This window comes from Peromyscus maniculatus, chromosome 4 (assembly GCF_049852395.1).
Source record: "Peromyscus maniculatus bairdii isolate BWxNUB_F1_BW_parent chromosome 4, HU_Pman_BW_mat_3.1, whole genome shotgun sequence".
In the NCBI taxonomy this organism is placed as follows: Eukaryota; Metazoa; Chordata; class Mammalia; order Rodentia; family Cricetidae; genus Peromyscus; species Peromyscus maniculatus.
Genome location: NC_134855.1, coordinates 14,106,700 through 14,176,405, shown reverse-complemented (window position 1 = coordinate 14,176,405; position 69,706 = coordinate 14,106,700). Strand labels below are relative to the sequence as shown.

General features: G+C 49.1%; 2 protein-coding genes and 2 non-coding genes across 4 annotated transcripts; 1 reads left to right on the top strand and 3 right to left on the bottom strand.

Annotated features, from left to right (window-relative positions):
• Positions 1-621: 621 nt before the first annotated feature.
• On the bottom strand, positions 622-753 carry LOC121829233 (small nucleolar RNA SNORA17). The gene has a single exon (XR_006072016.1). It is a non-coding gene; the product is annotated as a small nucleolar RNA SNORA17 (small nucleolar RNA).
• A 40,555-nt stretch (positions 754-41,308) lies between these two features.
• Positions 41,309-46,245, bottom strand: LOC102909189 (von Ebner gland protein 1-like). Its single transcript, XM_015999409.3, has 7 exons — positions 46,159-46,245; positions 45,406-45,542; positions 44,245-44,315; positions 43,025-43,135; positions 42,357-42,458; positions 42,141-42,167; positions 41,309-41,449 (listed from the first exon to the last, which is right to left on the bottom strand). The coding sequence occupies exons 1-6, from the start codon at positions 46,243-46,245 to the stop codon at positions 42,142-42,144; spliced, it is 534 nt and encodes a 177-aa protein (XP_015854895.3). The 3' UTR covers positions 41,309-41,449; position 42,141.
• Positions 46,246-48,797: 2,552 nt separating this feature from the next.
• On the bottom strand, positions 48,798-48,954 carry LOC121829251 (U1 spliceosomal RNA). The gene has a single exon (XR_006072031.1). It is a non-coding gene; the product is annotated as a U1 spliceosomal RNA (small nuclear RNA).
• A 12,019-nt stretch (positions 48,955-60,973) lies between these two features.
• Positions 60,974-67,009, top strand: LOC102908879 (von Ebner gland protein 1-like). The gene is made up of 5 exons (XM_042277127.2): positions 60,974-61,089; positions 61,535-61,671; positions 62,761-62,831; positions 66,093-66,203; positions 66,768-67,009. Exons 1-5 carry the CDS (start codon positions 61,003-61,005, stop codon positions 67,007-67,009), a joined length of 648 nt encoding a protein of 215 aa, XP_042133061.2. The 5' UTR covers positions 60,974-61,002.
• Positions 67,010-69,706: the final 2,697 nt, after the last annotated feature.

The following is a 69,706-nucleotide window of genomic DNA, read 5'->3' as shown; positions in this document are numbered from 1 at the left end:
TTTGTCACCAGCTTTCCTGCAAAGAAAAAGAGTCAGCACAGCTCCCCCCATCCAGGCGCCGCACTCTAGAGCCCCAGGAGGCCTTTTTTTTGTGCTTTGATGCATCTCCACAGTGCCAGCTTCACTCTAGTAAACTAGGGCTAGAGCAACGTGTGCCTTTAAGTTTTTCCGACTAATGTGACGATCAGGGAAGGGCACCATGGGGAGACTGGGCAAAGGGGGGGGGGTTTATGCCTAGGGTGGGACAACCTAAGACCTTACCTCAGTTGACCTCATGGATATTTTTGCCAACCACAGGTAACCTCACATGAGGGGGTGGCCATCACTGCCACCATTAGCTTCTCCCCCCGACCTGTGCAGCACGGGCCCATTAACAGGGACTACTCTTCCCATTGTCGGTTCCACTTGGTGGTGGTGTCAGGGACGGAGACCCAGGCCTGCCCCTCAAGTGAGTACTTTACCACGGAGCTGCAATCCAGCCCTGCTAGTTTAACCCCACTCATCTCAGAGGATAGCTCTGACGCCACCGCTGTTTCCACCCACTGGAGTTTACCGGCCCCATACTGGGTTTCCTAAACCAGTTAACACCCGGGAAGGGCGGCCCCACCTCCAGCTTCAGGGAGTGTCAGGCTACTAATCATTCAGATGTTCACAGGTCAGAACACTGAGCGTAGACATAGCCTCTCTCCTCTCCGCCACCTACTGACGCACATGCAACACGGCAGCCACACGTGCAACGCCTCTAGGGGCAGGACGAGCCCAGTGCCGGGGCCATGGCCGTTAACGGGAACCTTAGTAACTCTGGGTCAACTTACCGAAGACCCCAACATGTCCTCACAGCTTCTTAATTCCCAGTCGACAAACTCCCTAGAGAAGAAAAACGACCATTCTGCACACGTTCTTGGCAAGATCACAGTGGGGGATTTCATCAGGCCTGTATTTTATTCCTATTCCAATGGGTCCACAATGGTTTGGTCTCCTTGCTAAGGCTTTCTGTAAGTGAAGTAACAAAACAACGTAACTCTCCCGGCTTCCTAATTCAGTGGCATTGCACTAAACAGACAGGGTCTGCGTTATCTCAAGCTGGCTCTTCAGAAGGGTTTTGAATAGCTGTCCTTCCAAGACAAACCTCACCAGCAAGCAGCAAATGTGGACAGGCACTTCCCCTGGTGTTCCTTAGTCCTAGGAAGGAGAGCCGGTCGAGCCCCAATCAGGGATGACCAGAGGGATGCCTAGGAAGCTCCCTGCATTCCACTGACCCAGCCGCCGAGCCTCGGTTTTCCTCCACCCGGCCCTCGGGCACACCGTGAACGGCCCTTCCTCTTACCACAAGGTTGGTCTGCTGCACACATCAGGGCGACGGAGCCCTCGGAGGGAAAAGAACGCGACACTTTTTTTTTTTACGATCGGCAGTACGAGACGCAGTCTTCCCGCCAGCAGGCCGAGAGCTATGGAGGGTCGTCTGCGGTGTCCCAGGTCAACCACGGGAGGGACGACGCTAGCAACCCGTACGCCGCCATGGCCGCCGAGAGGCTGAACAGGGCCGCACCACGTCTTTTATAGTAACGCCTACGGCAGCCCGCGAGGGACTTCCCCTGTCCTCCGGCTGCAGTGCCCTCTAGTGGATCTTCCGCTCCTCGCCCGCGCTCCTCGTAGCCCCAGTCGCTCAGAGGCTCTTGGTCTTGCCTCCCCAAGTGGATCTCAGCGACTTCTTTGCGTATTGCCAAGCTCGCAGGACTTTTTCAAACCACCCATGGAGTCGAGTCCTGCGCCTTCTCGGGAAGCTCCCTGTTTTTTTTTGTGGGGGAAACCCTGCTTCCCAGGTTTTTGATTATGCCAAGGCTTCCACGCAAAGAGGAAAGGCCAGTTCTGACTGACCAGTATTCAGGGGCCAAGGAGGTGACACTGATTCCTCTTTTACAAGGAAGCTTTGGGGATGGATCAGGAAGGAGCTGCAAGGAGGTCACAAGTCCCAGATGCTTCTAACTAGCCCCACCTAGGGGGCTGTGTGTGGATCTGAGGCAGCTTCTTGAAGGTTGAATGTCCTCTACTTCAGGATGGTGCTCAAAGACACATAATACACTCAGAAGACTAGCTAACTGCTGGGATGTGTGTTGTGTCCTGCACAAGTACACACCACACATCTAACGAGTCCTGAAACTGATGAGGACTTCCGGGTGATGGGGGTGAACTGTAGGCCTGGAGACACATCAGTGAACACTGTTCTGCTACCCATGGGCCAGGCCAGCCACACTTGCTGATGGTCCCAAATAGTTGAATCCTTCCTTCCTTTTCCTGCCTTCCTCCATTACTTCTTGCCTGCCTGTCTGTCTGCCTCCCTCCCTCCTTCTTTTCCTTCCTATCTCCCCCCTCCCCCCAGACAGGGTTTCTCAGTGTAGCCCTGGTTGTCCTGGAACTTGCACTGTAGACCAGGCTGGCCTCGATCTCACAAAGATCCACTTGCCTCTGCCCACTGGGTGCCGGGATTAAAGGCATGCACCACCACCATCTGGCTTCCTTCCTGTTTTGTTTGTTTTTTTGAGGCAGAGTTACTCTGTGTAGCCCTGGCTGTCCTGGAACTGGCCACCTGCTTCTGCCTCCCAAATGCTGGGATCAAAGGCACGCACCACCACTGCCTGCCTCCTTTCTGGTTTTTGATGCAGTATCTCATATAGCCCAGACGACCTTTAAACTTGCTATATGGTTGAAGATACTTGCATTTCTGATTTTTGATCCTTTTGCCTCTACCTTCCAAGTGCTAGGATTAGAGGCGTGTACTATCATTCATGGTCCAAATCCTTGAATCTTTACAGTAGGTGTGAGTATGGGGCTCATCTCCACTTTCCAGAGGGGAATTGAGACATCAGGAATAATAAAAAAAAAAATCCCTAGTTACATGATTGCAATGGTGGGCCTAGGAAGGGGCTTTGGAGGTCTGTCTGGGCAGCAGAGGAAGAAGGATCCTCACCTGACCTGTTGAGCATTGACCAGGTCCATCAGTGCGAACTGTTTTTGCCAACAGGTCTGGAAGGAACAACAGAGGTGACGTTCTTTTTTGATCCGCTCCTGCCCTGAGGCCAAGAAGATCTAGTGCCCACCACCTCATTTGTTCCAGTATTTGTGATTGAGCTAGACCCCATGCCAGAAGAGGCTCCTGCGGTGGTCCTGAGCTGCCAACAGGTCTGGAGCCATCTCCAGATGACAGAAACAGAAGAAGCAGCTGCTAGAGCCTCACCAGCAGAGGTCCAGCCAGTCCAGAGCCAGCTCCAAGCACCGTGACTCCAGGTACAGGCGGTAGCATTCCCCGGGCCAGCCACAGCTCAAGGCTGGCTGTTGACGCCCGAAGCCAGCTCCATAGCCAACGACAGCAATGGAGCTGTGCTGGCTCAGGCTGCAACTGCAACAAGGTCTCTAAAGACAGAATCAGAAGTGGCCAGATCCAGTTAGTTCATCACAGACTTCTTTCAGAGCCCCGGCATCCTCCAGCACCAACTTTAGATTTAGAACCCACTCACAGCCCTAGAGAGAGAGCCAGCTACCAGAGCTGCAGAAGCATTTCCAGTCCCAGTTCCTGAGTTAGCTAGAGCCCTGCAGGCCTCTCAGGAGCCAGTGCTGTCTGCACAGAGCCAGTTCCAGTCAAGGGCAGGGGCAGGCGAAAGCCAGAGCAGCCTCCACATTAGAGCAGAGTCCCGCCCTACACCCTACACTGCAGTCTGAAGAACTGGTTCCTTCTCTGTTTCGTGACGTGTTTGACAAGCCACTGATGCTTCTGCTTCAAGTGCTTGGGAAGAATTCACTGTGGCCAGCTGGCCTAGGCTTTTGTTTACTGAAGAGTTTTGAGTTACAGCATTCTTTCCTTGTTATAAGATGTATTGTTCAGGGTTCTTCCTGACACAGAACTGCAAGATACAGCCACAAGATACTTGGTGGGTAAATATCATCTATCTATTATACAAATAGATTTACATAGATGGGGCATTGAAAGGAACTTATTTCAAAGAATAAGAATTGGCTCTTAAAGTATGTAATGGCTAACCTTTTCAAAGATTTATTTATTTTTATCTTATATGTATGGGTGGTTAGCCTGCATGTATGTATGTGCATCATGTGTGTGCAGTGTACATCAGAAGAGGGCATCAGATCCCCTGGAACTGGAGTCATAGATGGTTGTGAACTGCTCTGTGAATGTTGGGACCAGAATCCATGTCCTCTGCAAGAGCAGCCAGTGCTCTTAACCATGGAGCCATCTCCTCAGCCCCAGTGATGGTTAATCTTGACTGTCAGCTTGGCTGGGGGAAGTCATTTAGGAGATCAATACAGTACTTCTCTGAGTATGTTTGCAAGGGGGTTTCCTAAGAGGATCAAATCATGAGGACCCTCACTTGATCGATGTTTTAATGCATTAGTGGATTTGAATTTGGAGAGACTATTAGGAGATATCCAGCTGTGGGGTTAGGGCTTTGTTGGAGGAACTGGGTCACTAAGAGGGCATGCCTTTGAAAGATAAATCTTGGGATTCATACAATCCATCAGGCTGGCTTGGCTCTTTGTTATTTAACAGATGATCACACTATGGCTCAGAGCTGAGCAGGATCAGGGCCCTATGTCTGCAGTTGGCTTCAGAGCTCCTTGCTAACCTCTGTCCCCACCGAGTTCTCTCTGTGGCTGGGGTCCTGGATCCTGCACCCTAGGGACTGCACTCTCAGACCTGAAGCCCTCTCTGCCTAGACTGGGATAGAACGGGCTGGAGAGATGGCTCAGAGGTTAAGAGCACTGGCTGCTCTTCCAGAGGTCCTGAGTTCAATTCCCAGCAACCACATGGTGGCTCACAACCATCAATAGTGAGATCTGGTGCCCTCTTTCGACACACAGGCACACCGTATACTAAATAAATAAATAAATAAATAAATTAATTAAAAACAAAAAAGGTGAGAAGGGGTGGTCCTGGGCCTTGGCCTTTCCCTGTTCTGGGTTCTGTCTCTCTGGGCACTAGGAATAAAGGCTCACAGAACTACAGAGCTCAGAGTCCCTCTTGAAGCATCTGGATGCAGCCTCCTTCAGTGGGCCCCATGGGTCTCACAGAATCTAGGTTGAAACCCTGGCTTTGCCATTCTGCAGGACAGAAACCCTGTTCTTTATAGAGTCCTTGCTTCTCTCTGAAACCTCATGAGTTGGGGCCTCTACAGCATTCTTACTAAGTGCCCATCAGAATGACCCATTGAACTTAATGCTTCCGGTATTTAAGGCTTTTCAGGCTCAAGTTTCCGAACTTTGACACATTCTTGCTGCAAACAAGTTTTAAAGGCCTGAGAAACACAAGGTCATGTTTAGCACAGCTATGACCTCACTTCCTTTTAAAATTTTATTTTATTTTTATGCATATGAATATTTTGCCTGCATGTATGTTTGTGCACCACATGTGTGCCTGGTGTCCACAGAGGCCAGAAGAGTGATCGTTAAACGGCACTGGTTGGTGGCGCTGGTTACTGGTGGAAAAGTCACAGGCCACGGTGGAACCCAATGTTAATTTTTAGAGCTTTATTAGGAGGGAAAGGAGGGAGAGAGAGCCAGGCCTGGGGGGAGGGAGCAGAGCAGGAACAGAGAGAGAGCAGAGAGAAAACACACAGAGAAAGAGGGGTGGGGGTCCGCCTGTGGCTTTTTAAGTCAGGTACATAGTCGCCAGCCCGCTGATGATGTAAGATGTAAGACGCAAGACTCCAAGCTGCGCATGTACAGGATCCTAACAAAGAGGACATCAGATCCCCTGGAACTGGAGTTACAGATGGTTTTGAGCTGTCATACTGATGCTGGAAATCGAACCTGGCTCACTGAAGAGCAGCTAGTGTTCTTATCTTGGCCTCACTTCTTGTTACCAAACATTTTTTGTCTAAGTTTATTTATCTCGGTTTCCTTTTCTGTTGCGGTGATAAAATATGCCGACAAAAGCAAATTAAAGGAGAAAGCATTTGATTCGCAGTCGCTGTGGCAGGGAAGCCACCGCAGCAGGAACGCGAAGATGCAATGTGACATTGCATCTACAGTCAAGGTGCAGAGAGTGACGGATGCTGGTGCTCGGCTGAGTCTCTCCCTTCTACACAGTTAGGGTCCCAGGCCGGGAATGGTGCCACCTACAGTGAGTTGGTCTTCCCACCTGAATTAACCTAATCAAGATAAGCCCTCAGGCACCCCCAGAGGTTCATGTTCTGGGTGAATTTAGATCTCATCGAGTTGCAAATTGAGATTAACTATCCCAATATCTGACTAAAGAGATTTAAAGAAGGAAGAATTTCCTTTGGCTTACAATTCAAGGGAATGCAGTCCAGTCATGGTACAGAAGGCATGACAGCTGGACTAGGAAGCAGTTGGTCACATTGACTCTATAGTTAGGAAGCAGAGGAAGATGGATGCTGGTACTCAGCGTTCTTCTCTCTCTCTCTCTCTCTCTCTCTCTCTCTCTCTCTCTCTCTCTCTCTCTCTCTCTCATGGTTTCTTTGTGTAGCTTTGGAGCCTGTCCTGGAACACGCACTGTAGACCAGGTTGGCCTCAAACTCACAGAGATTTGCCTGCCTCTGCCTCCCAAGTGCTAGGATTAAAGATGTGCACCACCACTTCCAGGCCTTGCCTGTTTTATTTAGTCCTGGACCTCAGGCTGTGGGACCTCATGCTACCCTCACTCAGGTAGGTCTTCCCACCTCACTTAGCACAATCTAGGAACTGTCTCAACGTTTGCTTTCGTGGTGATTCTAAACCCCATCAACACTGACAACCAAGATTAACCATCATGGCTCTGGAGAGATGGCTCAGCAGTTAAGAGCACTTGCTACTCTTCAAGGACTTGGGTTCAGTTCCCATCAACCACATGGTTATTGATGCCCTCTTCTGGCCTCCATGGATACCCCGCACACATGTGGCACACACACATAAATAAAAATTAATCTAAAAAAAAAAAAAGGAAGCAAAAAGTGTCTTGGCACACTTGTTTTTATACAAAGAACTCCTCTTTAGTGACTGAGTGTATAGGTCACATTAAGTGTACCCTATAGGTTTACATGCTGATGAGACAAAAAATTCAATCAAAAAGGCCAAAGGAGTTCTTGCCGTAGCCACAGGAGGTGAGGGTGTATTGTGTCTGGAAGCATGGCTCACAGCCTCGTCTGCGAGGTTCCAGCCCTCTGCAGACTCAGACCAGGTCCCTGCACAGCGGCTCCTCTCTCTTCCTGCAGTCTCTTCATTCTCCTTCTGCTTCTGTGCTGCCTCAGGAGGAAGCAGGAGGCATGGAGACTTCACTAGGGTGGGGACTGAGGCCTGGCCATAGACAACAGCTCTGGGGTGTCCTTCAGCACCAGGGCTGATTTTACTCCTGGAGGGTGAAGCACAAGAGGCCCTTGTGTCATGGTGTTGGCTCAGATTCCTAGGTGGAGCACTTCCCACTCTGAGAACATTCTCACTGGACAAGGGTCCTCAGAAGTGCCAAAGGCAGTCATGAGGTTAATTCCACAAACTAGTTTCTCCATTCACATCCATCCAAACAAAACTGCAATCTCCTGGACTGAGTGGGGTGGACAATGACTTTGGTGAGGGAGGTGGAGGGCAGGATTCTGCTTCCATAGCAAGCCACTGTGCATGATAAGCAGCAGGAGCAGCAGCAGCGGCGGTGATGGCGGCATCATCATCATCATCATCATGAACAGCAAGGCTAGGAGCACAGAGCTGAGCTGGGACCATGCAGCTGCTGCCATTTATTGTGGGGCTGGGTCTGCTGTCTGTGGTTCTAGCCATGATGCCTCCTCTGACTCCTGCTGGTGCTGAGCAGGTGATAGCCCTGGGGAGGGAGGGCTGAGGGGAGGAACTGGCTTCCAAAGTCAGACCCTTGGCCTGGGTGAGTCTCAGGCTTACTGATGGGAGCCACAAGGGGCTGCCAAAGTAAAACCCTGTGTTCTGTTCTTGGTGGGATTTGTCGGTTGTATGGGGCGTGGGGGCTTGGGAAGGCATACTAGCCGGCATCGTACTCTCTCCCACTTGAGGAGTACACAGAGGCTGAGGGAAGGCTTATAGAGGTTTTGCCAGACAATCCTGGCCAGTGTGGCTAACACAGACATCCACAGATGCACTTCTTCCCTCTCAGCTTGTGGACTGGAGAAAAGCTTCTTCCTTTTTGCCAGAAAGGTTTAATTCAGAATTTCTACTTTTTTTTTTTTTAAAACCGAAATTTATTATAAGCCACAGTTGTCCGAGATTTATTTATTATGTATACAGTATTCTGTTTACACACCAGAAGAGGGCGCCAGATCTCATTACAGATTGTTGTGAGCCACCATGTGGTTGCTGGGAATTGAACTCAGGACCTCGGGAAGAGCAGTCAGTGCTCTTAACCTCTGAGCCATCTCTCCAGCCCCCCAGAATTTCTACTTTTAAAGGACAGGCTCATACCAACACATAAAGCCAGGGATTTTTCAAGATTTTTGTTTTTGTTTTTGTTTTTTGAGACAGGATTTCACTGTATAACTGTCCTGGCTGTCTTGGAACTCACTTTGTAAACCAGGTTAGCCTCAGACTCACAAAAATCAGTCTGCTTCTGTCTCCCGAGTGTTGGGATTAAAGGCATGTGCCACCACGCCTGGCTAGTTTTCAAAGAATTTTGACTATAAAATATTGGAGTATATTTTTTGAGAAGACTAAGCCTTGGAGACTATCAGCCACCCTTCCAGGCCCTGTTACTGATGGAAAGTGAGCCTGGATGCAGCTTCCCTGTCTTTCATATCTACACTCTGGAGGTGAAGGTGTGTGGTGGTATTGTGTCCCCCCAAATATTGTGTATCCTAACAAACTTATCTGGAGTCAGAGAACAGAAAAGCCACTAGATACTTAGGATAGGCAGTGGTAGCCCACACCTTTAATCCTAGCACTCCAGAGGCAGAAATCCATGTGTTCAAGGATACAGTCAAGCATGGTGATTTACGCCTTTAATCCCAGAAAGCAAGCCTTTAATCCCAGGGAGTGGTGGTAGAAAGCAGAAAGGTATATAAGGCATGAGGACCAGAAACTAGAAGCTTTTAGCTGGTTAAGCTTCAGGCTTTCGAGTAGCAGTTCAGCTGAGAGCCATTCGGATATGAGGACACAGAGGCTTCCAGTCTGAGGAAACAAGATCAGCTGAGAAGTTGGCCAGGTGAGGTTAGCTGTGGCTCGTTCTGTCTCTCTGATCTTCCAGTTCACCCCAATACCTGGCTCAGGTTTGATTTTATTAATAAGAACTTTTAAGATTCATGCTACAAAGGTGACTTGGCTCTGAAGAGGTCTCAGAGTTAGGCTAATATCCAGTCTACCTGGATTCCCTCTAGTAATTAGTGCAGCCATTGGGCCCTCCATCCTGACCCCATGGCTGTCTCCCAATGACTTGAAGTTCTTTCAGCTTTCAGGAGCTGGTCAACTGTTAGTCCCACTTTTTGTCTCTTGGTTCTCAGGACCCCAGTTTTCTTCTCTGTCATTTCTACTCCAAATTCCTGGTTGGATCCTTTCTGTTCCCTCACAAAGGGACAGGAGACAGTCACCCCAGGTGACTGAAACCCTGTACACAGGCCACAAATGATAAAAAACATGTGTGGGTGGGTCCCATGAGCTAGAAACAGTGGTAGCTGGTGCTGAGGCTGGTGTGACATCTGTGCCAATGTGGGTAGGGCCAGCACTACTATTGGTTGGTTTTAGGAGAAGCTTGATGAGGTCAGTCCTTGGAAAACTGGCAATCACAGGAGAACGCAGGCACTGCACTTTGGGGCTGGCCACACCCTGGCAGGGTGACTGTGGAAACTGCAGCGGCCCACACACAGTAAGAACATTGTTGTGCTGTCACCTACGAGTAGACGACTCTGGAGCTCAGTCCACTCTGGCCCTTTCCTGCCCTCCTGTCTCGTCCTCTTGAACATAAAGGTTGACTTCCTCCTTCGGATGCTTCTCCTCAGCATCCCCTGGGCAGCTGTGTGGAGTCTGCTCAGGACCCCCCACCCCCAGGAGGTCCTGCACCAGGCCTGCCTGCCTCTGTTGATGTTGGAGAGAGGTTGGTTATGACCAGGACTCCTCCTGACCATCTAATGTCTCAGGCCCTTCCAGCCTGCACTGAGACCCTAGCCAAGCCCCTCTGTCTCTGTTCCCACTTTGGCTTCAGCCTAAGACTCCTTTCCCTGGCTTCTGTCACTGCCACCCTCTGAGAGAGAGTTTTTCTCTTCAGATTTTAGAAAGTGGTACATAAGGAGCTGGGCAGGGAACATGCCTATTCCTGAACAGAAATGGAGTGATCCACTGGCTCCTTTCTCACCTGAAAGAAACAGTTTTGGTGATTTGGAGTTCAGGATGAACCTCACGTAAGTAGCTTGGCTGCAGACTCTCCTCTCTGCTGCTGTATTGTGTTGTCTGAATCTAACCCTCCTGTCCCACATGATCCCTGACTAAAGCTGGTCCCAACACACTGATATGTAATTTTCTTGTATTATCTTAGCAACCTGACAGGCGGCCCCTGTAACCAAGAGAACGATTCTCACATTGACACAAGGCTGAACCCAGGAGGCTCAGGGAGCCAACCTATAGTGTTCCTTGCTCGTTGGAATGAGATAGCCACTGTTGGGCAGCTCCAGAGAACCCAGCATGGGCTGCACGGGGTCTTGCTGGCACCTGTGCTCCTGTTAGGTACTTCCCTGACCAGCTACAGCCATCTGTGCCTGTCATAGGGACCCCTGTTACCATCCTCAGCATCCTTTGGTAACTCAGGGCTTTGAGCACCTGAGCGTGCATCTCCTGGGTTCTCTGCCACAGAGCTGAAGAGCCCTGGCTTGTTGGAGGTGTCATGCATCAGGAGGTAGGAGGAGGTGATCTCATGACCCTGGTCCCATGACTGGAAGTAAGGAAGAACTATGGGTGTCCTGGCGAGTGTCATACTTGGACCCTGCATTCTAGGAAACCCATTGGCTACATTCAGTTCAAGCTGACTCTATAGGAGGGAGAGGACCCTGGCACATTCCTCACCTGTAAGTAGCTGGGTTCCAATTCTCATTGCAATAAAGGCTCAGAGGGAGACCTGCTGATCACATGGCTGTGTTGCCCACAGGGTGGAGGCATGTCATCCACATCCACTTCCTGCCTGGGAAGAACTTTGCCATTGCCTACTTCAGGGGCAAAATGAACTATCAGTGACTACCAGATCATGATGCTCATGGATGCGTTCCAGATCCTTCTGTGTTTGAGCATGGACTCCTGGGCACAGGCATGGACCAGGTCCATGTCTTCCTGCCTAGCTTGCTTCATTCTCTTGGAGTCATCAGGAGGGGGATTTGTGAGACCTTGGTGGTCTCTTCTTCTTCTTCTTCTTCTTCTTCTTCTTCTTCTTCTTCTTCTTCTTCTTCTTCTTCTTCTCCTCCTCCTCCTCCTCCTCCTCCTCCTCCTCCTCCTCCTCCTCCTCCTCCTCCTCCTCCTCCTCTTCAGTTCTCATATGACCAACCCTAGTATCAGAAGTTCACCTCTACTGCTGACCCAGCCAGTTCCTGGCTACTCCCTTCCCCATTGGTCAGCTTTTGTATGGTTCTGCTGTGATCAGGGGTCTGACTGTGGCCCATTCCTCACTGGGGACATGGGGCAGCATGTGCAATTGTCATGGTGGGAGGGATTGCAGTATTCAGAGAATGGATACAAGAATCCGACCTAACACCCTACTGGGCATAGGATGCACCCCCACCGAAAGTCCTCTTTTTCAAGGTCAGCAGTGCCAGGTGGAGATATGACCTTCACCTGCCAACACTATTAGCACAGAGAGCAAGCAATGTTTCCATCCTGCAGCCCTTACCACACTTCTCACCTCTGCCAGCAATCAGCAAGTCTGCACTCATGATCCTTCTTAACATGGGGTGGCACTGGGCTGCCTCCTTCTCTTCCACCCTGCATTCTCTGCCTACCTTCTCTTCTCCTCCCATGCTGGCCCCACTGAACCTACCCGTTGGAGGCTCTGGGCATAAAAGGCCCCCATGTGGCCTGTACAGGGTCTTAGGCTGAAGCACCCTGCCCTTTTACTCATAGACAAGAATTTCAGGGGCTTACTATTTTTTTAATTTATTTTTTAATTACACTCATAATATTCATTAATTATACTCATGTTATTAATTACATTTGTGGTATTCATTGATTACATTCGCAGTATTCATTCAATAATTATATTTATGATATTCATTAATTACATTAATGTATTGATTTATTACATTCATGATATTATGTCCTGATACTACTGTCCATTTGTGGGGTTTTTCCATCATGGGACTTACTATTCTAACAGAGAGACTTTCTCATGTCCTTTCCTCTTTCTGGCCATCATGATATCATTGAAGGCACAAACCTCCACAGAAAGCAGGGTTTTTGTGAAACTGTGATGGGGGAAACCCAAGTGCCTTGGGTTGGATTTTTGATGTGCATATATCCTGTCAGGAGGGACTCTGGATACAACATCTAAGATACAGTACCCCAGAGGAGAGGCCTGGGCCAAGGACTCTCTAGGGGCCCTAGAAGAGCTGAGGACATACAGGGACCCACCCACAGCAGGATGAGCCTTTATTGGGTGGGGATGGATTTTTATGGCCCAGATTGGAAGATGGGGTCCACTAGGAGGGGCTGGGACCTGCTTTTGAGGAAGGACAAACTGAGCACTACACCCTTTTCTATGTCTTTCTCCCCTGATTCTGCTTGAGTTGTGGAGCTCAGGGCTTCTGTCCTGGAGGGGCTGGGGTAGAGTGGGGCAGGGCATCCCTGAACCCAGAAAGAGTGGCTATGCAGAGAATTCTACATCTGTCTCCTGCTCACTGGGACTCGGAGGGTGGTGGGTCTGTCCTTTGGAGCCTTAGAAGGGAGCCATCTTGGGGGTTTCAGTCCCACAGCATGTTCCTTCAGTCTAGTGACTGGTGTTCCTAGTAAAAGGTAGAGTGATTCAGTCTGAAGGCTCCCCCTCAGGTCTGGGTTGAGGAGCCCCCCCACCCCTGGGTACACTTGGGAGAGTAGCTCTTGGGAGGGGCTGCCTGCTTCCAGCCTGGAGTGAGGTTCCTCCCCTCTTCTCTGTGTGGGTTTTGAAGGCCCTGCCTTCCTACCACTCCCTGGAAGCAGACCCAGATGCCGTGAGGATCTTCAAGGAATTTGTGGAGAGTAAAATCCCAAAGACAGGAAGGATCATTACCTGTCCCCACATCGGTAAGAAAAGAGTTCCTCACTCTCCCTTTCTCCGTTCTGATATTTCTTCTTTAAAATGGTGACAGCTTGTTTTTTCTCATAGCTCACCTAAGTTTGCTCTGCCCTTTGTCCCTCTTGAGTCTATCGAAGCCAAAATTCCTAGGGCACAGAAGGGGTGCTGCAGAGTCCATGCAGGAAGCGGGAGCTGGGACCCTGGCTGACCTCTGCTCCTGCAGGCAGAACTCAGTGTCGAACTCACCCCCTCCGAGAATCTTCATTCAATAGTTGGTGGATGTCCCCTGATCACATGTGTCTTTCAGGGCCCGGTAGGCCCTGACTTTGTGCTCATCAGATGTGGGCAGATGCTCAAACATGACTGTGACCGTTAGGAAGGGAAGGACTTTTATTTACACTCACAGGTCCCCAAACGGGTGCCACGCCACAGCACATAGGGCCACAGCAGGGGACAAACCGGGCAGGGGGAGAGAGGGATGGGGGCAGGGCTTACGTGGTGGTTAGTGGCTGAGGAAAGGGTTGGCAGGGTACAGGGAGGCAGGGGTAGGCTGGCTAATGTAGGTCTCTGCAGAGCTGGGGAACTCAGGATGTCCCTAGTGGTCTGGACATCTGGTGAAGGATGGTGGCTTAGGTGTTATGTGACAGAGCAAGGTGGATGTGGGTTCTGTGCACATGGAAGGCAGGATTTTACTAGCTCTAGAAATTAACTCTATGAGGATGAGGCCCTCTACAGCCAGAGAGATCCAGAGACATGAACTCCACAAATTCAGAAAACATAAAACATGAACACATATATGGCTCAGCCCTGGCTATACAAGATGAGAAATTGACTAACATCTCCACAGAAGTTCCCACAAATATGCCCAATGTTTTCATGTTTCTTCTGGGCATAGCTAGGCTACACACAGAGGACACCCAGCGACTCCTGAGACTATCCGCCTAATGCCAGTGAAAGCAGGAGGCTTGGACAGGGGCTCTGGACTAGTTTTGTGTGACCTGGGAATGAGGTTCCTTGGGGGGCAGGCCCTTGTGCAGTTGGAGCCACTTAAGAAGCAGTTGCCATGGACATGCTGAGCAGAGGAAGGAAGACCTCAGAGGGCCAGGACAGACTGTGGGTGAGCATGTCCACGGACCAAGCTAGGAAATAGTCCTGCTCTAGAGGGCTTAGAATCACAGAGAGGAACCTCCTCTTTCCTCTGTGTGGTCCTCTCCAGCTGTCACTCACAAAGGGCCAGTTACACTGTGAGGCAGGATGTCCCAGAGTCCAGGATGGGTCTGTGTAGGGAATTCTGTTCCCTTGGCTTGAAATAGGGATGGGAACCCTGGAAATAAATCTTCCAGGTTTGAACCCTGTCATTTCCCCTTAGCTGCTGGGGCAAGATGTTGACAGTAGATGGTGCTGGAGGGCTGCAGGGACTCTGCTTTCTAGCCTTTTTTTTTTTTGGTCCTGCAGCGTCTACATTCCCTTCACCTTGTGTAGAATTTCCCCTGGTTCACTTATTTCTACCTTCTCCTCTGTGTTAGAAATAAGACCTGAGTATACTCAAAGATGCCTTGAGGCAGCTTAGATCCACCTACAAATGAACAGAAAACATCAGATTCCTGCCAATGCAGGCTAGTCAAGCTACCCCCTCCCCGCCCCCAAATCTGGCAAGCTACCCCAATACACACAAACTATACGTTTAGAGTAGAAAATTATTAACATCTAAACTTGCCTGCAAAGTCATGCATCTGTACTCTGGTGTAATCATTCTTTGGTCTGTTGTTGGTTCCTGATTTGGGATGACTAGAGAAAAGTCATACAGCAGCCTGTCTCCCAGGTGATTCTAGACCTCCTCAGGCTGATGATGGAGATTAACCATCACATCACATCTAGAAACTTCAGCTAGTCCTTCATCATTCACGTAATAAGCATGGCTCACAGCCTCGTCTGCGAAGTTCCAGCCCTGTGCAGACTCAGACCAGGTCCCTGCACAGCGGCTCCTCTCTCTTCCTGCAGTCTCTTCATTCTCCTTCTGCTTCTGTGCTGCCTCAGGAGGAAGCAGGAGGCTTCACTAGGGTGGGGACTGAGGCCTGGCCATAGACAATAGGTCTGGGGTGTCCTTCAGCACCAGGGCTGATTTTGCTCCTGGAGGGTGAAGCACAAGAGGCCCTTGTGTCATGGTGTTGGCTCAGATTCCTAGGTGGAGCACTTCCCACTCTGAGAACGTTCTCACTGGACAAGGGTCCTCAGAAGTGCCAAAGGCAGTCATGAGGTTAATTCCACAAACTAGTTCCTCCATTCACATCCATCCAAACAAAACTGCAATCTCCTGGACTGAGTAGGGTGGACAATGACTTTGGTGAGGGAGGTGGAGGACAGGATTCTGCTTCCATAGCAAGCCACTGTGCATGATAAACAGCTGGAGCAGCAGCAGCAGCAGCAGCAGTGGTGGCATCATCATCATCATCATCATCATTATCATCATCATCATCATCATCATCATGAACAGCAAGGCTAGGAGCACAGAGCTGAGCTGGGACCATGCAGCTGCTGCCATTCACGTTGGGGCTGGGTCTGCTGTCTGTGGTTTGAGCCATGATGCCTCCTCTGACTCCTGCCCATGCTGAGCAGGTGATGGTCCTGGGGAGGGAGGGCTGAGATTAGGAATTGGCTTCCAATGTAAGCCTTAGGCTTACTGATGGGAGCCACAGGTGACGTTGGTGAGGTACCCTCTCTTATGGCCTTGGTGGGACCTTTTGTGGTGGGAGTGGGGCTTGAACATGCATCCAAGGCCATAGTCATGTCTTTCTTCTCACTGTGGGCACTTAGAAGCCAAGAGGCTGTTTAGGGGGTCTTGGTCTTGTCCTGGCTGTAGTCAACATTGATACCCAAGAATAGGCTTCTTTCCTTTCAGTTTGTGCACTTTAGAGAAACGTCTTCATATTCTTCCAATAAGTTGATTCCAGATTTTCATCCATTTCAAGGCCCCTGTGACTGTGGTGTATCTGTGGAGACTGCTGATTGAGTTCAGGGAACACTGATGAGTCCATTCCTTAGAGGAGGCAGCACAAGCTGGGGCAGAAGTCTTGGGCCTCGTCACACCTTAGCAGTTTGACTCTAGACAGCAAAGCAGTCCAGTGCTCTGTTGGTGTCGTCATGTTTATCTCTGGTCACCTCCTCAGCCACATCCATTCTTCCCTGTCCACCTGCTCAACACTCTGAAATTAAAGGTCAACCCTACCCTCCATGTCATATTTCTCAGCCCTCTCTGAGAGGCTGTACAGAGACCACAGCCAGAGCTCTTCCTGGATAGTGTTTCCTCCCAGGGGGCATCTGCTCTGCCTGCCTGCTTCTATGTACGGATGATGGAGAGGGACATAAATGATCATGGCTCCTGCCATTCCTGCATCTCAGACCCCTCCATCTTGCACCGAGACCCTATCACATTCTTTCCCTGCCTCTGATCCTTTTCCTGGCCCCTTCTCTCCCTGCAACCGTGTGTACTTGTGGCCTCCCACTCCAGCTTTTAGGAAAGTGGTACATAAAGTGCTGGGCAGGAGGCATGCCTACTCCTGAATGGAAATGGAGAGACCCAGTGCCGCCCTTCACCTTTGAAGGAAACAATCTTGAGGAGCTGGCGTTGAGGATGAACCTGAAGTGAGTAGTCTCTGTGGAGGCGACGCTTTCTGCTGCTGCTAAGCAACTCTAACCCTTGCTACACACATAGTGACCTTAGCTAGTCACTCAGGGAATATGGCATTCTTTTGTGCTGTCTTGGCAAAACACCAGGTGACCTCTGTAACCATGGGAATGATGCGCTCAAGACACTGAACTAAGCTCACAAGGTCGGGGGTTCCACCTGCTGTGTTCTGTGCCAGTGCTGAATAGGATAAGAGTTTTCTAGCACAGCATTGCTTGCTTCTGGAGAAGCCAGCATGGGCTCCAGGATTAGGAGTAAGGAAGGACTGTGGGTGTCCTAGGGAAAGCCGTACTTGGACCCTGCATTCTAGGAAACCCATTGGCTACATTCAGTTCAAGCTGACTCTATAGGAGGGAGAGGACCCTGGCACATTCCTCACCTGTAAGTAGCTGGGTTCCAATTCTCATTGCAATAAAGGCTCAGAGGGAGACCTGCTGATCACATGGCTGTGTTGCCCACAGGGTGGAGGCATGTCATCCACACCCACTTCCTGCCTGGGAAGAACTTTGCCTACTTCAGGGGCAAAATGAACTATCAGTGACTACCAGATCATGATGCTCATGGATGCGTTCCAGATCCTTCTGTGTTTGAGCATGGACTCCTGGGCACAGGCATGGACCAGGTCCATGCCTTCCTGCCCAGCTTGCTTCATCCCCTCCCCCACCAGGGGCCACTCCTGCACTTCCTGAACTTGGTACTGTGGGTTGTAAGCTCTTGGTCACCTCATTTTCTTTCTTTCTTTCTTTCTTTCTTTCTTTCTTTCTTTCTTTCTTTCTTTCTTTCTTTCTTTCTTTCTTTCTTTCTTTCTTCCTTCTTTCTTTTCCTCCCTCCCTCCCTCTTCCTTCCTTCCTTCCTTCCTTCCTTCCTTCCTTCCTTCCTTCCTTCCTTCCTTCCTTCCTTCCTTCCTTCCTTCCTTCCTTCCTTCCTTTCTTTCTTTCTTTCTTTCTTTCTTTCTTTCTTTCTTTCTTTCTTTCTTTCTTTCTGGTTTTTCGAGACAGGGGTTCTCTGTGTAGCTTTGCGCCTTTCCTGGAACTCTCTCTGTAGCCCAGGCTTGGCTTGAACTCACAGAGACCTGCCTGGCTCTGCCTCCTGAGTGCTGGGATTAAAGGCGTGAGCCACCACCACCCGGCCGGTCATCTCATTTTTGACTCTCACATGATCAATCATCGTGACTGAGTCTTAGGTCAGCTTTGATCCATCCAGCACCTCATTGCCTCCTGCACCCTTGACTGAGTCAGTCTTTAGTATGGTCCTACAGGGATCTGGTTGGGGCCCACTTGGCCCCAGGGACATTGAGACATTTGAACATCTAGACATCTGAAGACATGTGCAGTTGTCATGGTGGCAGGGGTGGAGATATGGCATCCAGAGGGCACATTATCCAAAACCCTAATCAACACAGGATGCTCCCTTCCAAAGGTCAACAAGGATAATACAGGAGAGCCACATGTGCATCCTGAGCCCCACGGCTCTCACCACTTTTAAACTCTGCCAGTGTGCTCCAGCTCTGTGCCCTGGGTCCTTCCTGATATATGACTTCACACTGCTGCCTCCCTGGCTCTTGTCCAGCATTCTTTGCTCATCTCTCCATGCTACTTCTTGTCTTACCACCCTTTGTATTAACCTCATGGAGGCTTTGGGCCCACAGGTCCCACTAATGACCTCTGCTGGGTCTTGTTCTGGATGGGGACTAAGGACAGAAGCACCTGCCCACTGGCCCTGCCTTCAGATCATGAAAATGACTGTGGGTTGGATTTGGGGGGTGATGCAGATAACTCTGGTCAGGAGGATGCAGATAACTCAGATACAACCTCTGAGACCCAGTATCCCAGGAGAGAAGCCTGGGCCAGGGATCTGCCAGGGGTCCTTGGAGGAGCTGAGGCTATCATTCTGCATGATGAGCCTCTACTGGGTGGGGGATGGATTTTTACGGCCCAGGCCAGGAGATGGGGGCCTGCTTTTGAGGAAGGACAAACTGAGCACTACACCCTTTTCTATGTCTTCTCCCCTGATGCTCCTTCAGTTGTGGAGCTCAGGGCTTCTGTCCTGGAGGGGCTGGGGTAGAGTGGGGCAGGGCATCCCTGAACCCAGGAAGAGTGGCTGTGCAGAGAATTCTACATCCGTCCCCTGCTCACTGGGACTCGGAGGGTGGTTGTACTGTCCTATGGAGCCTTAGAAGGGAGCCATCTGGGGATTTCAGTCCCACAGCGTGTTCCTTCAGTCTGGTGACTAGTGCTCCCTCCTAGTAAGAGGCAGGGTGATTCCTGCCTGAGAGCTTCCTCCTGGCTGTCCTTCCCAGGTCTGGGCTGGGGAGACGCTGTACCTGGGTACTCCTGGGGCAGCAGCTCCGGTCATCACAAAGCCTGGGGCTCTTGGGAGGAGCTGTCTGCTTCTAGCCTGGTGTGAGGCTCCTCCCCTCTTCTCCATGTGGATTTGGAGGCCCCGCCTTCCTACCACTCACCTGCCCTGCAGACTGCACCCTGAATCCAAACACAGAGTCTCTGAGGATCTTCAGAGATCTCTGAGGAGTTTATAAGGAGTAAAATGGGGCAAACAATCAAGACAAAGAAGCCTCCCCATGCTGGTAAAGAAAGGGTTGTCCCTCATTTCCATCCTGAACTTCACAAGTTCTCCGTAAGGTGGCGACTGCACAAAGGCTTCCCAACCCCTCCTCTCCTTCTGGGTCTACAGAAGCCTGTGAGCTGCCCAGAGATTCCTAGCGCAGGAGGAGTGCTGCAGAGACTGTGCAGAAGCAGGGGTGGGGATCCTCACCGTTCTCTCCATCTTGGCCAGAACACTTAGTGTCAAGAAAGGAAAAAGCAGGCCTAGAGCCTCCATCTCTTCCCAACAGGCCTCTGCTTTAAATAAAGCTGGTCAGTGTCCCCTGGCCACAGCATCTGATGGGCCCAGGCTTAATTGTTTTAACTTTACATTTTCTATTTATATGCATTTTCATGTAAGTGGATGCATATCTGTATGTGGGTGCATGTGTGATTTGTGTGTGTGTGTGTGCATGTGCAGAGGCCAGAGGTCAACTTTAGGTATTGTTTTTTAGGTGCTGTCCATTTTAAAAAGGACTCATTTTTTATTTTTACTTATCTGTATTTATGTGTCTGTATGAATGCATGCTACATGGATATGGATTCCCACAGAGGGCAGAAGAGAACATCAGATCCCCTGGAGCTGGGTTTTAGGCAGTCGTGAGCTGCCTGATGTAGGTGCTAGCAACCAAACTGGGGTTCTCTAGCAGAGCAGAGCTGAGTCTGACCATCTCCTCAGCCCCCACTTTGATTTTTGAGGCAGGGTCTCTCATTGGCCTGGAGCTCACCAATTGGACTAACTTTCTGGGTAGTGAGCCTTCTGAGGCTCACTGGATCTCTGGATCCTTCATTTCTGCCACTCCAGCATTTGAACTAGGAATGCCTTTTGTCATGCCTGGCTGTTTATGTGGATTCTGGGAGTGGAGTACAGGCCCCCATGCTTGTGAGCAAGCACTTTACTGACTGAGACATTTCTTCAGCCTCCCTGGCTTCATTTTTTAAAGTGTAGACAAACACTCGTGAACGTGATCTCTAGGAAGGAAGGACTTTCCTTCACACTCTCAGGTCCTCAGGCAGGTGGCATGCCACAGCACACAAGGCCACAGGGCTCAGCAGTGGGCAGCATGGGAAGATGGAGATTGGGATGGGGTTGGAGCCTGCATGGTGTGGTGAGGCAATCAAAGGGTGATCCGTGTTACAGGGAGGCAGGCGTAGGTGGTTGGTGTGGGTCATGGCAGAGCTTGGGCTCTTGGGATGTCCCAAGTGGACTGACACCTGGTGATGGATGGTGGCCCAGATATGAGGAGGAGGAGGGTGAGTGTAGGCTCTGTGCACATGGAAGGCAGGGCTTGAAGATGAAGTATTTCTCTAGGAATTAGTGAACTTTGGAGGATGTGGCCATCTGGGGATCAGATTTTACAAAAGACCAGAATTAACACAATGTAAAACAATAAGTAAACACAAACACATATAAACATACTCTAAAAGTAGAAGAAATAGGAAAACATGAGCCAAAACCAAACAAACATGTAAGGCAAACCATGCCTGAGTCAGATTCAAGAGGAAGAGGTATAGAGCCCATTTTCCTCCAGAGACGTTCCCATAAATGGTGTTCAATTGTTCCATATACTGAAAGAAGGAACTGTAGCCAGCCCAGGCCTGACAAACATGGCTATGGCAGGCCATGCCCTTCTTCCCCATCCCCTCTGCCTTGCTAAAAGACATTAGATTACATTCCTAAAGCTAGCCACCAAGGTCTGTTCCCTTATTTGGCCATTTCCTCCTCCTGAGGCTGACCACCAAGGTCCAGCTATCAAAGTACTGAAGTCCAGCAATCAAATCCCCCTTTGTCTCACTTAATTAACATGCCCAATTAAAATTAAACACCCCATCCTTACACGGGGTTTCCCATTTTACCTTGATAAACTGCTATCTGCCTATGTGCTGTGTCTCCGGCCCCCTCCCCTTTGTTCCTGTCCCCTTCTCCCTGGTCCTCTGTCTCCTGTCTTTGTCTCTTATTCCCTGACCTCTGTCCCTCTGGGGCAAATAAATCTCCTTTGTGCTGAGAACTTGGCCTTGGGGTCCTGAGCATCAGGATGCCTTTCCTTTCACGTGAATGAAGCCTTTTCTCGGAGCACAGCTGTTTGCTTCAGAGTATATACTCAGCTGCTCCTGACCACCTCAGAGGTTCCTTTGTTTTCCTCTTGTCTCCTCTCTTTTTCTTAATTTTGTCCCTCTATGGTGGTCCCTAGTCCTTAGCAACTATACTATTAAAAACAAAATCAGGCCATAGGCCACACTGTTTGCAGACTAGGAGTCCCTTCTAACTAGACCCGCTAAAACTAGCAGGGATTGGAATGGGCATACACATGCTCTCTATGTAGCCCAGGCCGACACTCAGTCCTGATCCTCTTGCCTCTACATTCTGAGTGCAGAGATGGCAGGCATGTGCCACTACAGCCACCACACCTGGCCTGTGGCTTCTACTGGGCCCCAAGTCTCTCAAGGTCAAAGACAAAGGTGGGAATCATTTTGCAAAAAAAAACTTTCATCCCATAATATGTCCTCACTAAGACCCCAGAATCAACGCATGTGTCACACAGTCTGTCAGCAGGACCATAGCATGCGCTTTTAGCAGACTTCAACATCACTAATCCTGGAGGTCACTCAGCAGGGCTGTGTCTCTCAGCCTCCCACCAGCCCTGCTGTAAGATAATGCTTCTGACTTGTGGGTTTCTGAGCATAGTTCCTAGGCTTAGTTTGCAGATAATTGAAGCCTGCTCTGGTAAAAACACAGACTCTTAGCTGGGGCCTGTAGATGTCTGATGGGAACTAATATAGGATGAAAAACAAAGACAGAAAAACTTCATACTGGGTCTTTCACATCTGCTCCCTTAACCTTTGGGTTATATTTTCATAGATATGTTGGCCATTAAAAGCAATGTTTTGGGGTTGGAGAGGTGATGGGTCCATGGACACACAAGCATGAGAACCTGAACTTGGATCCCCCAAACCCACTTAAAAACCTGGACATGGTGGTGTATAACTATTCCCCCAGCACCTGGTTGGAGGTGACTGATAAGAGCTCACAAACTAGCTAGTCTAATAAAAGGGTGTAACAGGTAAGCTCCAGGTTCAGTGAGAGATCTTGCCTCAAAAACTAAGGTGGTGAGTGATGAGGAAGATACCTGACATGGACATCTGGCTTTCACATACACACACCATTACAACCACTGCTGCTGCTGCTGCTGCTGCCGCCGCCGCCGCCGCCGCCGCCGCCGCCGCCGCCGCCGCCGCCACCACCACCACCACCACTACCACCACCACCATCCAACTTCTACCCTCCATCTCTTCCTCCAAACCCAAACCAGAACTTAGTGGCCCAGGCCTGTAATCATAGTACGGGGGAGGTAGAGATAGGTGGATCCCTGGGACATGCTGGACAGCCATTCTAGCCCAGTTGGTGAGTTCCAGGTTCATTGAGAAACCCTGTCTTAAAAAATAAGATGGGGAGTAACTGAGGAAAACACCCCATGTGTGTGCACCCCCTCATACCTATATGCATGAACACACACACACACACACACACACACACACACACACACACACACACACACAGAGTGATGTTTTATTCAAGACAAAACTCTGTGAGCCTGGCTGTTGTCTCTTAGACATGGTACCCATTTCTTCTACCTCATTCTTGGTTTTGTTTCAGCAGCTCACACACTCACAGCCCTTTAGCTCGACCCCAGATTCCAGACCTAAGTCTGAGATGCAAGGCAATGATCACAGCATCTGGAGGGGCTCAGCAGTTCCTAGACTGAGCTGACCAGCATCAGCCTGAAGACCCTGGGCAAGGATCCCCTACACACAAAAAAGAAGACCATCCTTTGAAACACAGGAGTAAGAACAACAGCTCAGAGCTGCAAGAAATAGTTTGGAGGTGGGATCCCCTCCACAAGACTGAGTTCAGATCTGGTGGAGAAGGTGTGACTTTGGCCCAGAGTTAAAGGGATATCTGTTAGGCCACCTGGGTCAGAGCTGATCAAGGTCAGGGCAGAGGGTACAAGTAGGGAAAGGCAGAATGGCCAATCAAGCAGAAGACTTCAAGGTGCAGGTGGGTTGGAGCCATGATCCCTCCAAGACTCATTGGGAATATACTCAAAGGTGGCATCCCCAGCATCAGAAAGAACCCAGCTAATAGTCTGTGATTGGTGGGGGCTGGGGGTTAATTTTGCCAGTGAAAAAGTGAGCCAGAAGCAAATCAAAGTAAGGGCAGGGGCCCTTTTTAGTCTTAGCTTTAAGGGGTCTGTTGGATATTGGAAGACTTTCCATTTGCTCTCAGGGTCATCTGCTCAGCCATCAGGAACAGGCTTGAGATGAGAGTGATGAATCCATGTCTTGATCCCATCAACTTTTACAGCAGTGGGAAAGATCACTGTGTGTGGGTCCTTCCAGCATGGTCCAAGGGCCTCCTTGTGATGACTCTGGACCCAGATGACCTCTCCTGGTTTATGGTTATGTGACTTGGCAGGTGGCAGCTCATAGACATGTGTCAGGAGTGGGAAAATGTCCTGGACTGTCTGGAGAGCCTGAAGGAAGTTAAAAAACTTATATTCAGATATTTCAGCCATAACCTCCGAGGGAAGTCTGAGAATCAAGGGAGGGGGTCTGCCAAAAATGATTTCATAGGGCATTAACCCACAATAGTAAGAAGTGTTCTATATCCAGAACACGGAAAAGGGTGGGAGGGCTGTCTTGTCATCACGTTTCCAGGGTTAATTAAGTCACAGTCTCTGTTGGGGTCTGATTTGTTCTTTCTATCTGTTCTGAACTCTGTGGGTGGTATGCACAATGTAACTTCCAATTAGTCCCTAATATTTTAATTAAGTCTTGTGTTACTTAGAGATGAAAGCTGGTCCATTTTCTGACCCTATTATCGAAGGAAGTTCATACATTGGGAGGAATTCGTTGATTTTCTGGGTTACCGTGGATACTGTCTTTTTTTTTTAATTGGAGAAAGCTTCTACCCATTCTGAAAAAGTGTCTACAAAAACTAGGAGGTATTTGTACCATATTTGCCAGTTCTTATCTCAGTGAATTCTACCTCTCAGTGGACTCCAGGGGGAGTTCCTCTTTCCCTTTTACTTTGAGAGGGGCCCTTCTTTTGTGGGTTAGTAGCCTGACAAGGGAGGCATTGAGTCACACAGTCCTCCACTTGATTTATGCTGAAATTTTTTAATCTTGAGTGTCTCAGGAATTCCTTTAATTTCCTTTGGCCTAAGTACATTCCCATGTGGATCTGGTAGATCAAGGACTTGGCCAACTCAGCTGGTAGGATGCGTCTTTCATCTGAAGTATACCTCCATCTGTTTTTAACCTGTATGTTAGGTAAAGAGACAGAGTCTTTATCATCTTAGGCAGAATATCCAGCATCTCAGGCAACATAGGATCTGGGAGTATTATCAATAAGCCTCCTTGGTGGCCTGATCTGCTTTTCTATTGCCCTGGGCTTCATAGGAATTTTCTATTTATTTATTTATTTATTTATTTATTTATTTATTTATTTATTTATTTGAGCTGAGGATCAAACCCAGGGCCTTGTGCTTGCTAGGCAAGTATTCTACCACTGAGCTAAATCCCCAACCCGAATTTTCTTTTTGACACCCTGGGCAATGGATGATGGCTAGTCTTTTTGAAGCTGCAGGGCAGACAGCAGATCTAAGATTTCTTGTTTATTTTTAATAGTTCTTCCTTCAGTAGTTAGTAAGCCCCTTTCCCTGTACATGGCCCCATGTACATGTGGCATTGCAAAAGTGTGATGGCTAGCTGTATAGACATTAATAGTCCTGTCTTCTCTTAATTTAAGGCTTTGGTCAGGGCAATTAGTTCTGCCTTTTGTGCTGAGGTGCCAGTGGGCAAGGCAGTGGCCCAGATAGTCTCAGATTGGGTAACTATTGCTGTCCCTGCATATGTGGTTCCTTATTGGGCAAAACTGCATCTGTCCATGAAGTATATGAGGTCTGGGTCCTGTCAAGGGATGTCAGTCGAGTCTGGTCAGATCCCATGTGCTTGCTGCAGGGTCTCTGTGTGGTCATGGATGGTATCTGAGTCTGTATTAGGCAGCAAGGTCACCAGGTTGAGTACTTGGTGGAACCTAATATGAAGGGGATTGAGGAGCAAGACCTGGTAGTGTGTCAATCTGGTGTTTGTCATCCACCGATGGGGGGTTTTGAGAACCCTGTCTATCAAGTGTGGGATGGGTATGATTAGAGGCTGTCCCAGAGTTAATTTGTCAGCATTCTTGACCAAGAGGGCAGTGGGTGTGATAATATGGAAGCATCCAAGTCACCCAGAGGCCACAGGGTCCAGCTATTTGGATAAATAGGACATCAGCTGCTTCCAGGGCCCAAGACTTTGAGTCAGGATCCCTTTAGCTTTTAATGTCTGGTAGAGCTAGGGTGGGGTCCTTTAGTAGAGATCTTCAGTCCCATAAGTGGCCTCACATAGGGGTTTGGCCATTTCAGCAATTCCTGGTATCCAGAGTCAGCAGAATCCAGCTGAGCCTAGACATTCTTGGACCTACCTCTGGGTTTCAGGGGTTGGGATACCAAGGATAGTCTGTTTTTCGGCATGTGTTAGTCATCTCTCACCTTCTTTTAGAATGTATCCCATGTATGCAACTTCTGAGATGCAGATCTGAGCCTTTTTGGCTGACACCTCATGTTCCAGCTGATCTAAGACCTATAGTAAGTCCCTGGTTGTCTGGTAACAAGAGTCCTGGTCCTTGGAAGCAATCAAGAGGTTATCTACATATTGAAGGAGGCTTACCTCAGGGTGTGAGGTCTGGTAATCCCTCAAGTCTCAATAAGGGGCTTCATCAAAGATAGTTGGGGTAGGCAGGTCCAAGTGAGCTGCCTGCTGAAGCTCCGGTCTAGATCATGCCATTTAAAGGCAAAGATGGGCTGGCCTTGGCCTCCAGGGTTAGGCTGAAGAAGGTCTAGAACTTTAAGGTCTTTAAGGTCTAGAACTGAGTGATCTTGGAACTCTGGGGAGAGGGAGCTTAGGAGGCTGTAGGGGTTGAGAACAGTTGAGTGAATATCTTCAACCCATTTGTTAACTTTCCTAAGGTCCTGCACTGGCCGATAATCATTGGTCCCAGGCTTTTTGACTGGCAGAAGTGGGGTGTTCCATGGTTACTGGAAAGGCACTAGAATTTTATGCTTTAGGAGCTGGTTGATATATTTAGTGATGCTCAATTTGGCTTCTGGAATCATGGGCTATTGCCTTACCTGGATAGGTAAGGCATTTGCCTTTAAGGTAATTATGATTGGGGGCTGCTGGATTGCTAGCCCTGGGGGGTTGGTCTCTGCCCATATTCCAGGAATGGAATATTGGAGTTTGAGCATTAGAGAAGACATTTCTGAAGTAAGTGTCTATGGAAAAAGCCCATATTCTTCCTCTAGGTCCAGACATAAGGCATAGACTTTGGGCCATGGGGAGATTGTCACCCCCTTCCCAGTAAAATGAATTTGGGCTTTCATTTTTGCCAGTAGGTCCTGCCCCAACATGGAGTAGGAGCACTCAGGAATAACCATAAAGGAATGAGATTCCTTCTTCTTCCCTAAATCTACAGTTCACTTGGTGGTCCATGGGTGTAGAGCTGTTCCTTGCATCCAATGTTTGTCAGATAAAGGGCTTAAAGGAATTTTCAGCACAGAATGATATGCCCCAAGTGCTGCCCCTCCACTTGTAGGGTTAGCCAAGGCTTGAGGAGGGGTTCCAAGCTCCATCCTCCTCAGTCATCTGGGCCTGCCAATTCTTTTTCCTCAGAGGACATTCTCCCTTCCAAAGGTTCGTCTCCTTGCAGTAGGCACATTGGTTCTTGAATTGAAGTCTCTCTGGGGGTTCATACCCTGGGATTCTGTCAGTTCATGGCTTTTGTTGGTATTTGGTCCCAGTGTGACCTCTGGCCTTATCTCTTGCTAGAAGGATCTAAGCCAGTCCCCTAATTTGTCTGTCTTTGGCATTTCCCTATTGTTGTAAACTTTAGTAGCTATGGCTACCAATTCAGACATGTTTTTTACCTTCAAAGCCATCGAGGCATTGGAGTTTCTTTTTAATATCTGGGGCTGCCTGGTTAACAAAGGCCATATTGACTGCCACTGGTATTCAGGTGCTTCTGGGTTCAGTGTAGTATATGTATGATATCAGTCATTCAAGAAAGGCACCTGGTAACTCTGTCTTCTCTTGTATTACCTGGCTTTGACAAATTTGACAAATTTGTGGGCTGCCTAGCGGCTGCCTGGAACCTCCCCCCATAAGAATCTGGCGATAGATCTTTAACCTCTCCCTTCCTTCAGTGGCATTGCAGTCCCATCCCTTGTGAGGTCATGTTAAGGGAAAGGCTGTGTTTATGATGGCCTCATCACCCGTGGGACAGCCATTCTTCCCAGGGACCAATTTACAGCATTCTCACGGAATCCTATCTCTTTCCTCTGTAGTAAAAAGACTCTGAAGAAGCTGTTGTCAGTCATCCCAAGTAGGCTGATGGTGACCAGAACAGTGTCAAGAAGGAATATTAGAGTCTGTGGCTTCTCAGGAAAGGAGGGAGTCTGAAGTCTCCAATTGTGGTGAATGGAAAATAAGTTAGATGGGAGTTCCTATCTTCATCAGGTGGCACTATGGTATGGAAGGGAAGAGTGAATACCTTTCCAGACCACGTGTGGAGTGGGCTAGGCCCTGGGGGTAGGGCTGGAGGAACAGAGGGGTGAGAGGGGGAGAGGGGAAATGAGGGACTCTGGTGTAGCAGGAATCTTAAAAGTTCTTATTAATAAAATCAAACCCGGGGCCAGTTATTGGGGTGAATACTGGAAGGTCAGAGAGACAGAACAAGCCACAGCTATCTCACCTCACCAGTTCCTCAGCTGGTCCTGTTTCCTCAGACTGGAAGTTTCTGAGTCCTCATCCCAATGGCTCTCAGCTGAACTGTGCTGCTTGAAAGCCTGAAAGCTTAACCAGCCAAATGCTTGACCAGCCAAATGCTTCTGGTTTCTGGTCCTCACGCCTTATATACCTTTCTGCTTTCTACCATCACTCCCTAGGATTAAAGGCTTGCTTCCTGGGATTAAAGGCGTGAGTTACCATGCCTGGCTGTTTTCAATGTGGCCTTGAACTCACAGAGATCCCAGATGGATTTCTGCCTCTGGAATGCTAGGATTAAAGGCGTGTGCTATCACTGCCTAACTAGTGGCTTTTCTGTTCTCTGACCCCAGATAAGTTTATTAAGGCACACAATATTTTGGGGAACATAATACCATCACACTCTGGGAAGGGGCTGAGGGTCTGGAAGGTTTGGATGAGGACATAGGGAGGGAGCCACTGTGTGGAATATTGGGATCTCTGGCTTCTCTCCTGTACCACCTCTGGGGTTGGGGATTGTAGTGGGGGGAAGGGAGATCCTCCATTTCAGGCTTAGAGGAGAGAGGTAGAACTGGAGATGCAGAAGGCTATCACTCCTTTCCCTCCACCATCTGTGGGTAGACCCGGAGAAGAGTGGCCTCAGCCTCAGGCAGGAAAATGAGAGGCTTCAGTCACGGAGGAGGCTCAAACAAGAGGTACTGCCAAGCACCATGTAGGAAACCTAATTGGAATGTCTGGGGTGGCTGAAAACAACACTCTGGATCTTGAAAATAAGACTTAGGTTAAAAGATCCCCCTGGGGGCCAGCCAACTTGAAAGGCAGACCACTCCAGTGCACATAAAATCCAGAGCTGTCCCAGCTCAACTTGGGCCGAGGAAACAGTGGCGGCATTCTGGAAATCCTGAAAGTGGGAAAAGACCTTGTCTAGGGGTACTTGGGTGTTAGAGGAGGACTGGCCCATGCTGAAGAAAGTTTCTATAGCTATCACCATGAAAAGACCAACAGCAAACACATCAACAAGTAAAGGAAAATGACAAGTCAAAAATCCTGCTCTGCTGTGGGACTAGCGGTGGGTGCCTGGTAGCCCACCCTAGTGCCCAAAGGGTGCAGAACCACACCCCACAGTGGCTGGTGAGGGCTCAGGGCATCCCCCTTCCTCCTCCAGCTCAGAAACCAGTAGCATGTCTGCCTGATCTTAGTAGAGCTCCAGTTTGACAACAGATACAAAAAGGAGTACTGATTGGTCAGAAATTTGGGGAGTGCTCAGTTTCCAGAAAGCTGCTCAATTGGGGGTCTTGGATCTGGGGTGAAATCTCAGTGGAATCTCCAAAATGTAGGGTCCTTAGATCACTCCAAATGACCAGAAGACATCTGATATGCAATTGCAGAAAGCAACTTTATTCTCAAGACAGAAAAACCAGTATGCTGGGGTCCAACCAAAATGGCTTCGACCCCGGGAGAGGGTAAGGCAGTCCCTTTAAGCCTGCTTAGGGGAATTCCAGTGGTGGTTAAGTGTACTTTGAAGTGATTGGGTTTAGTCTCTTACTGATACAGGAATCAATTTATGATTGGCTCATGACATCTGGTCACCAACTATTGTTATAGTGTCAGGGGCTGTTTGATTGAAAATAGCAAGAACAGTTTCTGCTTGTGGCTGGATAGAACCCTGATTGGCTACTAGACTGGACATACTTCCTGAGGGTCTGGTTGAAGCCAGACATGAATCAACATAGGATGGTGGGATAATATGGGGCAGAGGTCTTAGCAAACTGGCCCTTGAAAAAAACAACTTACCCCGGTCCCTTCAGCACCTAGGCCCAGCCTGGCCTCAGGTAGAGCTGCTGGGGATGTTTCTCTGACTGGTGTGGACTTTAGTGGGCCTATGGCATCTGTTCTTCCAACTGGTGTGGACTGTGTCTGGACCCTTGGAATCGGCTGCAGTTCTGGGGAAGGGCCGCTTGTTGACTGGTGAGGGCAGTTGTGGCTAGAGTATGTAGTCTGTGCCTCAGTGGCAGAAGTCCACAGGGGTTCCAGACAGGGCCCAACAGCAGCAGCAGGGCCAGGGACGAGCTGGGATGGTGTTGGCCTGATGACAGGTCATGCTGGGTATGTGTGTGGAGGGCGGGGCAGGGGCGCAGAATCTAGAAATGGGTACAGTTCTGCTGGTAGGTGGGTCATTCACCCTTTCTGTTTTGGCTTGTGTGACCTGGGCCTGCTTGGTGGAAGTCTTCTGGGATTGGGGTTGAGTCTAGCTGTAGGGCTGGGGACTAGCTGGAATAGTGTGGGCTTAGGGAAGGCTTGGCAGGGGCAGAATCTAGGGAGGGGTACAGTTTTGCTGGTAGGCAGGTCACTCACCTGTTCTGGCTGGTGTGACTTGGGCCTTCTTGGTGGAGGTCTTCTGGGGTTGGGGGAGGGCCCACCTGAGGAGCTGGGCAGCTGCGTGTATGTCTTTGTGGGGGTGTGAGATCTCCTGGAACTGGAATTACAGACCGTTGTGAGCTGCTATTTGGATGCTGGGAATTGAACCCAGGTCCTTTGGGAGAGCAGCCAGTGCTCTTAACCACTGAGCCATCCCTCCAACTCCTCATTTTAATTTTAATTGTCGACTAATGTGCTGTCCTGAGAAACAACACAGAGAGGTTGCATACACATTTTTTTTTTACTATGTTTGTCTCAATGGTGTCTTTCAAACCTGCAGAATAACACAACAATAACAACAACAACAACAACAACAAAACTGACCTTGATGTGACTGAGGTGTAATTGATCAGCATGGGTCTCTCTGGGGCTTCAAATCTGCGTCTCCTCCTGTTAAACCGTTTGTCAGGTATTTGTCACAGTGATGACAGACTGCCCGTTGCAAACTTTACGAGATGGCGGTGAGTACTTAGGGACGGGTGTCCCCCTGAACACAGCCTTGCTTCTGTGGGACGTACTCATGGGATTGCAGTTGCTGGCTTGCATGACTGTTGCGTGTTAGTTTTTTATATACTTACTGCTAGTTTCTGCTGCAGCAGCTTCCTGCCTCTGCAGCTGAAGCAGTTACATCATCGCCTGTCGCCAGGTGCCCTTCTGTATCAGCTACGCGACGTGTGCACCCCTTAACAGTGCCCGCCAGGCACAGCTCGCTCTCTTGCCTCTTCTTTCCTCTCTTGTCTCTCTTCTTCCTCTTGTCTCTTCCCTGTTCTCTCTGTTTGTCTGTCTGCCTGTCTGTCTGCACACCTCTCTCATGTCCCCACTCCGACATGGCCTTTTGCTATTTCACTCTCTCCCTCCCCCACCCCCCAGTAAGCCTCTTGCCCTAACTCTGTTGTGTGTGGCGTGTTTGCTTAGTGGCGTACCGTGGCAGGGCCCACCAAAAGGAACCCACTTTTTTTTTTATCCTTTCATCTACCCCACAAGAGACGTTCATTTGCTTGAACAATTGAGATGAGGGAATGTCTGCCATGTCAGTTCATGGCCTTGGAGGATTCCAGGGCTGGAAAGTGGCCACCACTCCAGTTTTATTTGACCTTTGATGGGAGATACGTAGAGGGGTGAGTTCCCCAGTGTCAGCTACCTGCAGGCTCTGGGACAAGGATTTGGGTGTCTTTTGAAAAATTACTCTGATTGTATGGAGGAAATTCATTTCTGGAAAAATATGAAAGGGGAGAAGCATTCTGAATCCAAGCCCTTGTTTTTTTGTTAGGGCATTTATCAGATGCAAGCTCCCTCTGGCAAGCCGCCATGTTCGTTCTAGTACTGCCATTGCTGTGCTTGGCCCTGGTCTGGGTAGGACTGGCTGCATAGGCCATGCTTCTGACTCTAGCCAGAGTCTTTCTATGAAGTTACCAGGGTCTCAAGTGAGCATGCCCAGCAAGTTCCCCAAAGCAGACATCCTTTTCCCTCCCAGTGATGCACAGTGCATCCAGAAGATCTCCTAAGAAGTGGCTCCTGAGCTGTCATGACCCTGTGTGGTGTACATACCCCAAGCAGGGAAGAAGCATGGTAAGGTGTCCTACTTGGATTTAACTGTCCACTGGACATAGCCTAGGGTCCTCTGAAGAGGATGTTCTAATGGACAGATTGCCCACATTGGCCTGTGGCATGTCTGTGGGGAGTGTCTCAATTGCTAATTGATGTAGGAGGGGCCAGCCCTAAGTGGGTGGCATCATCCCCTAGAGAACTGATCCTGGGTTATCTAAGAGTGATAAGCATGAGCCTGTGTGAGCCAGCAAGCAAATTTTCTCTATGGTTTCAGTTCAAGTGTCTACTTGAGTTCCCGCTTTGACGTCCTCAATGATGGCCTGTGGCCTTGGAGTGTAAGCCAAATAAACCCTTTTCTCCCCCAGTGCTTATGGTCAGAGTGTTTTTATCACAGTAACAGATATAGAACTCAAACAAAAGGGTCAAGGAATGTTCTTGGCCTGGGGGATGTAGAGTCATCCTTCCATGGAATAAGAGCTGCAGTGTAGAGGGGTTGTTCTAGAATATGCCTCTACAACATGTCTGACAGGCACAGTGTGCATACACACATAGACATGCACAATTATATGATTGCACACACATGCATGTATACACACACACACTAGCACTCAAGGCACATACGTGTATGTAGATATTGACAACTAAGCATAAGTATACATGTGGAGAGATACATGCATATAGAGACACAGGGACAGCCATAAAGTACAGATGGGTCTACTCACACACATGTACAGAAACACTAACATTTAGTTAAGTACACAGAGATAGATCGCACACACATATGCATGTTCACATATGCATATGCACATATGTACACAGGTACACACATGTCCTGCATACTCACAGGCGCAAAGGTACAAGAAAATGGAGTTGCCCCATGGCATAAAGTCAATGAGTAGGAAGGAGGATGAAGGAGGGGAACCAGAGAACAATGGGGGGCTCAGTGAGTGGCCCATCTTTTGGACCCTCCCAGTACTTGGAGGAGGTAGGAGGAAAGGAAGAAAGAGGAGGTTGTCCTGGGAGAAGGGGGTTTCTAGGATGTTATAAGGGCCAGGCTGAAGGCTGGTGGGAAGCAGGACTATGGTCTTCAGAGTCCTTAGAAGTGGACAGAGGACAGAGGAGCTAGGGTGCTGGAGCAGGGCTGCTTGGCCATGTCAGACACCCAGGGGAGGGGTTTGGAGAGGGGCTGGACAAATATGCATAGTGCTGGAAGGTCTAGGGAGGGTGGGGAGGTGTGAAAACTTTGATTTAGGTGGGAATTGGGCCTCAGGGAACACCCCAGGACCAGGGTTGAGTGTGGTGGCTTCTGAGAGGGCAGGAACACAAGGAGTCCTTGCTACCTGGCTGGCTCTGGATCCCTGGGTGGTGCCCTTTCCTCTCCGATAATGTTCTCCCTTGGACAAGGTTCCTTAATGCACAAAAGCACCCATGAAAGCTAATTTTGATATTTAACACCTTCCATTCTCTTCTATCCACACACCATGATGACAGCGCCCAGAGGGCAGGGAGGGAAACGTTTTGTTTAGGCCAGCGTGGGAGGCTCCAGCTTTCAGATCTGCCTTGTACAAGGTAAGCCTTAGTGGCGACGAGGAAACCAGAAGCTGACCCAGGAACCAAGAAGCTACTCTTACTGACCTTGGGGCCGGCTGAGCCTGCTGCTCTCTGCCCTGGGAGCCAAGAGGCTTCTGTGGTTTCCTGCCAGTGCTGAAGGGGGTGGTGTTAATATTCCGATCTGCCCCTTGAAATCCCACCCCTTGGATTGAACTCTTCCATATAGATTTGCCTCTCAAATAAAGTCCATTCACTGTAGAAGATGTAGTGGTCCTTCACTGGCAGTTTGTAGGTGTGTATGACATTCCTGCCTCAATGTAGAAATCAGAGACAATGGGTCTGTGGTGACTTGTGCCAGGCTTGGGAGCAGAGCTGCTGGAGAACACTGGCAGAGGTGAGAAGTGTCGTGAGAGCCGCAGGGCTCAGAATGGACACCTGGCTCCCAGAGGCTGGTGATGGCAGCATCTGGAGACTTTGGAGCCATGTGTTCTCCTGGGTACCACAGTGTACAGAGCTGCCGTGAGAATGGAGACAGCCTGGACTCTGGCCTGAGACACTGATGTGCCCTGGTTGTGACTGACAGTCTCTATCTGACAGTCTCTATCTTAGCTAAGTATACATAAGCTTATGCTAGCTTGTGCGTGCGTGCGTGCGTGCGTGCGTGCGTGCGTGTGTGTGTGTGTGTGTGTGTGTGTGTGTGTGTACGTGGGAGGGTCAGAGGACAATTTGCAGGAGTGAGTTCTCTCCTTGCACCACATGGATCCCAAGGACCATAGTGTTCAGATTTGCCATCAAATACATTTATCCACCGAGTCACCTCACAAGCTCTCTTTTTTAAAATTCTTTTTAAAAACCTTTTTATGTGTCTGTGTGCATGCTGAATGTGCTTGCTGTGTTGACATATGCATTTGTATGTGATGTGAACATGTACAGGTGTGCTTGTGCACGTGGAAGCAAGAGGCCGAGATCACATGAGTTCCTCAATTGCTCTTACGTGTTAGTTTCTCATTTAGCCTGGAGCTCGATTCAGCTAGGCTAGCTGCCCAGTGCACCACACCTCCCAGGATCCTCCTGGTCCTGACTCCCCAGTGACCAGATCACAGGTGTCTTAGTGCAGCTCGCTTTTTACTGAATGCAGGCCCTCATGCTAGAGGAACAAGCTCATCTGACTGAGCCGTCTCCACAACCTTGCCGTTTTCTTTTGATAGGATGGTGAATTGCGGGCCTCAGACCTGTCTGGTCAGAGAGGAACATCTTATCCTTGACGGTGTGTTGTAGTACTCTGGCCTCCACACTCTGGATACCAGGATCCCACCCCTACTACATGGCAGAAGCACAGGTCTCTAGATGTTCCTAACCAGATGTCTACTCAGAGCAGAACCGTGACAAAGGGTGAGTAGGAAAGGAAGGGAGGGGCTGGGGTTGGATGAGTCGGGAGTGGTTGTGAGCCTCAGGCTTCAGGATTGGTTATACCATGGTTGAGGACTCCAGAGAGCTTACAGATCCCTCTTCCATAGAGCCCAGGAATCTTAGGCATGGATCCCAGGGTGGGAGCTAGAGCTAGGGGAGCAGGAAATAGTAACTCACTCTGTACCCACTGCCCAAGAACTTCATGCCCAGCTCCCACAAACTCAGGCAGAGCAGGACACACCCATGAGCAGCAGCATCCCAAAGGTGGTCCTGTCCATCTTGATCATGGAGGAATCAACAGAGACCTCCTCCCAAAATAGGAACCTGATGATGACAAAGCATTTCAGCCCTACACACAATGACAGAAATTTTGTTGTATGGTATTCCCCTATCTCTCTGAAGGCTCAGTTAAAAGGAAAATCCTTCACCTGAGCATGGAAGACACCCTAATGTTCTTTGAATTCATCCAGGATCAGCTTGAACCCAATACATCCAGTAGATTTCCTAGAACACAGGACAAGAAGATGATTGTCTCTTAGACATCTGCCCCATCCTTCCCTGTTCCCATCTATAGGGACTGACATAGGGTAAACCTAACCCTTCTACCTGATGCTTAAAACAGTGGCTACAGCCCCAGAATACACCATGTTATGAACCTTTGCCTCCTCCCAGTGTATTCAGAGTCCACCAGAAGGAGAGAGGAAGATAAAGATAGATTCAGAGCTACGACTGATGCATTCTCTGAGTCCAGATGAGTATCTATAGCAAGCAGACACAGTTGGTCCTGTAAAAATGGTAGATATGATATGGCCAGAGAGAACAGTTCCCAGACCAAGACCACTCTGCTAAGTGCCAACTGGACCTCCCTGTCCTGCAGATAATTGAGATGCAGCCCAGACCTTAATCTTGTTTCACTAAACTGGACAATGTAAAAAATGAAAAATTTCTTGAACAGTTCGTGGGTTTCTGGAGTTCATCTTGATTGAGCCTTACATTAAAATAAAAATTCACAACAGAACACTTTTAAAGAAAAACAAAAGCCGAGAAGCTAAGAAACAGGGAAGTTGGCTTGTGGTGTCAGAGCAGGCCTCCCGAAGCCATTCCTTAGCCTCTGGATCCTCCTCAGAGGACAGGCAGACACCATACCTGGTGGGCTGCTTGGTGGAGTGTCCCTCTATGCAGACATCAGCAAGAAGGTAAGGCAGGGCAGCTCACTGACATCCAGCTGTGACTCCCGTCAGCTGTCTGTGGTGCTCACTCTGTCCACAGGCCTGACTCAGAAACCTAAGTACTACCCTCAGTCTTCCCCAGCTCCTTGGAGCTGCCGGGAGTCCTCAGAGGCCATTGCTTTCCTCTCTCAGTCCTTTGAGCAGCAGGAGCAGCTACATGGTCTCCATGGGTGTGCTGTGCTCCGGGCTTGCCTGCAGCTGCTTTGTCCTTACAGAGTGACCCAAGGGGCAGAACCTGCCTGCCCTCACTGCACAAAGACCCCACCGTGATTTGCATCACCTTGTTTGCATGGAGCTGAGTGGACTGTACCAAGTACTGTAATTAGCCATCCCGACTGTCATTTGACTGTGAGGAAGCTTTGTCCCAAGAGAGAATGCTCTCAGAGAAGAATATGCCTAGCCTCAAACCCAGAACCTAAGCCACCAACAGATAGATCGCTCCCAGTTACAGGGTTATACCTTCAGCTCAGGCTGAAGTTGGTTGGCTCACACTGAACTGCCAATAAAGGAGGCTTGCCTGTCTTCCTTGTGATGTGTGGCTTTGTGTCTGTGACTGTTCTATCTGATCCTGGCACCAACTATCAGTGTACATAGCAGAGCTACATGGAGACAATGATGTATTTTTCAGCTGTATTACCTCCAAAATGACTGTTTCTAAATCATGCAAAATAAAACAAATTAAAAGTGAAAATGTAGGGTTTATTGAGGGTTCCTCTGTTCAGAAACAGTCCCAGTGTCATCCATCACACAAACTGTAGCTGATCCATGCAGTGGAATAATGCTCAGCCATAAAAAGAATGAAGTTCTGACCCAAGGGTTGGAGGCTATGGAGCTAAAAGGGAGAAAGAGCTGGGATGCATGTAGAGAGGGAGAAGGCAGGAGGTGGGGAGCATGTGAGTTGAGCTGGGTCCTAGAAGGAGAAGGGAAGGTGGCCCGAGGGTCTTGAAGATGCCTTGGTCATTGTCATTCTTTGGTGGAAATGGATATCATCCTTACTGTGGCTGGGCACTGTCACAGCTGATTCTAGAAGAAATGTTGGGGTGAAACTCATGACCCTCCATAGGTGAGCCTCAGCTCTGGTCATTTCTAGCCTGTGAGTTGGATCCCAGTGCTCATGAACATCCAGCAGCCCTGAACTGAAGCCCTCTGTGAGAAAGAGCAGTAGGAGTTCTGGGTGCTGAGGAGGTTCCATGCCTAAACACACAGGCTGAAAGAGAGCACAGAGAAGGCAGTACTGCCACCATAGCCCACAGCTTGAGCAGGGAGGGGACTTCAAGGTCTTGGGACAAGCAAAGTTCCTAGAAAGTGGAGGGATTGAATCAGTTGGCTGGCACAAGTCAGCCAGATGCATTTAGAAGAAGGTCTGTGCTCTGATCACCACTGGTCATCTTCTGAGGGTCTTTTGGGAGAAATAAAGAGGCCAGCAAAGGTGCTGGAAGGAATGTGGCATCCATGGGTGCTTCTCAGAACCACTTTGGAAGCCATCTATGTTAGAGGAATCTATGGCATTTTGGGGCCCTCACTGGTCTTGTGCTATGGAAGTCTTTGTGTAGAAGTTTCTTTTGGGAAGAGTTCATTAAGGATCTCTGATCTCAGGGGCTGGAGAGATGGTTCAGTAGGTAAAAGCACTGAGTGGTCTTCCAGAGGACCCAGGTTCAATTCACAGTACCCACAGGGCAATTCACAACTATCTGTAACAATTCCAGGGGATCTGACACCCTCACAGACATACACCATGAAGGACAAACACCAAAGCATATAAAAAAATAATCTGATCTCAGCTGGGGGTGGTGGCACATGCCTTTAATGCCAACACTCTGGAGGCAAAAGCAGGTGGATCTCTGCCAGTTCGAGGCCAGCCTGGTCTACAGAGCAAGTTCCAGGACACCCAGGGCTACACAGAAGAACCCTGTCTCAAAAAAGCAAACAGAAAACAACAACAACAAAATCTCTGATCTCTTCCAAATTGCAACCTTCTAGGTCAGTCTTGGATCCAGCCTCTTCTGGAGGACCCAGCACCAAGCCCAGAAACAACCCAGCCTCTAAGTCAAAGAGAATTCGTCAGATCCCTCATTTCAAAGCTCTTCCTCATAACAGACCCCAGACTTCAGTTCTGTCCAGTGCAGTCCATTGTCTATGGATGTTGGACAGATAGACCATGAGAGGCCCTGCTGCTCTAAGGAAAGATGATGCCAATAGACAAACCATACCAGGCCCAGGATGCCCAGAGCACATGCCTGCAAGCCAGATGACTTCCCTCTGATTACACCTGCCAGGAGACCATCTTGATAGTCAGAGGTGTTGAGAGGAAAGAGAATAATCATTACAGAAAGACAGAGCCAGCAATGGCCAGGTACATGATGCTTCCACAGAATGGCAGGTGCATGTAGTATAGTAGGAACCCACTGTCTATGGGGGACTTCAGGACCCTCCTCAGAGAAAAAACAGATTTCATGGCCCAAGAAGTCTGCATGTGCTACCTCCAGTGTCCCAAGGAGGCCTGACGGACATCCTGTACAAAACCTGACAATGTCCATGGGGCCCAGGAAGTGCAAGGTTATGATGGAGTTATCCTGGTACTCAAGGAAGTTTGGTTGATTCCTGCCTCCCCTAGGAGAAAAGAACCCCTCATCACATTGGCTTTCCCTACTACTCAGTGCAACCCTCAGAGTGATTTGGGGAAGTACACTCATGACATTAGAATGTGCTGGCATGGAATTCCCTGGAGATGGGCTGTAGTGTCCCCTTTTCCCTCCTGGTATATCGACCATCAGTCCTCCAGGACAAAGGGGCAGAAGTGGCGACAGAGAGCTTTGTATGGCCCGTGATAACAATGGAAATTGTCTTCTGGTAGACTGCTCCAGTGAGACAGCTCAGCTTTGTTCCAGAGTATAGGGAATATATAGGACTGAGGACAGTAGTAGGGGAATCACCTTATTTGCATTGAACAGCATGCTCCTATTGTAAAGTTCCTAGTACAAGTCTTAGTTATCGCCTGAGGAAGCACAGTCCTATCATAATGCTCCTCACACAATGTCTAATTACCACATGGGCAGCAGGGGAAAAGCCTCTGCAGGGTACTGTGTCAAGTGTCATACTAGACATAAGTCAGGTATCCGGGCCTAGAGACAGTCTCCAAATAAGCTCAGGTAGAGAACAGAGCACCTTGTGCCAGGGGCAGGAAGTCCTCCATATTATCAAGCTTAGAGATAGCAGTCAAGCCAGGTAGACTGCAATGTCCGACCAGCAGGGGCGCCAGCAATGGGCTATCTCCAGATACATAGGATAATGTCCAGGAACACAGCAGAGACTAGAACACTGTTCATTCCTCAGGAGGAGTTAGTTCTCAGTGTCCTCCTGTCTATCATAAGCCAGTATCCTAAAGGATGATGCCCCCCCCCTCACTAAGGTAATGGTAACTAATTGATCATCACCTGCCAGTGAGCTCTCCTGGGACCTCACTTCTGGCCTGGAACCCCATACACTCATCCTCACACTCTTCCCACCACCCTCACCACCACCACATAAGCAGAAGTTCCTAGAGGAACCTGGGTTACAACAGTTTTTCACCCCTGCACCTGGACCTTTGTGGCCTTTGCCCAGAAAAACACCATGAGAACCAAGAAGAAGCTGGGAGCACCCATCCATCCTAGCCTCTTTCCTACCCCTCCTTCTCAAAAACAGCCCCCAAGAATGTAAACTTGTACAACCACTGTGGAAATCAGTATGGCGGTTTCTCAGAAAATTAGGAATCGAACTACCTCAAGACCCAGCCATCCCACTCTTGGGCATATACCCAAGGAATGCTGATTCATACCATAAAGATACATGCTCAGCTATGTTCATAGCAGCACTATTTGTAATAGCCAGAACCTGGAAACAACCTAGATGCCCATCAACGGAAGAATGGATGAAAAAAATGTGGTACATATACACAATGGAGTACTACTCAGCAGAGAAAAACAATGAAAGCATGAAATTTGCAGGCAAATGGATGGAACTAGAAAAAATCATCCTGAGTGAGGTAACCCAAACCCAGAAAGACAGTTATGGTATGTACTCACTCATAGGTGGATTCTAGATATAAAATAAAGAACAATCAGACCACAACCCATAGAACCATAGAGGCTATATATATAGCATGGAGGTCCCTAGGACGACTGTGGCATATAATAAAGTTCAGTTTTACTCAATTATTGAAAAAAAAAATAGCCAAATGAATGGAAACACATGAACTATGAACCAAAGACTGAGGGGCTCCCAGCTGGATCAGGCCCTCTGAATAGGTGAGACAGTTGATTGGCTTGATCAGTTTGGGAGGCAACTAGGCAGTGGGACCAAGTCCTGTGCTCATTGCATGAGTTGGCTGTTTGAAACCTGGAACTTATGCAGGGACACTTGGCTCAGTCTGGGAGGAAGGGACTGGACCTCCCTGGACTGAGTCTACCAGGTTGATCGCAGTCCTCGGGGGAGGACTTGTCCTGGAGGAGGTGGGAATGGGGGGTAGGTTGGGGGTAAGGGGAGGGGGTGGGACGGGGGAGAATAGGGGAACCCATGGCTGATATGTAGAACTGAATGGTATTGTAAAATAAAAAATATATATATATATTAAAAAATAATAAAATAAATTATAAACAAAAAACAAAACAAAAACAAAACAAAACAAAACAAAACAAAACAAAACAAAACAAAACAAAACAAAAAACAGCCCCCAAGGCCCTAGTTTATGTGAGAGCGTCCTGCCTAGTTCCCTCACCACCCACAGACATGCAGAGACACCAGGAAATGATGAAATTCTTTAATGACAAGCAGGGCAGTGAGGGACAGAGGGTAGGGGTGGGTGAAGCCAGAAGGGGGAGTGAGAGAGCTCCTTCTGCGTCCTGTGCTCAGATGGTCAGGGTGGAGCAAGGCTCTGAGGCAGGCCTGGACCCACGCTTCCCTGCTGTGGAAAGGAGGAGTCAGCAGAGACAAATGATTCATTCATTCAGGAGGAAAATGTTGGGAGGCAGGAGCTTGACCCACCAGATCTAAACAAGACAAAGGTCATTCAACTCCCTCCCCTGCAAACTGAGTCCCCACATTCGCCATGCCCCTGTGTGAAGAGGGGACAGGTGACTTCAGGGCAACAGCATGGCCAAGGGAGGACAAAGATGCTGTTGGACTCAGGCCCTGCCCACACCTGGCCAGTTCACCTTGGCCAGGTCTCAGAACTGCATCTCCCAAGCATCACACAGCAAAGAGGAACCTAGGAAGGCTGCTGGACCCCAGGCATGGCTGCCACATCCTTTAAAGCAATCCATGCCATAAATGGAGTCAACATGGTAACTGAGAGGAAGAAAGGGGCAGAGGAGGAATGTCCCTTCTGCAGAGACCTGCAGGGGATGCACACAGAGGGACATCCTCTCCAGCTGTAAACCAGCTGCAGGGCATCAGCAAGGGCAGATTCCTGATGTTCAGGAAACACCACCCACAAAGGAACCCTGAACAAATACCCACAGGTAGAGTGCCTTCCAGTAGCACAGGCTATACCTGTCTTCACAGGTAGGAAAAGGTTAAACACACACAATGTCCCTAAGCCCTGTTGACCCCAGAACCAGGATTTCCTCAAGTGTCCCCCAAAACTGGCCACTTACCCTAATTGCTCCCTAGAGGGCAGGTTTCTGTCCAAGAAAGAAAAAAACATGATTCAGAAGAGCCAGGGAATTCAGTCAGAAAGCCAAGGCCCCTCCATCAGCCAGCACAACCCCCCACCCCTAAAGGACAAAGCTGGATGAGAGGCAGCCTGTTGTCCTGAGTGACTGGCTGCCTTCCCTGCATGGGGTGAGAGAACAAGGCAGCTTGCTTCCTACCACTCTGCAAGGGGATGAAGATGTTCCCTGCGTTGAGGCCTCCAGCTCTTAGAGCATTCTGAAAATCTTGTAGGGCCTCCTGGTTGATGTCAGGGTCTCTACCTACAGATGAGACCAGGAGGGACAAGGTGTCAGGGAGAGAGCTGGGGGAGCTGATAGAATTTCCTTCCCAGCCAAGAGGACTAAGTAACTCTTTGGGGGTGAAAAGGGAGACATTGCCCACCCATGCAGAGACATGCCCCAGAGGCCTGGGTGAGAGAGCCCAGGTGGGGAAGGAGAACCAGAACACCACACTTGTCCCCCATAACATCTGACCTAGAAGACACAGGGGCACTGTGCCTTCAGCTCCCTGAGTTTCTCTCAGGGCATCTGGGAACAGAGTGACCAACCTCACTCCGGAGGAGTATGTCACCCTTGACTGAGGGCTCCATGCTCTCTCCATGCTCTGTGTGGACAAGTGCCCAGCATCAATCAGAGAGAGCTCAGGAGGAGGCTCTGGGGCCTTCATCTCCAGGCAAGAAGGACAGTGACAAGAGATGTGATGGGGGCTGGCCTTTATACGCTGAATCCTGTTTCCATACACATCCTTCTTCCAGCTGGAACCCCACAGTGGTGAGGCCCCTTTCACCCCATGAGCCCTTGGTCCACCTCACAACAATGGGACTCACCCAAGAGTTTTGCAATTCGGAAATGATGCCCATACTTGCTGCTCTCCCAGTAGAAGAAGAGGTGGTCCTCCACTGCAGATGGTATGATGTAGAGCACCTGAGTGCCCCCAACTGTGGAGGTACAGTGATGCAGATTAAGAACAAGCCTCCTGACCCTTCAGCAAGGATCCAAGGGTGGCCTGGCACCCAGCCTGGCACCTCTCAACTCTGTAACCTCCCAGTTACTCAGGTCTGCTTGACCCAGGTTCTCCACCATCCCAGAGCCTCAGTTACAAGGACCCTCCATTTCCAGGGGAGCCACACACATGGGAGATGGCTGTGTCCCAGTTCTGTGTGTCGTACTGGAGAGTCTGCGTCTGGAGCCAGATACATCCTCTCCTGACTCCTTCCATGAGGTCAGCCATAGCCAATGGGACATCACTGTGCAGTTGTATTGACCAGTTTTATGTCACCTTGACACAAGCTAAAGTCATCAAAGGAGGAAAATCCAATTGAAAAATGCTTCCAGGAGATCAGGCTGCAGACAAGCTTGTAGGGAATTTTCTTAATTAGTGATTGATGGGAGAGGGCCCAGCCCATTGTGAGTGGGGCCATCTCTATAAGAAAGCAAGCTGAAGCCGGGCGTTGGTGGCGCACGCCTTTAATCCCAGCACTCGGAAGGCAGAGTCAGGCGGATCTCTGTGAGTTCGAGGCCAGCCTGGGCTACCAAGTGAGTTTCAGGAAAGGCGCAAAGCTACACAGAGAAACCCTGTCTCAAAAAAAAAAAAAAAAAAAAAAAAAAAAAGAAAGCAAGCTGAGTAAGCCATGAAGAGCAAGATGGTAAGTACCACTCCTCCATGGCCTCTGCATCAGCTCTTGTCTCCTGCCCTGTGTGAGTTCCTATCCTGATTCTTTTGATGATGAACAGTGATGTGGAAGTATAAACAAACTAAGGTCTTTCTTGTTCAACTTCCTTTTTGTCATGGTGTTGCAGCTCAGCATCAGTAACCCTAACTAAGACAATAGCCAGTTCTTTTCTAGGGACAAATCTGCGACACACAGTGTAGTGTTTGGTGCCAGTTATTCCCAACTCTAAGGAACACTCATGGGAGTGCTCATGAGTTTTAACAGGGTTACAAGAAGTAAAGGTTTTCTGTCCATGCGGCACCCAGGAATGGCTACATTGGCCTCACATGTATCCAGGGAGGTTGGGTTCAGCCCTCACAGGCTCAGGGACTCACAGGCTGTGTATTTGTCAGGTTGATCTGTCTTCTTTAGGACAATCCTCATCTCTCGGCACTCTCCCGCAATCCTGGAAGACAGAAGGTCTGTGAGACACATTACCCAGCCACACACCTTCCCTCCTGGTGGCACCCACAACATGGTCCACAGGTGCCTGCTTCCAAGGGGGCCACGGGAGTGCAGGCTTCACTGAGTCCCAATTATGTTTCCAGCAGGCCTCCTGAGTCACATGTTCCAATCCCCTGGCTCTCACAGTGACCCAGTTCTGTGTCCTGCCCCTGATGGCTGCACCCTGACAGCCTCTTGCTCACTCCCTTCGGGGACCCCGAGCTACATGGTTTGTGGACATTGTCTGGAGTCAGCCCTTCCTGCCTAGCCTCCATGCTGTGGGGCCCCCGTGCCTCACCCTCTGTCTCTGGAGATATTTAGGGGCCAGCCCCACCATCAGTGTCACCCGGCCAGCTGAGGGAACTCTTCAGTGAGTGGGACTGGGGGAAAAGAACAAAGGGCAGACTCCAGGGTAACTGCCAGGTCAGAGTCTGCCCAAATGTCAGATTCCGTGAAGACAGCACAGACTCGGTCATGGTGTCCAGGGGCCACTGAGGTGACAGGAGCCCAAATGTCACATCAGACACAAAGGTAGAAGCCACACAGACGGGAGGTCACACAGGTGTGAGACCACACAGGTGAGAGTCTACACAGAGAAGAGGTCACTCAGAGGACAGGCCACACAGTGATTGGCCACACAGGTGGGAAGAGGCTGGGATTTCAGTGTCTCTTGGAGCCTGATAAGCTTTCTCCACAGGGCCCTGTACACACCCTCATTCACTCTGAAATCCCAGGCTCTGCCTCTCTCCCCAGCAGAATTTCACACTGGAGGGTGAACAGGCCCAGACTGCATGTTCACACTGGGTCTGAGAGTGAAATCCTTCTCCAAGGTCCTGGGCAACTGACAAAGGATATCCCATCAGAATAGAAAATGGGTGCCCCCTTGCAGCTGAGATGTTTTCTCTGGGCCACCCACCATCACACGGTCCTCTCTAAGCCGAGGCACCCTCATTGGTACTGTTGCCCCAGACCCCCAGCTCAGCCTCCAGCTCTCATGTGTGGGGAATCAAAGGCCAAGAAGAATGCTACCATCTCAGTGGGCACACACTTACCGGACAGTGAACTTGACTTCCAGGTTGCCCACTTCCAAGGTCTTGATGGTCATGGGAGTCACAGACACAGAGCCAAGCTTCTTTTTGGGAAATGCCTTATCAGACGCTGTAGCTTTCACATACCATGTTCCTGACACCTGGAGAAGGCACCTGCCCATCAGGACTCAGGTGGACCTCAGGACCGCCCTAGTCCTCAGCCCCGACTCTACCTTGGCTCCCAAGTTCTGGACAAGTGAAACATATTCCAGGCTTCCTTTTTTTTCTTTTTTCTTTTGTTTTTTGAGACAGGGTTTCTCTGTGTAGCTTTGCGCCTTTTCTGGACCTAGCTTTGTAGACCAGGCTGGCCTCGAACTCACAGAGTTCTGCCTGGCTCTGCCTCCCGAGTGCTGGGATTAAAGGTGTGCACCACCACTGCCCGGTTCCAGGCTCCCTTTCTATCAACCCCTTAGATAAACTAGCTCTCCCAGGGCCACAGTGGTGTGGTCTCCCACCCTTGCAGCTGTGACACTATCTCAGAGCTCTGCACTCCCAGAAAACAGTGAAGAGAGCTGGACTCTGACCTCCTCCAGCCCTCTGCACCCAGAACCATCTGACCAGATTCCTTGTGCTGTGTCTGACATTCCCCAGTAGGGGTTCAAGCCTCACTCTAAAATGATGTCTCTTTAGATGAAGAAGGAATGGGGCTCTAACCGTCAACCTCAGCCCCCCATCTGCCAACCCCCCCCTTGAAGCCCCTGCCCATGTCAGCCTCACATCATGACTCTCTTCCACAGCAGGGTAGGCCTGGGCCTGCAGGGCCACAACAAGGCCCAGGCCAAAGCTCAGGAGCAGGGCCTTCATCTCCACAGTCTGTGCTCACAGGTGCCCAACAAGTCACTCGACAGGCTGAGGAGGCTGTGCTGGGGCCCCACTCAGCTGCCCTTTATACTGCTCAGCCCCGGGTCCCCAGGGAACTTGGCAAGGAGGACTGACCAGTCCCTTCCTGGCCATTCATCATGGCCAGGTCTTCAGTGGACCAAATAAAATGTCATCATTGTTGGAAGTTGCTAGAGAATACTCATGGCTCAAAGGATGATGGGACAGGGCTCCTTGCAGATTTGCCCTGGCAAGAAAGTGAATCTGAGTTAGAGGTACAGCCTCCCATGTCAGGAGCCCCTGGGGGTGAGTAGAGCAGGATCGAACCCCTCCTGCACACACTGTGGTCATCCAGCTGGCCGACATGCCCATTGACACAGAGGAGGCCACCGAAGCCAGACAGACTTGTGCTCCATTCTCAGGAACCTTCCTCATTTCCAGGGCAGGACACTGAACCTTAGATTCGTCTTGGAAAAAGAGGAAAATGGGGGTCTGCTGTGTGACTGTCAAAATTCATGCTTAATGATGTGTCCCCTCCTCAGCAAGGTGTGTGCACCAGCCCCTCACCATATGTGGAACAATGGTGGCACAGACATAGAAAGCAAGCAAGCAGGCCTGTGTGAGCACATATGTACACAGGCACACATGTACACACAATCAGCAATGGGACAGAATCAGAGGTAGATCTGGAAAGGTGGCTCCGCAGTTAAGAGTCCTTTTTGCTCTTGAAGAGGACATGGGTTCAGTTCCTAGCACCCATATGGTGGCTCACAACCTCCTGTAACTCCAGTGCCCGGGTACCTGACATTCTCTTCTGCCCTCCACAGGGTTTGACATGCACATGGGGCATATAAATTTATTCAGCCTCATAAAGATGCAAATAAATAAAATATTAGTGAAAAACTAAACAAAACAAAAACAAAACCCAGGCTGCCATAGGGTCCCAGGCCTCTATGCTGGCAGGACTGTTGTTGTAGTTAGGGTTAGTATTGCTATCATGACACCCCATAACCAACACAACTTGGAGAGTACAGGGTTTATTTGGATTACAGTTCAGAATCACTGTATTCTTCATTGAAAGGATTCAGGACAGGAACTCAACCAGGGTGGGCACCTGGAGGCAGGAGCTGATGCAGAAGCCATTGAGGAAGGCTGCTTATGGAGCTACTTGATCAACATAGCTTGCTCATCCTGCTGTCTGACGGAACCCAGGACCTCCAGCCCAGGTTTGACCTGACCGACACTGGGCTTGGTGCTTCCCAACAATTACTAATTAAGAAGATGACCTATAGGTACAGGGTTGCCCTCAGCCTGATCTTTTGGAGGCATTTTCTCAGTGGAGGCTCTCTTCTCTCCAGTGACTCTAGCTTGTGTCAAGTTGACATAAAACTAGCCAGCACAATTGACCCCTTGTCAACTTGACACACAAACATGTCACTGTTAAGCCACGACTTTTCCTTTATTTTTCATCCCCAAGTAAAAAAATAAGTGAAACACTTTCTTACTTCAAGAGGGAAGAACTAGGGTACAGTCATAGTCTGAATAAAGGAAAAATGAAACTCCATTTGTGTGAATAATTGAATGTCCAATGTCTGGGATCCACTCACAATCTTCTGGGCTTCTCCGAAGTGCCTGGGTCACTTCTCCGGCTCCACCCTCTGCAGCACACAGCTCATCTTCTAGGCCCCAGCAGGCTCCACTCCACTGCTGCTGCTGTTTTTGGTGGTCATCCCAGGTGCTGGCATCTCCAAAATGCCGGGGTCTTCTGCTCCAGCTGGGCTGCGCTTTCACCAGTGGTCTCTCCTGGGCCATCTCCAGGGACTCCAGCCCCGCCACACTGTGCCAAGCCCCAGCTCTTTACTATGACCCCTTTATGCCTTGTAAAGCAGTATCTCCTGGGTGGCTCTTATAGTACCAAGTTTGGCTGCCAGCATGAGGTACGACCTGAGTTGCCTCTGGAACACAGTTGTGTGCTGACCCTGAGGAAACACTTTCCAGAAGACTTAACCTCAGTGATGCTGCTCTCTTCTAAGTTACTGCTAATTTCTCATCTATACCTGACCAGACACCACAGATTCTTCACACAAATGGTTCAGTAGAGTCTTTGCTTCTCTCTGAAACTTCACAAGCCCGGCCTCCATCACCTGCACTGCTCTCAGTCAATATTCTTATTTTCCAGCCTCCCACAGACCATCTCACTAATTTTGAACCCTCGATGACTTTTCTAGTCCAAAGTTCCAAAGTCTTTCCACAATCCTCCACAAAGCACATGGTCGGGTTTGTCACATCAAGACCCCACAATCTTGGTACCAACTTCTGTCTTAGCTAGGGTTACTATTGCTGTGATGAAACACCATGACCAAAAGCAACTTGGGGAGGACAGGGTTTGTTTGGCTCACACTTCTACATCACTGTTCATCACTGAAGGAAGTCAGGGCAGATAACTGGAGGCAGGAGCTGATGCAGAGGCCGTGGAGGAGTGCTGCTTATTAGCTTATTCCATGTGGCTTGTTCAACCTATTTTCTTTTCTTTTTTCCAAGGAAGAGAATGAATGCAGTCCCCCACTACCACAAATTATGCAGTTGAGTTTTCCACATTTGGGGAAATCACAGGGTCAGTACATACAGAGTGCAATGCATAAGCCTTACCCTGGGAAAACCACCTTCAAGGTACCTCCCCTGCCAGGTAAGTATTCAATCTTTTTTTTTTTTTACAGAACACAAGACTTCCTGCCCAGGGACTGCCCCACCCACAGTGGGCTGGGCACTCCCCCATTGATCACGAATTAGGGAATGTTCTACAGGCTTGCCTACAGCTGGATCTTATGGAGGCATGTTCTCACTCGAGGCTCCCTTCTTTCCAGTGACTCTAGTTTATGTCAAGTTGACATAAAACTAGCCAGCACAGTAGGGGGCTGTTTCTCCAGGGCTGAAAAATAGTCTTCCCGACTACAGAAGGGGGGTTGGCAGCCCTTCCTGATAGATCCCCTGGGTCAACTGACTAGTTGCCACACAATTGGGGTAAGGAGAGGGGGAACCCCTTGAACGCCCCTCCCCTGCTCTGGCCCCAAGACAAGGGAAGACACAGGGGCAGCCTCCAGTACAGGGACTGGGACAAGCCAGGCTGTGATGGTGGCAAAGTGCATGAAGGATTTTCTACACATGATTTGGAAAAAGCCAGAGAAATTGGAGCGAAGGGACAAAATTGATGAGAAGGTGAGAGAAGAGGACACCCAGAATGCAGTGCCTTGTGAAGAGATCACAGATAGACACGGAAGGCTGGCAAGACCTCAGAGCCCTGAGGCAGACACAGTGTGATGAATGTTGACAAGATGAGGTGGCCAGAAAGAGTCCTCATCTGTGAGCTTGCTGTGGTGTCCTAGGACTCCAGGTTCTCCTGTCTCCTACAGATTCCAGACTGTTCCCACGTGGGCTATTCCACGCACAAGCAAGGCATCCATTACTCATGTGATTTTATAGAATTTGCCACAGTCATCTGTCTCTGTGGTATAGGTTTGTAGGTAAGGGGTGTGTGAAACCAACAGTCACGTAGGATTGTACCCATCTTTACCATATGGTCTTGGCTTTCAGGAGCATTCCCAACAGGGTTTGTGCCAGAACCCCTGGTTTCCTGTCCCAAGGGTGCTGGACCTTTAACCACAGAGGGATCTCACCATACAGCCTCGGATTGATGGTATGCCATGAAACAGAATAGTCCCATTTCTTATTTACTGGCAGAACTTACAAGGGCATCTGTGCCAGAGGCTGCATGCTCCCCTCATCCTCTCAATGATGAGAAATGAATTTGATTTGAACTCCACAGCAGAGCAAAGACAGAAGTGGTTCCACTCTACTCACAGGAAACAGTGTGATGTCAGTTCCGTAGGAAGCCGGAGTCAAGGATTGGTGGTCACAGGGCAGAAGGGGTTTCAGAGTCTAGCCAGGTTGTGTAAGCAAGTAGAAACGATCCGCCCATGTGAACCTGTTTGTTGGAGTTCTAAGCTTTCTTTTTAAAATCCATTTACCTTGATCTTATGAGTGTCTACTTGCATGTGTACATGTGCAGCCACATACATGCCTGGTGCCTAAGGAGGGCTGAGAAGGGTATCAGATCCCCTGGGACTGCTGTTCAGATAGCCATGAGCTAGCACGTGAATGCTGGGAATCAAACCTGGGTCCTCTGAAAGATCATCAAGTGCTCTTAACTGCTGAGCCACCTCTCCAGACTCTCCATACATATTGTGTTTAATGGCTTTTGAAAAGCTAATGTCCCAAAGCCACAGAGGGCAGCAGAGGATCAGAAACTCATTGTTAGGGGGCTGTGGACAGAGTCCCGTTCCCCGGCCCAGATATATACAGTGCTGACAGGAAAGGCATTATTTATTTATTTATTTTATTAAGAACTTTTTTTATTCATTTTATGTACCAATCACAAATCCCCCTCTTCCTTCCTCCTGCCCCTCAAGCTTCCTCCCACAACACCCCCCAATCCCTTCTAAGAGAAGGCAAGGCCTCCCATGGGGAGTCAGCAGAGCCTGGTACATTCAGTAAAGGCAGGTCCAAGCCCTTCCCCGTGCCTCGAGGCTGTGTGCGGTGTCCCACCATAGGTAGTGGGCTCCAAAAAGCCTGCTCATGCAGCAGGGGTGGATCCTGATCCTACTGCCAGGGGACCCCTTAAGCAGATCAAGCTACACAACTGTCTCACTTATGCAGAGGGTCTAGTTCAGTCCCGTGGAGGCTCCACAGCTGTTAGTCTAAATTTCATGCTTTATTTTTTATTTTTTTATTTTTATTTTTTAAACAGAGTTTCTCTGTAGCTTTGGTGCCTGTCCTGGGACTCACAGAGATCTGCCTGTCTCTGCCTCCTGAGTGCTGGGATTAAAGGTGTGTACCACCACCACCTGGCTCCAGGACAGGCTTTAAACAAGAAATCTTAAATAGCTGAGGACAAGTCATGCCATTCCCAGGGTAAAAACCTTGTCCTCCTTCTTAGACACAGTTCCCCCCAAGAAGCCTCAGATGGACTTCAGGGAGCTAGCTGAAGGCTATCCTTAGTTCTGCAGTTAACGTATGACTACCCAGGGCTGACTCTCAGAGCAAGTTGAACATGAGCAGCTATCATTCTACTTCCCAAGGTCCATTGAGCTCCCAACTCCACTGGGCTGTCTATGTCAGTGTCTCTGTTAGGTGTCCTGCCTGTCCCCAGAGGAGTTCAGGGTCCTGAAAGTGTGTCTGACTTTCAACTCTGTCATGTCAGCTCTGTGTGTCTCTCCATTACTTTCTGTAGCCCTCTGCCATGCCCAACACATTCCCTGGGTCAGGAAGGGCCTGACTACCCCGTCTTTAGGGAACTTAGAGTCAGGACCAGTCCCACCCATTCCCCCACCCTACCCCTGTCCCCGACACTGGTCTTGCTCTCTGTCCCAAGAGGCACCACCGCATAGACAGGTCAGGACCAGCACCCAGGCCCCTCATCTTTCCAGGCCGAGGCTCAGTAAATGCTGTCTGAACTTGGCTGGACTGAGTTGCAGGTACCTGAGGGGATGGGATCTGCACTTGGCTCTGAAGCTGAGGATGGGGTCCAGAGGCCAGAGTATGTTTGTGTACAGAGGGAGTAGTTGTGTTCAGGGAAAGGCTGTATTTGCTTTCTGGCTCTTTCTCCTCCAATTCCTCCTGGACAATTGCTAATCTGAACACAGGGCACTTTATAGAATGGCTTGGGCCATGCCACAGTAAATGTCACACAAATGGGAACATGCCTGGAGGTTACTTCACCTGGGAGCCAAGTAATGTCCTTGGATGTGGTCTGGGGGAAGCTGTGCCAGCCTTACCCTGGGTACCTCATGCTGGAACGCCACAGTCACCTAACACTCTGTTCCAGAAGGGTGCACATCCCAGTGGAGTCAACCTAACCCTTTGGCCATCTAAGCCCCATAAACCAATGGAGAGGGAGGGACCTCACTTAGAAACACACATAGTTCTTCCCTTCCTTGGTTTCCTGGAGTTCCAGCTGAATAATCACCCCAAAGTGTTATAACCAGGGAGACACAGAAGTTCCCAGGAGTAAGGAAAGGGAAGCAAAGGGAGGGAGGCCTGGAAGGAGCCACTAAGAAAGCAACATTGAGCCCCTTAAGGATATCTCCTGGGAAACTGAGGCTCAGTTGAGCCTGACCCAGGTCTCTTTCCATCTGGCCTCCACCTCTACACACAGACAACTGCTCTGTGGGGCTGGAAATGGCCAAGGAGGGCCCTCCAGACCATGAGCCATATGGAAGAAGCCCACCTTGTGTATCTTGCCACCTGAGCCGGTCCCCAGACAAACACTAGGAAGTGCTTGGTGGGGCAAGCCCCATAAATGTGTCCGTGCTGTGGTTTGTCTAGATAGGCCTGTGGAAAAGGAGGGGACCAAGGACTATGGCCGTTTAAGTGCATCATTGTCTAACCAGGGTTCTGCCATCCTTGACCCCTTTTCCAAAAAAAAGGAAGGCAAGGTTGAAAACAGTGAGTGAGGTGCTGACCCAGCCAGAGGCTAATCAGACTCCAGGTTCATCACTGGTCAGCTCACAGAAGAGCCGCGACCCTTGCCAGATGCTGCCCTGTAGACCTCCTGCCCCACACCTTCCACAGGAGGTCCATGCCCTCGTTCTGAAGAGGATGAGCATGGCCGAGGCTCCCACTCCCCTACAGACTCACTCCGCCCCACACTCAGGGCTATGAATTGCCTCACCTCTTAAGACCATCTCTCTCCTTTCTTCTGATTTTGTGAGCCCCGAGTTGTGACCATCCACCAAGTGATTCACTATAAGCCAAAGTGCCCATGGGAAGGCTGCCTGTCACATAGTAAGGGACACAAAGATGACCTTCAGTTCTCATTGTTGAAATTTCAGATTTCCTAGTGATTTGTACAAACACAGAAAGTGCTGTTTATATTATATGTAACACTATATATGTGCATTATAGATAATTTTAGATTTTTAAGAAAAAATGAAAATTGTTTATAAACTCAGCACACCCTAAACTCTCCCCTGAGGCTGAGCTGGGTCACCATGAAATGTACAGTTCACTGGGAACAATTTACCTTTTTACTGTGGTTTCTTGATGACTTTTTTGCTCTCCGCTCAAGTTGTGTCCTGACAGCCACCTCCAGGGCCACTGGCCTCTGCCATTCATGTACTGTGTACACTCTGGAATTTCCCAGCATCTTGAATGAGGCACACACAGAAGTACTGAGCAGATGTGTATTGTGGGATTGTGTAAGTGCAGGAAGCAGGGTCTTTCTGGGGCTGATGGTGGCACTATTGGTGGCTGCTGAGCATCCATTTCCTCCCTCCTTCCTCCCACACAGGTCAGCAGTATCCTCATGAATAATGACACTCTCCCAGCTACAGGTCGCCTCTGACTGATATACAGTGACCTGTCCCTCAATCTATGCTGGGGCTGGCCAGAGAGACAAGGAGAAACTCACTGGGGATGTCTGAGAACCCCAGAGGAAGGCCCGTGAGAGAAGCCCACCCAGTGAACCCATGAATAGAGTCAGGAAGCATCCAGGTCCAGCATGACATCACGAAAGCTGGCCCGATACCTGGATTCCAGCCCACAGAGCAGAGGCTCAGGCTGTGGGCTAAGCTCGTGAGGCAGGCAGTGTCCTGTGTGGAGGCTGTGTCAGAGGACAGCTGTACCATGACAAGGGACAAGTAGGGGTGCGGATGTCGTGGAAAGGGAGGTGCAGGATAGTGAGGAGTCAGGGGAGATGTGGAACTCAGGATGGCCACTTGCCCGTCATAGGCAGCACCACTACCCACTCCAGCCCTGAGTAAGGAGCCATGACAGGCAACAGGATGTGTCTTTAAAGCTGTAGCAACTGACCTTTCAAACATCAGCAAAAGACACGCTCACCACACTGTGGAAGTCCTACCCTCAAGCAATCGTGCAGTGCTTTCCATGAGAGCCAGCCTCGGATCTGCGTCACTCTGGCCTCAGCTGGCTTGGCCCTTCCACAGGGAAGTGAGTCTCCATTACACGTTATCTGTAGCTGTAGAGAGCCAACCTCATGTCCGTGCTGTGTTAGCTTCTGCTGGCTTGGCTCCCCGATGGGGAAGTGGGTATCAGACAATTATTCTATTTTCTGCATCACTGGAGATCCAGCCTCATATCTGTGTCATGGTGACTTTGACTGACTTAACCATCCTGAGAGGAACTGAAGCTTAGAGCTGGCTCTGAGCCTTCAATACTGGCTTGTTCTACAAGGTACCAAGAGTACTCAAGAAGTCCACAAGTTTGGACAATAAGTACAACTTTTCTGTGAGCCACAGAAAGCCAGAACTTTCTATCATTGTTCTTAGAGTTCAGGAGATACTTGGGGGGGGGGACTTCGGTGCCCACAGCCATATAAGACCCCTGTGATAGGTTGGCAGATGGTTCCATACAGTCATTTGGCATTGGGCAAGGACCCTACAAGTCATTTCTGAAGATATTCTCACAACAACCTATCAGGTAGACCCAGAGTGATTGCGAATCCTGCTTGTAGATTGGATTAGACTGAGAAGGGCCTAGGACTAGACACACCTAGGACATGACTCTGAGTGTGTCTTTAAGGGATTCCAAAGAGGACTAACTAAGGTTAGGAGAACATCATGAAAGAAGATGATCTTATCCCTCAGCCTAGGACCCCAGGGGGAGATAACCGAGTTCTGAGAAAGGAGAAGCCAAGAGTGAAGTTCTCAGTATGTTTCCCTCACAGTACAACTAGGCTGCTTTGCCATGCCCTCCGCCATGTCAAAATGGAATCTCTGAAACTAGGAGCCAGCTATAACCTAACTTCCTTTAGATTGTGTAGACCAGGGGGTGGTGTGGTGGCTCAGCAAGGGACGGTCTTTGCTGCCAAGGCTGAGAAGCTGAGTTGGGTCACTAGGGCCTATGTGGTGTCAGGAGTGAACTTCTGCAAGTTGTCCTCTGACTTCCTCAAGCACTCCATGGTGTGTATGTGTGCACACACATACACTAGATAATGCAAGAAACATTTTAAACTAATATTTAAAAAAATGATGGCAGAGAAGTGAGATTGTTGCTGTGAATATGAGACAATGTGCTTGGAGATGATGGCTAGAGAAGCCCTGGTATTCTATAAACAAAGTGTAAGGGGTGTTCATGTGAGATTGCCTAGAGTAAGACCAACAGCCAAGACTGTACACACGAGGCATCCACCTGGAAAAGTCGACCTTATTGGGAATTGGGTTCAAGGTGGTGTGTGTTACACTGTGAGAGAGAACTTCGGGGAAGATCGAAGTAACTGTGATGGACTAATTAATCTACTAGAGGAAGTTTCAAGGTGGCCCAGCATTGAGGCTATGGTATGGTTATTGCTGGCTGCTTTGGGTCAGGTTCACAGAGAAAATCAAGAGCAAAATGCAGAGTAGAAAGACTTGAAAAAAATGCATTTCAGTGATAGAAGCTCATGGAAAGTTGCAGCTAAGAAAGTCATAGTTTCTGAAGAAATTGCAGCCATTGAAAAGAAGCCGAATAGTTTTTTTTTTTTTTAATATCTTTTCAAAGATTCCTAACAATCTCTTTTTTTTTTTTTTTTTTTTTTTTTTTTTTTTTTTGGTTTTTTTTTATTATTATTATTATTATTTTACAACACCATTCAGTTCAACATAATAGCCACAGAATCCCCTGTTCTCCCCCTCTCGCCCACCCCTCCCCCCAGCCCACCCCCCATTCCCACCTCCTCCAGATCAAGGTCTCCCACGAGGACCGGGGTTGACCTGGTAGACTCAGTCCAGGCAGGTCCATTCCCCCCTCCCAGACCGAGCCAAGTGTCCCTGCATAAGTCCCAGGATTCAAACAGCCAACTCATGCAACGAGCCCAGGACCTGGCACCAATGCACAGCTGCCTCCCAAACAGATCAAGCCAACTGACTGTCTCACCCGTTCAGGTGGCCTGATCCAGTTGGGGGCCCCTCAGCCTTTGGTTCATAGATCCTGTGCTTCCATTCATTTGGTTATTTATCCCGGTGCTTTATCCAACCTTGGCTTCAACAATTCTCGCTCATATAAATCCTCTTCATACTCACTAATTAGACTCCCAGTGCTCCACCAGGGGCCCAGCCGTGGATGTCTGCCTTCAGATTCCTCAGTCCTTGGATGGGGTTTATGGCATCACTATTTGGGTGTCTGGCCATTCCATCACCAGAGTAGGTCAGTTCCTGCCGTCTCGCGACCATTGCCAGCAGTCTTTTGAGGGGGTATCTTTGTGGATCTCCGTGGGCCTCCCTAGCTCTCTGCTTCCTCCCCTTCTCACCTTCCCATGTGGTCTTCATTTACCATGGTCTCCTATTCCTTGTTCTCCCTCTCTTTTCTTGATCCAGCTAGGATCTCCCACTCTTTCCCTCGACTGTCGCCCTTCATTGTTCCCACTCATGACCAGGCTATTCATGTAGATCTTGTCCATTTCTCCGTGTCTTTTTTGGGGTCCCGTTTTCCAGGTAGCCTCACTGGTGATGTGAGTAGCAGTCTAGTCATCCTTGTTCCACATCTAGCATCTTCCTATGAGTGAGTACATACCATATTTGTCTTTCTGAGTCTGGGTTACCTCACTCAGGATGATTTTTTCTAGATCCATCCATTTGCCTGCAAACCGTGTGATGTCGTTGTTTTTCTCTGCTGAGTAGTATTCCATTGTGTATATGTGCCACAATTTATTTATCCATTCTTCAGTTGAAGGGCATCTAGGTTGTTTCCAGGTTTTGGCTATTACAAACAATGCTGATATGAACATAGCTGAGCAAGTGCTCTTGTGGTATGATTGAGCATTTCTTGGGTATATGCCCAGGAGTGGTATAGCTGGATCTTGGGGGAGATTGATTCCCAATTTTCTAAGAAAGCGCCATATTGATTTCCAAAGTGGTTGTACAAGCTTGCATTCCCACCAGCAGTGGAGGAGAGTTCCCCTAGTTCCACATCCTCTCCAGCATAAAGTGTCTTCAGTGTTTTTGATCTTAGCCACTCTGACAGGCGTAAGGTGGTATCTCAGAGTTGTCTTGATTTGCATTTCCCTGATGATTAGGGAAGTTGAGCAATTCCTTAAATGTCTTTCAGCCATTTGGGATTCCTCTGTTGAGAATTCTCTGTTTAGTTCTAAAGCCCATTTCTCAATTGGACTGTTGGTCCTTTTGATGTCTAATTTCTTGAGTTCCTTATATATTCTGGATATCAGTCCTCTGTCAGATGTGGGGTTGGTGAAGATCTTTTCCCATTCTGTAGGCTGTCGCTTTGCCTTGTTGACCGTATCCTTTGCTCTACAAAAGCTTCTCAGTTTCAAGAGGTCCCATTGATTGATTGTTTGTCTCAGTGTCTGCGCTACTGGTGTTATATTTAGGAAGTGATCTCCTATGCCAAGGCGTTCAAGACTATTTCCTACTTTTTCTTCTAGCAGGTTCAGAGTAGCTGGATTTATGTTGAGGTCTTTGATCCTCTTGGACTTAAGTTTTGTGCACGGTGACAGATATGGATCTATTTGCAGCCTTCTACACGCTGATATCCAGTTATGCCAGCACCATTTGTTGAAGATGCTTTCTTTTTTCCATTGTACACTTTTGGAAGCCGAATAGTTTTAATTGAGAAAATGGGAATTATGCCTTGGTGAATTTCAGAGACCTCACTTACTGTAGACTCAAGGGCACAAATGAGTAAATTCATTTGAAAGAATTTCCTTTACTTGGATAGATCTGCCTTAGAATTTGGTTTTTCCAGATCCATTTTCCTCAGTAACCCAGATACTCGGAGGCCACTGCTACCAAGGGGGCCCATCTGCTGTCCTGTTGGAAGGATCAGGAACTGCCTATGCAATGAGGCATGCAGAATCCGTGTTACCTGGAGACAGAGGCTTGTACCCAGAGTTCAAAGAAAGTCCTAGGAGGCCAGGCAATGAGCAGCAGGCTCAGGATTCCTGCAGGCAGCTCCTGAGAGAATAGCTGGAAGGACAAAGTTGATGATGTAGTACTTGCCTTGGGAATTTATAGATGTAGGGAGTAAAAAACATCGTTGATAAAAGCTTTGGGCAGCAAACAAAACCAGCCCAAGAGATATATCCTCAAGCCAGGGTGTATCTGCCAACATCTTAGGAGTTGGCCTTTCCAGGCTTATGTGAGCCTCTGTGACCACACTGTGCGACACAAGAGTAGGACATAGATTATAGGATTTAATGATTTCACTTCTGGGTTTCAGTCTAGCTTTGGTCCCATGCTTCCTTTTTATGACCCCTTGGGAATGGGGATGTCTCCTCTGTACTATTTTATCTTGGCAGTATGCCATTTTCTGTTTTTCTTTTATAGGGACACAAAGCTAAGGGTTTGCCTTGAATCTCACCAGGAACTTTGCATTGCAAATTTTGATGAAGGCTCCAACAGTTACAACTATGAAGACTCTTGGATGCATTTGTATCATGAAGTACTCATGGGTCTCTGGGATTCAGGGGTTTGAATATGAAGTATCTCCTGTGGTATACTCCTAGTCCTTAGGTGTTGATACTATTTGAGAAGGTTTTGGAAGCCTTAGGAGGTGGGTCCTAGTTAAAAGAAGTAGGTTATTAAAAGGTGTCTTTGAGGAATAGATCTAGTTCCTCTTCACTTTCTCTTCTTCCTGCTTTCAGGAGATGGAAAGCCTCTTCTACTACAAGCTCCCACTGCCATGGTGCTCGGCCTAAACACATGGGATCAAGAAAACACAGAGTTAACCCTCAGAAACCAGGGGGTTAAATGATTTCTCAACAGTCTGATTCCATTTCTATTGCTGTGATAAAATACCCTGACAAAAATCAACGTAAGGCAGGAAAGTTTCATTCACATGTAGACAATGTGAGAAAACAAAACAAAACAAAACAAAACAAAACAAAACAAAACAAAACAAAACAACAACAACAACAACAAAAAAAAACCAAAACAAGAACAGAAAAGAAAAACCAAGAGAGGAAGGGGATTATTTGACTTACAATTCCAGGCCACCGTCCATTATTGCGGGAAAGTCCAGGCAGTCCAGTTACAGCACATCCAAGGCCAAGCGCAAAGAGAAATAAGTGTACCTGTGCTGCCTGCTTGCTTAGTACCAAGCTAGATTTCTTTACCAACACACTTCAGGGCCCAGCCTAGGGAATGGTGCTGCCCACAGTGGGCTGTCAAGTAACAGTAAAGTGAAGACAACCCACAGACAAGGCTACAGATCAACCTGATCTAGATAATTCCTAAATTGAGTCTCTTCCCAGGTGATTCTGAGTTGCAGCAAGTTGACATTTACCGCCAGCCAGTTAGCCAACCAGAAGTTGCCTGTGTCTGGTATTTTGTTTAGGAGAGGGTCATATTGTCTGCCCACTTTTCCTTTCTCTGTTACCTTGCAGTCTTCATGCTGTCCGTTCTTCTGCCTCTGCCTTTGCCTCATCAACAGTGCTCTGGTCAGCTGTGAAGCTCTTGAATTTTAAAATATAGAGAATCTGAAAATTTTGAAGAACAAAGACAACCCTTCTCAGGAGGGGATTTATCCAGAGTTCTTGATCCAAGGCTGAGCATAACAGCTTAGGAACTGAACTAGAGATGCCTCACCTCACCCAAAGGGCCACATAGAGCGAACACACTGCAACATGTTTGCCCAGATTATGACATAGACCTGGAGGGTGTTAGAGGTAAAGAGAGTAAGTTACAAACAGTGGCATATCAGAGCCATAAAGGAGGGTTTCCAGGATCCTTAATGTATCAAGGAATCCACTCATCACTCCTTAGGAAAAAGACCCCTGGCATCTGCTAGCTTCAGGGACAGAAGCCCGTGTGCATTAGGCCCTTTACCAGACTGTAAGCCTGTGCGAATTTATATGTACCACAATCATGCAGGTAACTGAAAGCTGGAAGAAAGTATCATATCCCCTGGAACTGGAGTTACAGGTGGTCATGAATCACCATATGGGTGCTAGGAACTGAACCCATGTCCTCTTCAAGAGCAAAAAGGACGCTTAACTGCTGAGCCACCTTTCCAGATCTACCTCTGATTCTGTCCCATTGCTGATTGTGTGTACATGTGTGTGTGTGTGTGTGTGTGTGTGTGTGTGTGTACATATGTGCTCACACAGGCCTGCTTGCTTGCTTTCTATGTCTGTGCCACCATTGTTCCACATATGGTCAGGGGCTGGTGCACACACCTTGCTGAGGAGGGGACACATCTATAAGCATGAATTTTGACAGTCACACAGCAGGCCCCCACTTTCCTCTTTTTCCAAGATGAATCTAAGATTCAGTGTCCTGCCCTGGAATTGGGGAAGGTTCCTGAGAATGGAGCACAAGTCTATCTGGCTTCGGTGGCCTCCTCTGTGTCAATGGGCATGTCGGCCAGCTGGATGACCACAGTGTGTGCAGGAGGGGTTCGATCCTGCTCTGCTCACCCCCAGGGGCTCCTGACATGGGAGGCTGCACCTCTAACTCAGATTCACTTTCTTGCCAGGGCAAATCTGCAAGGAGCCCTGTCCCATCATCCTTTGAGCCATGAGTGTTCTCTAGCAACTTCCAACAATGATGACATTTTATTTGGTCCACTGAAGACCTGGCCATGATGAATGGCCAGGAAGGGACTGGTCAGTCCTCCTTGCCAAGTTCCCTGGGGACCTGGGGCTGAGCAGTATAAAGGGCAGCTGAGTGGGGCCCCAGCACAGCCTCCTCAGCCTGTCAGTGACTTGTTGGGTACCTGTGAGCACAGACTGTGGAGATGAAGGCCCTGCTCCTGAGCTTTGGCCTGAGCCTTGTTGTGGCCCTGCAGGCCCAGGCCTACCCTGCTGTGGAAGAGAGTCATGATGTGAGGCTGACATGGGCAGGGGCTTCAAGGGGGGTGTGTGTTGGCAGATGGGGGGCTGAGGTTGACGGTTAGAGCCCCATTCCTTCTTCATCTAAAGAGACATCATTTTAGAGTGAGGCTTGAACCCCTACTGGTGAATGTCAGACACAGCACAAGGAATCTGGTCAGATGGTTCTGGGTGCAGAGGGCAGGAGGATGTCAGAGTCCAGCTCTCTTCACTGTTTTCTGGGAGTGCAGAGCTCTGAGATAGTGTCACAGCTGCAAGGGTGGGAGACCACACCACTGTGGCCCTGGGAGAGCTAGTTTATTTAAGAGGTTGATAGAAAGGGAGCCTGGAATATGTTTCACTTGTCCAGAACTTGGGAGCCAAGGTAGAGTCGGGGCTGAGGACTAGGGGCCGGTCCTGGGGTCTACCTGAGTCCTGATGGGCAGGTGCCTTCTCCAGGTGTCAGGAACATGGTATGTGAAAGCTACAGCGTCTGACAAGGAGATTCCTGACAAGAAGCTTGGCTCCGTGTCTGTGACTCCCATGACCATCAAGACCCTGGAAGAGGGCAACCTGGAAGTCAAGTTCACTGTCCTGTAAGTGTGTGCCCACTGAGATGGTAGCATTCTTCTTGGCCTTTGATTCCCCACACATGAGAGCTGGAGGCTGAGCTGGGGGTCTGGGGCAACAGTACCACTGAGGGTCCCTCGGCTTAGAGAGGACCGTGTGATGGTGGGTGGCCCAGAGAAAATATCTCAGCTGCAAGGGGCACCCATTTTCTATTCTGATGGGATATCCTTTGTCTGTGGCCCTGGCCCTTGGAGAAAGCTTTCACTCTCAGACCCAGTGTGAACATGCAGTCTGGGCCTGTTCACCCTCCAGTGTGAAAATCTGCTTGGGAGAGAGGCGGAGCCTGGGATTTCAAAGTGAATGAGGGTGTGTACAGGGCCCTGTGGAGAAAGCTTATCAGGCTCCAAGAGACACTGAAATCCCAGCCTCTTCCCACCCATGTGGCCAATCACTGTGTGGCCTGTCCTCTGAGTGACCTCTTCTCTGTGTAGACTCTCACCTGTGTGATCTCACACCTGTGTGACCTCCCATCTGTGTGGCTTCTACCTTTGTGTCTGATGTGACATTTGGGCTCCTGTCACCTCAGTGGCCCCTGGACACCATGGCCGAGTCTGTGCTGTCTTCACGGAATCTGACATTTGGGCAGACTCTGACCTGGCAGTTACCCTGGAGTCTGCCCTTTGTTCTTTTCCCCCAGTCCCACTCACTGAAGAGTTCCCTCAGCTGGCCAGGTGACACTGATGGTGGGGCTGGCCCCTAAATATCTCCAGAGACAGAGAGTGAGGCACGGGGGCCCCACAGCATGGAGGCTAGGCAGGAAGGGCTGACTCCAGACAATGTCCACAAACCATGTAGCTCGGGGTCCCCGAAGGGAGTGAGCAAGAGGCTGTCAGGGTGCAGCCATCAGGGGCAGGACACAGAACTGGGTCACTGTGGGAGCCAGGGGATTAGAACATGTGACTCAGGAGGCCTGCCGGAAACATAATTGGGACTCAGTGAAGCCTGCACTCCCGTGGCCCCCTTGGAAGCAGGCACCTGTGGACCATGTTGTGGGTGCCACCAGGAGGGAAGGTGTGTGGCTGGGTAATGTGTCTCACAGACCTTCTGTCTGCCAGGATTGCAGGAGAGTGCCGAGAGATGAGCGTTGTCCTAGAGAAGACAGATCAACCTGACAAATACACATCCTGTGAGTCCCTGAGCCTGTGAGGCTTGAACCCAACCTCCCTGGATACATGTGAGGCCAATGTAGCCATTCCAAGTGCCCCATGGACAGAGAACCTTTACTTCTTGTAACCCTGTTAATACTCATGATCACTCCCATGAGGCAGTTTTCTTTCCAGATGGAACAACTGCTACCAAGCACTACATCAGGTGTGGTAGATTTGTTTCTGGAGGAGAATTGGCTGTTGTCTTAGAGTTACTGATACTGAGCTGCAACACCATGACAAGAAGGAAGTTGAGCAAGAAAGACCTTAGTTTGTTTATATTTCCACATCACTGTTCATTATCAAAGGAAGTCAGGACAGGGCAGGACATGGGAGTTGATGCAGACACCATAGACGAGTGGTACTTCATGACTTGCTCTTCATGGCTTGCTCAGCTTGCCTTTTTTTAATGGGAGATTTATCCACCTTAGATATGTTTTTTTTATTTAGAGTTTTTTTTATTAATATTTTATATCAACCACAAATTCCCCTCTCATCCATCCTCCTGCTTCCTCCCAGTGTCCCTCCACCCAACCCAACCCCTTTCCCCTCCTCCAATAGGGTAAGGCCTCCTATGAGGAGTCAGCAAAGCCTGGTATATATAAAAAAAAGCCTGGTATATTCAACTGAGGCAGGACCAAGCCCCTCCCCTGCTGCATCAAGGGGGAGCAAGGCATCCCACCATAGGTAATGGGCTCCAGAAAGCCAGCTCATGTCCCAGGGATAGATCCTGATCCCACTGCCAGGGGTCTCTCAAACAGACCAAGCTCCACAACTGTCTCCCATATGCAGAGTGCCTAGTCAGGTCCCATGCAGGCTCCACAGCTGTCGACCTAATGTTCCTGAGTTTCCACCAGCTTGGTTCAGGGGTGTCATTGTAGATTTCCCCATCATGATCTTGACCAACCCTTGCTCATATAATCCCTCTTCCCTGTCTTCAGCTTCATTCCTGGAATTCAGTCTGGTGCTTGGTTGTGGATTTGTGCATCTGCTTCCATCAGTTACTGGATGAAGGCTCTATGATGACAGGGTATTCACCAATCTGATTACCAGTGTAGGGCAGTTCAGGCACTCTCTCCACTATTGCTAGTAGTCTAATCTGGAATCATCCATGTGGGAGTTTCCCTAGTGCCAGGCTTCCCCCTAACCCAATAATGTCTCACTCTATCAAGATACCTCTTTCATTGCTATCCCACTCTGTCCCTCTCCCAGCTTGACCATCGAGTTCCCTCATGTTCTTATCCCCCATCCCCTCCCCTCTATTGCTCCCCTTATTCCCAGTCTACTCATGGAGATCTCCTGTTTCCCCTTCCCAAAGCAATCCATGCATCCCTCTTAGGGTCCTCCTTCCTAATTTCTCTGGAGCTGTGAGCTATAATCTGGTTATCCTTTGCTTTACATCTAGTATCCACTTATGGGTGAGTATATACCATGTTTGTCTGAGTCTGAGTTACCTAACTCAGAATGATATTTTCTAGTTCCATCCATTTGCCTGCAAATTTCATGTCATTTTTTTTTTAACAGCTGAGTAGTACTCCGTTGTGTAAATGTGCCACATCTTCTTTATCCATTCTTTGGTTGTGGAGCATCTAGGTTGTTTCCAGGTTCTGGATATTATGAATAATGCTGCTATGAACATAGTTGAGCAAGTGTCCTCATGGTATGATTGAGCATCCCTTGGGTATATGCCCAAGAGTGGTATCATTGGTTCTTGAGGTAGATTGATACCCAATTTTCTGAGAAGTCACCATACAGTTTTCCAAAGTGGTTGTACAAGTTTGTACTCCCACCAATAGTGGAGGAGTGTTCCCCTTGCTTCATATCCTCTCCAGCATAAGCTGTCATCAGTGTTTTTGATCTTAACCATTCTGACAGGTGTAAGATGGTATCCCAGAGTTGTTTTGACTTGCATTTCTCTGATGACAAAGAATGTTGAACAATTCCTTTAATGTCTATCTGCCATTTGAAATCCTTCTGTCTGTCTAGAATTCTCTGTTTAGATCTGCAGATGATTTTTAATTGGATTATTTGGTATTTTGATGCCTAGCTTCTTGAGTTTTTTATATATTGTGGAGGTCAGCCCTCTGTCAGATGTGGGATTGGCAAAGATCTTTTCCCATTCTGTAGGCTGTCATTTTGTCTTATTTACAATTCCTTTGCCTTACAGAAGCTTCTCAGTTTCAGGAGGTCTCATTTATTAATTATTGGTCTCAGTGTCTGTGCTACTGGTGTTGTATTTAGGAAGTGGTCTCCTGTGCCAATGCATTCTAGGCTACTTCCTTTTTCTTCTATCTGGATTAGTGTAGCTGGATTTATGTTGAGGTCTGTGATACACTTGGATTTGAGTTTTGTGCATGGTGATAGGTGTGGATCTATTTGCAATCTTCTACATGTAGATATCCAGTTATGCCAGAACCATTTATTGAAGACGCTTTCTTTTTTTCATTGTACAGTTTTGGCTTCTTTGTCAAAAATCAGTGTTCATAGGTGTGTGGATTAATGTCAGGGTCTTCAATTTGATTCCATTGGTCCCCATGTCAGATTTTATGCCAATACCAAGCTGTTTTTATTACTATAACTTTATAATAGAGCTTGAAGTCAGGGATGGTGATGCCTTCAGAAGTTGCTTTATTATAAAGGATTATTTTAGATATATTAAGTTTTTGTTTTTCTATATGAAGTTGAGTATTGTTCTTTCGAGGTCTGTGAAGAATTGTATTGGAATTTTGATCATAATTCAGCTTGCTTTCTTATAGAGATGGCCACACTCACAATGGGCTGGGCCCTCCTCCATCAATCACTAATTAAGAAAATTCCCTACAAGCTTGTCTGCAGCCTGATCTCCTGGAAACATTTTCTCAATTGGATTTTCCTCTTTTGATGACTTTAGCTTGTGTCAAGGTGACATAAAACTGGTCAATACAACTGCACAGTGATGTCCCATTGGCTATGGCTGACCTCATGGAAGGAGTCAGGAGAGAATGTATCTGGCTCCAGAGGCAGACTCTCCTGTATGACACACAGAACTGGGACATGGTCATCTCCCATGTGTGTGGCTCCCCTGGAAATGGAGGGTCCTTGTAACTGAGGCTCTGGGATGGTGGAGAACCTGGGTCAGGCAGACCTGAGTAACTGGGAGGTTACAGAGTTGAGAGGTGCCAGGCTGGGTGCCAGGCCACCCTTGGATCCTTGCTGAAGGGTCAGGAGGCTTATTCTTAATCTGCATCACTGTACCTCCACAGTTGGGGGCACTCAGGTGCTCTACATCATACCATCTGCAGTGGAGGACCACTACTTCTTCTACTGGGAGAGCAACAATCCTGAGTTTCATTTCCGAATTGCAAAACTCTTGGGTGAGTCCCATTGTTGTGAGGTGGACCAAGGGCTCATGGGGTGAAAGGGGCCTCACCACTGTGGGGTTCCAGCTGGAAGAAGGATGTGTATGGAAACAGGATTCAGCATATAAAGGCCGGCCTCCATCACAGCTGCTGTCACTGTCCTTCTTGCCTGGAGATGAAGGCCCAGAGTCTCCTCCTGAGCTCTCTCTGATTGATGCTGGGCATTTGTCCACATAGAGTAGGGAGACAGCATGGAGCCCTCAGCCAAGGGTGACATACTCCTCCAGAGTGAGGTTGGTCACTCTGTTCCCAGATGCCCTGAGAGAAACTCAGGGAGCTGAAGGCACAGTGCCCCTGTGTCTTCTAGGTCAGATGCTATGGGGGACAAGTGTGGTGTTCTGATTCTCCTTCCCCACCTGGGCTCTCTCACCCAGGTCTCTGGGTCATGTCTCTGCATGGGTGGGCAATGTCTCCCTTTTCACCCCAAAGAGTTACTTAGTCCCCTTGGCTGGGAAGGAAATTCTATCAGCTCTCCCAGCTCTCTCCCTGACACCCTGTCCCTCCTGTTCTCATCTGTAGGTAGAGACCCTGACATCAACCAGGAGGCCCTACAAGATTTTCAGAATGCTGCAAGAGCTGGAGGCCTCAACGCAGAGAACATCTTCATCCCCTTGCAGAGTGGTAGGAAGCAAGCTGCCTTGTTCTCTCACCCCATGCAGGGAAGGCAGCCAGTCACTCAGGACAACAGGCTGCCTCTCATCCAGCTTTGTCCTTTAGGGGTGGGGGTCATGCTGGCTGATGGAGGGGCCTTGGCTTTCTGACTGAATTCCCTGGCTCTTCTGAGTCATGTTTTTTCTTTCTTGGACAGAAACCTGCCCTCTAGGGAGCAATTAGGGTAAGTGGCCAGTTTTGGGGACACTTGAGGAAATCCTGGTTTTGGGGGTCAACAGGGCTTAGGGACATTGTGTGTTTTAACCTTTTTCTATCTGTGAAGACAGGTATAGCCTGTGCTACTGGAAGGCACTCTACCTGTGGGTATTTGTTCAGGGTTCCTTTGTGGGTGTTGTTTCCTGAACATCAGGAATCTTCCCTTGCTGATACCCTGCAGCTGGTTTACAGCTGGAGAGGATGTCCCTCTGTGTGCATCCCCTGCAGGTCTCTGCAGAAGGGACATTCCTCCTCTGCCCCTTTCTTCCTCTCAGTTACCATGTTGACTCCATTTATGGCATGGATTGCTTTAAAGGATGTGGCAGCCATGCCTGGGGTCCAGCAGCCTCCTAGGTTCCTCTTTACTGTGTGATGCTTGGGAGATGCAGTTCTGAGACCTGGCCAAGGTGAACTGGCCAGGTGTGGGCAGGGCCTGAGTCCAACAGCATCTTTGTCCTCCCTTGGCCATGCTGTTGCCCTGAAGTCACCTGTCCCCTCTTCACACATGGGCATGGCGAATGTGGGGACTCAGTTTGCAGGGGAGGGAGTTGAATGACCTTTGTCTTGTTTAGATCTGGTGGGTCGAGCTCCTGCCATCCCAACATTTTCCTCCTGAATGAATCATTTGGCTCCACTGACTCCTCCTTTCCACAGCAGGGAAGCGTGGGTCCAGGCCTGCCTCAGAGCCTTGCTCCACCCTGACCATCTGAGCACAGGACGCAGAAGGAGCTCTCTCACTCCCCCTTCTGGCTTCACCCACCCCTACCCTCTGTCCCTCACTGCCCTGCTTGTCATTAAAGAACTTCATCATTTCCCTGGTGTCTCTGCATGTCTGTGGATGGTGAGGGAACCTGAGGGGGTCAGGAGACTCCCACATGTCCTAGAGACTTGGCAGTTAGTTTTAAGGAGGAGGAGAAGTGGTAAACTGTTGGGAGCTGTGCAGCCTAGTCTTGGATCAGCATATAACTACCTGTCCGAAGGGTTTCCTCAGGCAAGGCACCCGTGGAAACGGACTCTGACTTGACAATGACCCAGTCCTAAGGACAGCATAGGAATTTGCAAAATTTGTGCACCTTTTCAGGCTCTTTTCTCTCATTATGTTGGTGATTCTTTGGGTGATTTTTAGTTTTCCTTTGTCAGTCACATTTGCAATAGCTGTAATTTCCCCTGGAAATTCTGCTCTTTCTCACTGTCTAAGATTTGACATGAGCTAATGCTTCTTAAAATTCTTTCTCTTTTTAAAATAAGTCCAGCAGAGTAAAGCAACTCCTGGTGACTCTCGGGAAGGCAGGAGAGAGAGTGCAGGAGAGCATGTGGCAGGTCTGGTGACCAGGTCTTCAATATCCTGTAGGTGTTGTCTTGAGCATCTTTGGGGGAGGAGCTGCCCCTTGATGGGCCTTCTGAGGGTTGGGTTCTGGAATGGGAAAAGTGAGACTGGAGCATGGAATGGGTCCCTGAGCTAGAGATTCCCAATATCTCAACCTTTTTGGGTATATATGGATGCCAGTTCAAGTCTGTCTACTTCTTACTGGCAAGGGAAGATGTGGGTAGGGGGAGTGGGGAGTCAAGAGTCAGTGGGGTCATGTTCAGTAGGAGGTGTGGGTGAAGAAACATTTGGTTAACTGCCATTCTGAAGACCTTAGGCATCTGTTTCTTTAGGAGACAGAAAAGGCAGGTTGCTAGGAGAAAAATAAAACCTGATTATTAACACCTGCCCTATGAATGGGGCTAGCTGTGGGAAAAAGAATGAAACAGAGATGTGCCCTCATTGTACAGAAGAGGCAAGGCTGAGTGTCCTCAAGTCTAGAGAGGTGGCACCAGCACTGAAGTCCCAGGAGCCTAGAGAAATGGCACACCAGACCTAGGGATGATACGTTCTAGGAGTACTGGAGCCATTGCATCTGCTGTTTCCCTGGAGGCTGGGAGTGCATCCATCCTGCAAAGGTGTCGAGAAGAGTTAAGAGATAATGGAGCCTTCTTATGTGAGTGTGGTCAACATGTCAGTACTTGTCTGGTTGGTGTCCTCATTTGGTGCAGGGGCTGGCATGTCTGGAGGATCCCCTGCAGGCTGGCCTTGGCACAAGTCTGGCAGGAGGAATGAACCTGTTTAAAGACTGATTTACTATGCCAGATTCCTGGACACAGTAGCAGAACTCTTTCCCCAGGAACCTGTACGTGTCTGTAAAACAACTGGAACAGATTTATATCTTGCTGTCATAGCAAAAAGCCTCTATGTAGTCCTAAAGCTGAGACTAGTAAAGTCCAAAGAAATTAAAGGACTTTTGAAAACTGTTTATAGTCTTGAGGGGAGAGCTGCTAAACTGGCAAAGCTACCAGTACCCTAGTCATCAAACATCATTGGATATGAGAAGGATAAGCAAAAGTGAGACCAGATTTCCAGCTACCTAGGCAGTCCCAGGTTCTCTGTGGCCGTTGGTGGAAAAGTCCCAAAGATAGTACCTGTCTTCAGCTGCCAAGCCCAGAAGATCTGACAGACTTTCCTGTGGGGTAGGAATATGGGGGAGGTGGGGCCATTGATCCCCCAGTGTCCTGTTGTCCAGTCTGGACAGGGTCTTGGCATTGGTTTAAAG

What these genes read in the sequence shown, in the direction of transcription:
- LOC102909189 (XM_015999409.3), bottom strand. Translation starts at nt 46,245, where the DNA reads ATGAAGGCCCTGCTCCTGAGCTTTGGCCTGGGCCTTGTTGTGGCCCTG. An exon ending in GAAGTCAAGTTCACTGTCCG is followed by an intron (nt 44,316 to 45,405) that starts GTAAGTGTGTGC and finishes TCTGTCTTCCAG; the next exon opens with GATTGCGGGAGAGTGCCGAG. An exon ending in CTTCATCCCCTTGCAGAGTG is followed by an intron (nt 42,168 to 42,356) that starts GTAGGAAGCAAG and finishes TTTCTTGGACAG; the next exon opens with AAACCTGCCCTCTAGGGAGC.
- LOC102908879 (XM_042277127.2), top strand. Translation starts at nt 61,003, where the DNA reads ATGAAGGCCCTGCTCCTGAGCTTTGGCCTGAGCCTTGTTGTGGCCCTG. An exon ending in GAAGTCAAGTTCACTGTCCT is followed by an intron (nt 61,672 to 62,760) that starts GTAAGTGTGTGC and finishes TCTGTCTGCCAG; the next exon opens with GATTGCAGGAGAGTGCCGAG. An exon ending in CCGAATTGCAAAACTCTTGG is followed by an intron (nt 66,204 to 66,767) that starts GTGAGTCCCATT and finishes TCTCATCTGTAG; the next exon opens with GTAGAGACCCTGACATCAAC.